Here is a 72089-nt window from a genome sequence, read left to right as displayed (position 1 = left end):
GGCGTCCTGCAGCTCGTCCTTTCTAGAGCTGCTTTTAATGGGGCACCCAAAGTCTCTGCAGTACTTCCTGAGAGCATCCTTGTGGTAGGAATACAGATACTCAATGTTAAAATCAACTTCTCCCTTTACACTGGCTTCCTTCTCACTTAGTGCCTTCTCACTGGGCACCTTTTCACTGAGTGCCTTCCTGGTCTGTGACATGGTGCTTCAAGGAAATTTTAAAAAAGGACCAAGAACAAAAAATAATTCGGTATGTGGTTATGTAGGTTTGCACTAAACTAGTGATGCACACCAATCACTGTAGGTCAGGCGCAAATACCCGTTCATATCCCACCGCTAGCCAACAATGTTAGAATTGGGGGTCTTCCGTTGGTAGAGGCCAAGGCTTCTGACCAAATAGGGACCCTCTCCTCCAGTCAGGGCCAGGTGGACACACGTTAGTAGATAATCCCTGCTCACCCCCTTGGTAGCTTGGCAGAGCAGACAGGCTTATCTCCAGGGCAATGTGTAAAGTATTTGCACCAACACCTTCAGTAATTATAATGAACACCACAAACGGACACCACACAGGTATAATATAAAAATAATATTTTTATATATTTTTAGGCAGACTTAAAACGGACATAAACCAACATAAAATATGCTTCTTGAAACAAAAGTATTCTTCTTATAGAAAGTGTTCTTAAAAAGTAAAAAGGGTCTGTTGCAAAAGATTGTGCATTTCAGAATGCACCACGAGCAGTCTTTGATTGGAAAGGACTGTCCCTCTCTTCATGGGGACCCTGGGCACGGGTGCGAGTAAGAATGTAATGCCCCCATGAACTGTACCTCCTTAAGGCTACTCGGATGATGATCCAAACAATATCTTTCTTTTAGCCCGGTACCGCACTTCTCTCGGGTGCCGGTACGGGCTTAAAGGGAGGGACCTAGCAATAGATCCCTTCAGCGCCGGCTGACACCGGTGATCCACACACTCAGCGCCTTCCTCTCCCCCCAGGTGGACACGCGCTCGTCTGAGGCACACACTTGAGTGTACCTGGGGGAAGCAGCAGGCAGTACGGCTCCCTGGTTCCTTGGTGTGAGAAGTTCGCCTGGTATATAATGCTCACTAATTCTAGTGATCACTTTGTACCATGCCAAGCAACCCTTATGATGATTGGTTGTAATTCAACCTTGTAGACCAGTTATCCTAGTGGTAACGTGGACAAAGCAGTCTTAGGCTAAACTCTGAAAGGCATGTGAAGCCAGCTGTTATACCATACACAACCCCCTTGAATACCAAATGAAAGGGACACCACACAGATATATACTGAAAACATATATTGATTTATTAACTATAAAATCCCCTGGACTCTTTATGAGCACAGAAGCACAAGCGTTAAATCACAAGACAGTTTAAAATACAAAAAAGTTGCACAATATGGATGAGCCCTAGGGGCCACCTAAACCATATACTAAGAAAGTGGTATAAGAGATACCAATAGGAAAGGGAACAGGCCTAGGGCCTTGGGAATCGCTGGAGCTATTCGAGACTAGCAGTGACTAATTCGGGAAAGGCCCGCGGGACTCGGGTGCAGTGTTCAAAGTGCACGCACTTTCCAATGCAAAGTCTATGGTGCGTAAAAAGTACAAAGTTAGAAAGTTAGGAACCTTCCGAGTGACCTATGGAGCTGAAACTTAAGACACAGGCCCTCGAGATGTGTACCTGTGCAGGAGCACCGGCGGAGCTGAGTTACCTCACCCACAGGAAGCGGGTGCACAGGGTCGAAGTAGTGTCGGGTTTCGTCACGCAGGTCGATGGTGCTTGGAGCTGAAGATGCTGCAGGCGGCTCGATGTGAAGAGTTCCGGTGGATCCAAGGGTGGATCTGAAGATGTGAAGACCTGAAAGCAGAGGGGACAATGTTCAAAGTCACTAGCCAGTGACTACCGTGGAACCAGATTGGAACCAGGCGATGTCGGGTGCAAACAGGCGTTGTCGGGTAGCTTTTTTCTGCAGCCACGTGGATACCCGGGGTCGAGGACGTCCAGGAGTCGGTCACGAGCTGTCCCACGTAGGCTTCTCACTGTTGGCGGTGTCGGCGACCTGATCGGAGCAAACAGGCCTTGGCTAATGCAAGCCACGCAGGAATCGAAAGATGCTTAACACTCGGACCAGCAAGGTCAGAGCGAGTGCTCCTTTTCACAGGAGCTTGGGTAGGTCTGGAGCAACCAGACCTGCTGTGTAAATCGTCGGTTTCGTCGCCAAGATGGCCGCTGACCACGTGGCTAGTGGCCAGGATGGCGCGTCGAGTGGCACAATGCAAATGGGCCCCACACAGATCGTGGAGATGCTGGAGGGCTCTTCTTTGATGCAAGGGCTGCTCGGTGGTGGGGGTTCTCAATCCCCAAAGCACAACGTCGAGGATGCCTCAGAAGCTGCGCAGTCAGCTTTTCGAGTGTCTTCCAAGAGGTCCGGTCCCACGTCACTCGGTGCCTCCATGGGTCCCTTCTTTGCAGGGACTGTGGATCGGGCTCTGAGAGGTCTGAGAGTCTGGTTCTTGTTGGGCTCTGGGCTCGGGCTCCGGCGGGAGACGGCGGCAAAGCAGACGTCGAGTTGCTGGTTGGTGCCTGTGTTCACAGGGTGGCCACTCCTAGGCCACAAGGGAGATTCTCTTCAGTCTTCTGAGCAGCAGAATGTCGAAGTCCAGTCTTCTTCTGTATTTCAAGTTGATTCAGGATGATCTGCTGTGCAATGGCACTGCTCCCACTCTTATTCCCAATCTGAGGGGTGGATCACCTACTAGGTCCCTCCTCTGGGAGGAACCAGGAAGGGGGGCGGTTACACCCCCTTTCCTTTGTCCAGTTCCGCGCCAAGCCTGGGTCTGGAAAGTCCCAGGACCGGTTTGGACTGGCCTATGCACGGGGACACCTTGTGTGCCCCGGGCATGTCTGATTCTATTCAGCCCTGTCCTACCCAATACACAAAACCCTGTCTGGGGTGGTGCTCGCACCTCCCAAGGCAGGAAACCCTTTGTCCAGGCCACCATCTGCCGAGTTTCGGTCAGCAGCAGGAGGCCAGACTCGTGTCTGTGGTGGCAGCATCCATTTTGTGATGCTGAGGCTCTGGTTAACTTTAACCGGGGTTAAGGCTACACACATGTCGTGTCCCTCTAGAAGGGTGGAATGCTATCCCCGTCGACAGAACTGTCGAGGGGATAGTATTCCAATTCGTATGACACCTTACTCGACATGTTTTGATAAAGCCAAACCAAAGATAGCATATAACTGCGAGGATTATAATGCACTTAAGAGTATATGGTATGGCAATATCCCGGAACAGCTTAGGGAGTGGTTCCCGACAGCTGCAGACAGGCTCAGCTCATGCTAGAGCACCATCTCACATATTTCCAAGCACTCTGCCTCCAGGATTGATGAGGCCTTCCATAGGAGTGGCTGATAGGAACATATGTGTCCAGTTTAGGGTTAGGCACAGGCATACTGTACCTAAGTAGGAGGTTATTACACTGACTTACCCCAGCTGAGTGATCAGCCAGTTGTGCCAAATATGGAGGCCAGGCCAGGGGTGGCACAATACATGCTGCAGCCCCTGGTAGGCCTTGGAAACACCTATGCCCTGGGTACCTAGGGTACACTACTACAGGGGCTAATAGGGTGAACCAGTTCCAATTCGTAATGCACCTAAAGTGCATTGGCAGTAATTTAGAGAGAGAACAGCAGGCTGTGGGTCTGATTAGCAGGCCCACAGCCACATTAAGTCATAAACCAGTGAAGCAAAATGCAAAAATTTGGGGTGACCATAGGATAGCAGACCCTACTCTCCTACACTTGGGACGTGAAGCTCTTGTCAGACGCGCTGGGCCAATCCCAGCGCTGCTTCCGGGCTTTCCTCCTGATGACTCGTCGAGTCGCTAACCACTCACAGCGCGGCCTCTGGAGACTCCGGCGATGACGTCAGGGCCCACGGGCCAATCGCAGCATGGCGGGGATGACGAGCCCCTCTTCCCTCACAGCGATCTTCTCAGTGCGATTCCTCGTCGGGTAGGTACCTCTGGACCTCGCGGCTCCAGCGGTGGAGGTCAGGGGCCCTCGGCGCTTGGGGGAAGGCACGGCCAGGCAGGCCCCGTGGCCGCAGCGGTGATCTTTGGTCAAACAGGCACCAGGGGGAGAGCGGGCCGGCAAGGCACACGCCGCTCTTGCTCTCCTCCGGTGCAGCTGCAAGAAAGGGTGATCTTCCCACTCTGAAGACAGCAGAGCGGTGCAGGTCAAAACAGCAGGAATTTGATGGCCCTGATTCCTGGGATCAGGAGGCTAGCTCTTCTTCTAGCCCTTGGAGAGTTCTTCTTGGCAGGAGGGGGACCAAACACACAGCACAGTCCCAATGGTCCCTCTTAGGCAGGACAAGACAGGACAGCAGGTCAGCTTCCAGACACACAGCAATGGCAGCGCTGTTCCTGGGGTCTTCTTACGGTGTCCTCTTCAGCAGGGATTCTCCTCTTCAGTCAGAAGTAGTCTGATTCGAGTGTACACGGGTCTTTCCTTTATACAGCAAATTGTCTTTGATGCCTTTGAGGTTTTGTGATTTAAGCACAGGTCGCCCTTGTCCAGACTCTTGCGGTGGGAGTCTCTTGGTCCTGGGGAATCTTTCCCTTTGAAGCAGGGAGGCAGGGAGGCAGGGACATCCGTCATCCAGCAGACAGTGGAGCCGGTATCGTAAAAGGCAGGGCACAGCCCAGCACCTCTCCTCCCCCTAACCTTCCGGGGCAGCCAGCTATCACTCCACTGCTGGAGCTTTCCCAGACCCTGTCACACTCCCTCTAGCTCGCACACCCAGGTAGGCCCACAGACAGACTGGACAAGGAAATAGCCACTTTCTAAAAGTGCTATTTTCAAACACAACATTTAAAAACCATCTGCGCTAAAAGATGTATTATTGATTTCTGAATCCTGGGAAACCAGGTTTGGATTTTCTATCTTGCTCCCGGGGGAAGATAGGCAGGTACACATGGTACCCAGCCCTCCCTCATTCTGTCCTATGGGCAAGATAGCCTTGCTGCAGGGAAAAACGAATTTGGCAGTAGTCCACTACTACAGCATATCCCCTACATCAGTACAGGCCCTACTAGGAGCACTTGCACATTGGCACTGATCAGCAGTAGCAACGTGCCCAAAGCATCTAAACCAGCAAAACGTAATCCAGCATAGAGTCAAAAACATAGGAGGTAGAGATCAAAAAGTCAGGGGAAACCACGCCAAGGATGCCAGGTCTAACACGGACTATTTGGCTTCATTTTAACCGTGACACTAGGACAATACTTATTAAACTTCAATTTTTGCCCTAGTAGCCAATTTTATTATTCACTCACATTATCACAGCACTGCACATCATCAGCATCATCTGAATCACACTGTGGCCAGAGATTCCACCTCAGAAATCCATCTCTGCACCATCAACTGATGGGTTTGGTAAGGTTTGGATTTACTATCTGTATCCCACATTTATTTATTTATTTATTTTAGAGGTTTTATATAGCGCTGGCTGGACCCGGGGGTATCAGAGCCCTTTACATTTTAGAGACAAGAAAGGTCAATAAGACAGGGGACATACATAGCATCAATGTATATAAACAACATATAAGTCTCAGCCTGAACAGATTTCAAAAGGATAAATATGGGAAATAAGCACAACAAAATGTGAAAGATGTGAATAAATCAAAAAATATCAAAAAAAAATTGCAGAGTCAGGATAGGGAGGTTAATGGTCCGTTATGTTGGCAAGGAAGAGAAGCGGGAGGGGCAGAAGTTGGGGGGGGATTGGAGGGGATGCGGGCTGAGGGTGGACAAGGGAAGGGGGTGCAAGGAGACTGAAGGTGGTAAACAGGGAGGGGGAAGGGTATAAGGGTGGTCTGATGGGAGTTCTCAGCCCTGTGTTATTTCATTTTGTTGCTATACAAACCCATTTTGTCTTTAGTTTCTAGTACAGCACACATTTTTCTGACCAGATATCTCTTTTCTTTGTTATTACATTTGAGCTGGGGTGTTGAGATGTCGGGGTCGTTAAAGTGAACCCCTTTAGACCCTCCTTATCTCCTTTTTTCAAGTACTTAGAGCAACTTTTGTTGCGGGTCTTTTTGTATAGGTTTTGAACCAACTTGTTCATTACCCAATAGGCTCGCCCAGTTGATTTTTATATATACACTCCCTTGTTGACCATGGCTGACTTTGCGGGACTGGCGTTTGATAACGAGACTCTGAACTCCATCTTAACAAACAATCCTTGTATTTTGGATTCTCTGCCGGAGACCACAGGCACAGCAAAAGACGATTGGTTAACTTTGCTTAACCTGAAGAAAACACATTTACGTATTACTGTTCATGGGCTAACAATGGCAGAATATTTACGGGGTAAATGTCCTCCTACAGGCTTAATTGCCACCAACACACCTAGACTTTTTCTGACTGATAAAGACTTCTTCCGAGACTGGTCCCTAATAGCGTGGCGATGCACGCGAGACTGGCTCATTTTAATTATCAGCTCTGCAAAGAGAATAGCAGATACCATCTTAATAGAGATTCAGACACCAGAAGGACAAATTAAAGCCACTTGCAGTACACTATTTAAAAAATGTATGGATGAAACTAATAAGACCAATAAAGACTATAAGGACAACATTGTTATTAATAAGATTGACAAATTTAAAAAGGATTTGGCTCGCCTTTCGTTGGCCAAAATTTATCCCTACACTAGTGATAACTTTGTGGCACCTGAGTACAACAGCAGAGGAAGACGCTATGGATCCAATTATTCGACCTCAGGAACCGATTCAAATTCTAGTGACTCAGACACCACTAATAAGGCTGATGCACAATCCAGAGGAGGTGGTCAACAGCGACGATTCTATAAGAGAGGGGGGAGTTTGAGAGGCGGGATGCAAGGTAATTACCAGGGAAATTATCAAAATCCGGGCCCATGGTGGCCCCCAGGACCCTGGGGTTTTCAACCACCACCCTTTGTATTACAAATGCACCCATACTCACAACACCCTCAGTTCTTTGCAGATCCGTCTTTTTTAGGGCGGGGCCAAGGCCAGAATCGCGGAAGAAAAAGAGGACAACAAACTGTCCAGTGGGAGACAGATCCCACGTTCCCCAACACACGGAGCAGGAGAGCAGCGCAACAGAGTCCCAGCACAGAAACGACGAGAACCTAACGGTCAATCTTAGCTCCCGACACCAGACGAGCTAGGTGTTTTAGAAAAAGGACTAGGTTTTGTCCCTACAAACAAAGGCAACCCCTTTGAGACCAGAATAGAGCTAGAAAAATGTTTCAGGAAGGTACGCCTCCATTTCTTTTTTAAGAACAAGGATGGAAATGAAAAGACAACAGACGAAAGCCCTACCAACACAGGGCTACGTCCAAAATCTACATTCACCCCTCTTAGTCATCAAGTTCCATCACAGGTGACCACTTTTGAGCAAGCTGTCACACATGACATCATGGCCCTTTACGATACTAACTTTTCTAGTTTCCGAAATGCCCTCCAGAGTCTATCTAAAGATCCGTCTATAATTATAAAACCGGCGGATAAGGGAGGTGCAACAGTGATTTTAGACATGGTCAGGTATCGAGAAGAGTGCCTTAGACAATTGAACAATCCTCAAGCTTATCGCCGGTTACCCACGATCCAACACCACGGTTGCTTACAGAAATTCAGGGTCTGGTAGATGAGGGGAGAACAGAAGGATGGATAACCCCTCAAGAGGCCAGATGTTTGGTGACACTCAATCCGGTCACATCTGGCTTCTACTGCCTTCCCAAAATACATAAAGCCACTAGACCATCACCGAGGCGCCCGATTATCTCTGGGATTGGTTCCCTTTTGGAACCACTTTCCACATTTGTGGGCTTTTTCCTTAGACCCCTTGTCAAAGAAATGCCTACCTATTTACAGGATACGGCAGATGTCCTCAGACTCCCACCTGACATAGAGTTCAAAGTCGGAACTGACCTACTGGTCAGTTTTGACGTAGAATCTCTTTATACTTGTATCCCGCAGGAGGAGACCCTCGAGACTATTCGACATCGCCTTTCCTTGCCTAATATGGAGAGTTTCACCCCTGTCAATTTCATTATGGAATGTGCAAAACTGGCTATGATGTAAAATTTCTTCAAATTTGGAGATCAGTTTTTCTCCAAATCTCCGGTACATCTATGGGGAGTATTTTTGCCCCTAGCCTCACCAACCTATATGTTCATCAATTTGAACAGGATCATGTTCTCAACCATGGCAAACCTTATTTCCATCAAGTGGTGCTATGGAAGAGATACATTGATGATATCCTGGTGGTTTGGCGAGGCTCTCCCTTGGAGATTCAATCATTCCACAAATGGCTCAATTACCAAAATCAATATCTGAAGTTTACTGTCGAATTCAGTCATGAGCAACTCCCCTTCCTGGATGTTTTAAACTTTCCAAGAGAAGGTGGACTACAATGTGAACTGTATACCAAACCTATGGCAAGAAACTCTTTATTAGCCTTCAACAGTCACGACCCACGAGCGCTCCGCGAGAATCTCCCCGTGGGCCAGTTCCTCCGGCTTAGAAGAAACTGCTCCTCTATGGTGCTGTTTAATAAACATGCGACAGATCTCTCTTCACAACTACAAGCACGCCAATATCCAAAACATCTTGTCAGAAAGGCATGGAAACGCGCATCCAACAATAATCGGGACGCGCTACTGGACAGACGGCCTGAAAAACTACCGCTGGATAGGCTTACTTTTGTTAGTACATTTAGTGTGCTCTCCAACAAGATTCAAAAAACAGTTCAGAGACATTGGGGTATTTTGAACATAGCAGACGCCAATGTTCCTTTTCCCCTATTCTCTTTCAAAAGAGCAGCAAGCTTACGAGACAGCCGGTTCCATACAAGACCAAGAGCACAAATCATGGACAGGACCACCACACTTTGGGATCTGCCACCGATCCAGGGCCACTACCCTTGTGGATCTTGCAGTGTTTGCCCACAAACATACAAAACGGATAGGGTTGAATTAGGAACAGGAAAAACTTGGCTCCTCAAAAAGCATACAAATTGTAATTCGGAAAGAGTTATTTACATGATTACTGGCCCCTGCTCACTCAGGTACATCGGATACACCACCCACAAAATTAAACTGAGGATTGGTGAACATAAAAGCACTATCCGATGCCAAAAGCAATCTACACGACTGACCAATAATTTTCTATCCTTCAAACATACGGCAGAAGACATGAGGTGGGTGATTCCTGAACATCCTTTTATCCCACCTCATATCAGTGATGTATCCAGATTCTTATTTGTCAAGGAGCAAAAATTGATTTTTAAGCTTAGAAGTGACAGTAAGGGATTGAACGATGACATTCCTTGGATATCATTGTAGCCACTTTCTATCTATATGAATGCCTTTATGCTACACTATTAATATCTGGGTGGTATGAAGGCATCGGTTCACTTCGGCTTGATGCCCAATATATCTGAATCATACAGCGATAAAAGCATTGTGTAAGTCATGCCTGTCTATTATCACAGGTTTGACCTCATCTTTTAGATCTTTGATATACAAGAATGACAATAATATTTTGGTCCAATTCTCACACATTAAACAATGACGTATTTGGCCATCGCTTTGCTGTGTTCTGTGGCTTTCCGTTATATGTAACACGAGAATGGGGCCTGGTGTTTTACACCACACTCCGATACCCTCGAATTACTGACACACAACTGGTTTATACATTTTAAATTGCAGGAAGAAGCGCCTAAGAAACTATCTGCTCTAAACCACTGCACTGCGGCTACCGCAAAATACGTGCACAATCCTACCATGCCCTTGCGCATGCGCCAGTGAATAGCGCTAATCAAATCCAGTATACCAACGCACATGCGCCGCCGTACTCAAAGACGGCGCATGTGTAGACAGGATAGCGGCCCGTCTTCCACAAGACCGCTGTCAGTACCTGGCGGCCGTCATTAGCCAGCAATTGACTGCTTAAATTGGGTCATTAATCAATTAGGCACGCTATAAAAAGCGCACTGACGTTCTTTCCGGTACCTCCACTTCCTCTCGGACGCAGGAGAGGGGTACCAACGGTCAGGTAGGTCGCTGGTGTATTTTCCTTTGAAGGGGCAGTTTGGCGTCTAGTAAGATCTCAAATTTCTTACACTAGCTACGCCTTGGATAATCCTTACCCCATTCTATAAGAATTGAGACCTGGGTTTCTAAACATTTTTTAACATATTTCATTATTATGCTTCACTCTAATGGCTCTGTCCACGAGTGAATTTCTAATTGTTTAAGATACCGATCATCTAACGTCACAAGTCGAGTCCATGCCATGGGTACATGTAGGGAGTGTATTTTTACAACCACTGGGTTCTTCTACATAGAAAAGATAGAGCAAGTAGAGCTGGACACAGCAGATGTAATATTGATTGTGGCCTCATTTTTCTTTTCTATACAAGAGAGCGGGGCCTCATTTTCCCAAGCGGTTGCCGGGTGAGGTGAGGTTATTTCCCACATAACGCTGGGTGAGTACGATATCAGAGAAACTATCATTTAAACAAGATAAAATGGGGGCGTGGCCAAGATGGCGGGGTGAGCGGACGCTTCCTCCCGTAGCTCCTCCGGCCCAACTCAGCTCGAGCCCCGATTCCTGCGCTTCTCTCCCCCCGCGGCTGCATTGCGGGCGAGAGAACTGTGCCGGAGTTCTTGGGGCACATTTTGATACCACTTTGACTCCTGTTGCCCCGGGGGAAGTGCCCGGAAAGCTTGTTCAACGATCGGTCCGAGGAGTGGAGCCTGGATCGGCCCGAGGAGAAGAGCCTGGAGGCGGAGCGTGTTGCGGCGCTGTCCGCGCGCCTCGGCCGGGCCGAGTGCTGAAAGCTGGTGATCCCGAGGGAGCGGACTCGACGGACTCCGCGGAGTGCGGAGGCTTCCTGGCTGGCGCCCTTGTGGCCGAAGTCATCGCTGGACGACTGACCCCAGACCTGCGTTGGCGATCTACCCCCTTGCCATGGATGTTGGTGTGTGACGCCATGCGGACCCCGAGCCTGGAGGCGGGGGACGGCGGAGTTTGACCGGCAACCGATCTGAGTGTACTAACCGATGCAACCGGGGGACACTGGTTTTGCACCTTCCCGACCCATGGCTGTGCGAGGGTCGCCCACAGACTTGCTGGCCTAGGCTGCCCTCCCGGGTTCCGCCCTTCCGCCATCTTGTCGCTGAGAGACTGGTACTGGCGACCCTCGCCCGCGCCCTTGTCATACGGGCGCCTCAGTCTATCCTGGCGCCTACGCCTATGCCATCCTCCCTGGAAGTACACGGCTGAAGGACTCCGACCTGGACCCTGATCACCGCCCTGACTGGCTCGATTGTTGTCTCGCCCTGGCCTGTGCCGCCATTTTGTCGCCTGTGACGCATCACCCTTGTCTTCGGCGAGGCCTTCACATCTGCTGCCCACGAGCGGCCGGCTCTAAGCTTTACCCACCGCGGAGGCCAAGATGACTGGGAGAGGAGGCGCAAGACGGGGGGATCGCACTCTGCCGGACATGCTCAGCAGGGCCCAGCAACTGCGAGACAGGACGCAGCCATCCCCGGGGTCCTCCCGGGCCTCAGCGGACGCCACCGGAGGCGAACCACCAGTCACGAGGTCCTTCATGGAGGACTTATTCAGCTCCCTCAAGGAGGAATTCCAGACTCTCAAGACCGAGGTGGCCGGAGAGGTCCGTGAAGTGCGTAGAGAAATCGAGGGCCTAGGCGAGCGGGTCGACACAGTGGAAACGGCGGCCCAGCGTCGCGATGAGGAGATAGTTCATCTCCAGCAGGACGTTCTCCGCCTACGGGAGCAGTGTGTTGAGCTCCAGGCCCACTCTGAGGACCTCGAGAACAGGTCCAGGCGGAATAATATCCGGGTGCGGGGTGTCCCGTCCGCGGATGAGGGTGCGGACCTGGTGGCCTATCTGCAGGACCTGTTCCGAGACATCTTGGGAGAAGGAGCGACCTTCCCGATCCGCATCGACAGAGCGCACAGAGTGGGCCACCAGCGCCAGTCATCGGCACCCCCACCTGATATCCTGGCATTCCTGCCGGATTTCCCCCTAAAGGAGCGCATTATGACGGAGGCCCGCAGGAAGCAGCCAATATCTTTCCGAGAACGACCCGTGGCGCTCTATCAAGATCTGTCCGCCATCACGCTGCAGAAGCGCAGGTCTTTCCGCATCGCTACGGACTTTCTGCGGGAGCATGAGACGGCCTACTCTTGGGGTCACCCCTTCCGTCTTATCTTTCGATGGAATGGGGTGCTACACCAGCTGCGCTCCTTACAGGATGTCTGTGGGGTGCTGGGACTCACAGCTACAGAGGAAGAAGGGGCGACGCCCGCATGGAGGCGCCCCGAGCGACGGGGCCGACGGAGATCGAGGAGGCGCCAATCGTCGGCGACGGCGAGTCGCCCTGACTCCCCCACCATCGGGATATGGCGGAGGCCCTGAGGACTGCGGCCAGGAACTTGCCTGAATCTAATGGCGTGGCCCAAACGGCCTAACTTCACTCCGGGGGGAGAGACTCTTAGCCTCTACGATGCTGGGTTGGGGCTGGGGGTTGGGGGGGAGAGGTTGGAGGTGAGTGGCTGGACGTCCACTTGACTGTTTTCTACGGACTCGCCCGCTTGGGCTAGACTGAGACAATGGGGTGTTTTTTCTTGTTTTTGGTTTTGGCTGGTTGCCATGGGTTGGTTTTGGGGGGGTTCAGGAGTTGGTTTGGTGTAGGGGGGGTCCCATCCGATGTTGTCCGAGCACATGCGAGGCCGCCTCTGGCCTTCCCCGCGCCCCTGTCCCGCGCGCCCCCTCCACTGATCCCTCGCTTGCTACATAGCACTTTGCTTCCCTGGGAGCGATGCCGTCCTTGAAAGTAGTGACCCTTAATGTTAAGGGTCTGAATAACCCTGTGAAGCGTAGGGCGATCCTTTCCCTGCTAGAGGGTTCGCAGGCAGACATCTGCCTCCTGCAGGAAACCCATTTACTCTCTAAAGATTGCCATAGGTTGCGCTTGTAGGAGAGTAGGGTCTGCAATCCTATGATCACCCAGATTTTTTGCTTTTGTTTCACTGGTTTACGACTTTCTCTGGCTGCGGGCCTGCTAATCAGACCCACAGCCTGGCTGTTCTCTTTCTTAATTACGATATGTACCCTAGGTGCATTTACCAATTGGTACTGGGCCACCTTATCAGACCCTGTAACTCAGGGCATAGGTGTACCCAGGGCCGCCAGGGGCTGCAGCATGTATTATGCCACCCCTGGCTGGCCTCCTAAATTTGACACAACTGGCTGCATGACAGCTGGGGCAAAGTCGTGTAATCACCCTTTGCTTTAGGTATAGTAGCTCTATATCTAACCATACAATGGACACCCGAGCTCCTATCAGTCACTCCTATGGCAGGCCTTGACAATCCTGAAGGCAGAGTGCGTGGGCTCGTGTGAACTAGGTTCTGGCCCGAGCCGAGCCCGGTTGCAGCTTGCGGAATCAAGACCCAATGGCTGTTCCATGATAACGCGTACCACATCGGTAACTTCGTTGTCGCGTTATCAAGGCATGTCGAGTAAGGTGTCATACGAATCGGGATGCTGCTCTCTCACCAATTCTGGCGACGAGGTTAGCATTCCGCCCTTCTAGAGGGACACGACATGTACGTAACTGTGAACCCCGGTTAAAGTTAACTAAAGCCTCAGCTCCACAAAATGGATGCTGCCACCACAGACACGAGTCTGACCTCCTGCTGCTGGGAGTCCTTCCAGCGAGGAGCGCTTGGACAAAGGGTTTCCTGTCGAGGGCGGTGTTCGCACCGTCCCAGACAGGGTTTGTGTATTCTGGGTAGGTAGGGCTTTTGCGAGAAGGTGACTGCGGAGTGGCACCCCGGTGCTCACTACGCATCTGCCGGTCAGAACCAGTTCCAGGGGCGCCAGCCCTGGCCTGGGGAAAGTCCGGCAGGGGAGAGGGGTGTAACTACCCCCCTTCCTGGTCCCACCCTTAGGGCAGGACCTAGTCATGTACCCACCCCTTTCTTTAGGATAAAGACCGGAGCGGGGACCCTTCAAAATTAGATCATCTTTGAATCAAGAACTACTTTCTACGAAAGGACATTCGAGACTCTTCTCAAGATTTCTCCCTTGTGACTAAGGAGTAGTCACCCTGCATCAGCGGGCACCATCTAAGAACTCTGCGGTTTGCTGCAAGTCCTTCCTCAAGGATCCGACGGACCAGCTCGACGAGAACCGGCTTCCCTGGCACCTCTGACCTCTACCCACGTCATCAGCTCAGCTGTGATCTGTGGGTGCGACGAGACCTCGAGGGACCGGCCATCATCAAAAACCTGCACGCTTTCTTAACCAGCACGACCATCGAAGCCATTCTCTGGTGAGTGCTCTGGGGTCCGAGAAGCCCCGACCCTGAGCCGCTCCAGCACCAAAGTGCAGTCTCCCCGCATCTCCACGATCTGCGTGGGGCCCTTCTGCTCGCTGCTCAGCACGTTGTCTGGTCACTAGCCGCTGGCTTGTGCCCTTCCTTGACGACAACCGACAAACAACACTGCTGGTCTGGTTGCTCCAGACCGGCCCTTGCTCCCTTTTCCGAGAGGAGCACCCCGGACCCTCCTGGTCCATTCAAGACGCCATCTTAGGCCTACCACGTGGCCCTGAGATCTGCCAAGGCTTGTTGCCCCAATCCTGGGCCCAGCGACGCCGACAGCATCATCCTTCGTGGGACAGCTCGCACCTCCATCCGGGTCGCCGACAACGCCTCCTGGCCCGTGAGACTGCAGAGCCTAGCGTCGCCCACTCACCTGGTCGAGGTGACGGCCAACCGGTGCCCTCCTGGTACCCTCTGACTACTGGCTAGTAGTACGAACTTGGTCCCCTCTGCTTTCAGGTGTCATCGATCTCTGATCCAGGCTTGGATCTCTACGAACTATTCATCACTGGTCGCCGGCCAGCAACTCATTTTCTTCCGGCTCCTGGCTCGTCAGCGAAGACCCCGACGCCTGTAAGACTTGTGCAGCCGCAGCCCTCGTGGCTAGGTAACTCGGCATTTCGGTGCCTGCATAGCCTCTTTACTCTAGGGTCCCGAGTCCCTCGCTTCCGACTTGCCTTATCGGGTCCGCCCGAGACCTCTAAACTTTCCGTGTCCTCGGACACTTGTTTTAATTGTGCACTTGAAGTATTTTCCTAAGAGATTTGGTTTGTGCTTAGTACCCTGTCCTCATAAAGAGTACAGGGCTGTTGTGAATCTTAATAAATATCCTGTTTATTTTCATAACACTTGTGTGGTGTCCTTTCACTGGGTATTCAAGGGGTACATGTGTGGTAAACAGCTGGCTTAACACGCCCTCTCGAGTCTTTAGCCTTAGACTGCTCGTATCCACGCTACTAGGATAGCTGGTCTTTAGGTTGACTTACAACCAATCATCATAAGGGTCGTTTGGAACGATACATAGCGGTCGCTAGAATAGCGAACGCTGCATATCGGGCCAACTTCTCACATTGGTGAGCAGCGGTTGGGATTTGAGCTTGCTGTTGTTTTACCACACGTATCCTAAGAATATCTTGTTGAAAGATCGCATAAGTACTGTTAGTACATATAACTAAAGCTTAGAATACTCTGAGTTCTACTGAACCAGCTGTTGCAGCTCCTCAAGGCTTAGCACACCTTGGCTGCAACTCTTAGCAAGGGAACAGTAGGTAAACACATAGTGTAGGTAGGTGCATCACTTACACCACACTAGAAACAGTATGTCGGACAAAGGAGGAAACTCTGAGTCTCCCCTTGTGTCAGTTGACCCTCCACAGGTCATCCCTTCAAGATATACTGTGCTGAGCTTCAAGGAGTTAAGACAAGTGTGTCACTCCAGGAAGATCAAGCAGGGGTCTAACCCCACAACGTCCTTTCTGATTGGTCTCTTGGAGACTTATGATGCCAGAAAAGCTGAGACCCTTCCCAGCTCTTCTAATCCAGAAGGAGACATGCCTCCCCTTGAGGGAACCAGAGGCGATCCTGACCTCATCCACCTCTCAACTGAGACTGAAGATGTAGAGGACGATGAGAATGAGGATCCCTCTGGGGATGAGGCAGATAAGGGACAGGTAGAAGTCGTAAGACTAAGCAGGTCCAACTTAAGCAAACATGACAGTGGTACTGGGGGACTCCTGGGGCCACTATCGGGTCAGCTTAACATTGGGAATGGACGAGCCAGATCTCTGTCAAGAGACTCTGGCAGATCCCTTCAAACCAATGGCTCTCACAACTCTTCGCAAAGAGGGATGACGTCCCCTCAGCGGAGAGTGTACGAAGCTAAGGAAAGGGCAGCTAATCTGAGGATCGAAAGGGAAGAACTTGCCCTGGCCAAAGAAAGGCTTGCCTTTGCTAGAGAGCAACAGTTAAGTGGGGTAGTCCCCACTGGTGGCAGCATTGTACCTAGTAATAGGGAAAGGAGTTTTGATACGAAACACCTTGGTAAGATAGTGCCCCCCTTTAAACAAGGGGACGACATCCACAAATGGATTACTGCTTTGGAGAGGGCCTGCACTGTGCAAGGTGTTCCCCAGAGTCAGTGGGCAGCTATCTTGTGGCTCTCCTTTGAAGGTAAAGGAAGAGACAAGCTCCTCACCATAAGGGTAGAGGATGCTAATAATTACCACGTCTTGAAGAATACACTCGTTGAAGGGTTTGGCCTAACCACTGAGCAGTACAGGGTGCTGTTCAGGGATACCCAGAAAACGCAGTCTCAAGATTGGTCTGACTTTGTCGATTGTGCCACTAAGGCTTTTGAGGGCTGGTTGCTGGGCAGTAAGGTTACTGATTACCAAGGATTGTATAATTTGATGATGAGAGAACAAATTTTAAACAATTGTCAGAACCAGTTGTTGCATCAGCATCTTGTCGACTCGGATCTGACCTCTCCCCAAGAATTGGGAAAGAAGGCAGACAGATGGGTTCGTACAAGAGTTAAACAGAACCAGGGCCAGAATCAAGGTGGTCAGAAGAAAGCAGACCAGAAGGGTAAAGATTCTAAGGGGGAACAAAATGACCAGAAGTCTTCGACAGGTCCCCAACAACCCAAAGAGGGTGGGGGTCAGGCTCCCCAAAAGAAGAAAGAAGGCCAATCCAAAAGATGGTGCCAGTACTGCAAAAGTAAATCTCACTGGTTTAGTGAGTGCACCAAGAAAGGAGGAGGGCAGACTCCTGCCACTGCAGCCCCTAAGGCACCTGTGCCCCCTAGTACAGCCAGCAGTGGTAGTGCACCTCCCAAGGGTTTAGTAGGGTTAACCCTGGGTTCTGAGGGGCGTGACAACTTAGTTGGTACACTCACTCAGGCTGTCCTTGTCAGTACAGGGGATGTGGATATGTCCCCTGACGTAAGTCCCAATACTTTGGGCAAATACAGACAGACGCCTTTCATAAATGGAAAAATGGCTCAGGCCTATAGGGACACTTGTGCCAGTGTCACCATGGTGACGCCTAACTTTGTGGACCCTGGACAGATCATGCCAGGTACAGAATTCCTGGTGACCAATGCAAGCAATGTCACTACCAATCACAGTATGGCAATTGTAGCTTTCTCCTGGGGAGGGGTAACTGGCCAAAAGAAGGTTGTAGTTAGTTCAGACCTCCCAGTGGATTGTTTGTTGGGCAATGATTTGGAGTCATCACAATGGTCAGAAGTGGAGCACCGGACTCACATGGAAATGTTAGGTTTGCCAGCACATGTGTTCGCGGTGACCAGGTCACAGGTCAGGAAATGCCCCACTGAACAGGTGCTGGATCCTGGAACAACGGACCAGACACCTCCCAAGAAAAAGAGCGGTAGGGTTAAGGCTGCGCCTTCCCCCTTGCCCCAGGTCGTGGATCAAGTCTCAGAGGAGGCTGACCTACAGGAATTGAGGGAAACTGAGCCGAGAGAGTTCAAACTTGATCAAGTTGAATTCTTGGGTTCAGGGGGACCCTCAAGGGAAGACCTGGGGAAGGACCAGTTAGACTGCCCTTCTCTTGAACCCCTCAGACAGCAGGCTGCTGCTGAGGCTGCTGGGAACGCCACAGGTACCTACAAGGTATACTGGGAAGATGGACTCCTGTACACTGAGTCAAGAGACCCCAAGCCTGGCATGACCAGGAGGCTGGTTGTACCCTTGTCTCAGCGTGGTTTCCTACTTACCTTGGCCCACGAGATTCCCTTAGCAGGTCACTTAGGCCAGACGAAGACGTGGGACAGGCTTGTCTCACACTTTCACTGGCCTCATATGAACGAAGATACCAAGGAGTTTTGCCGCTCCTGTGTCACTTGCCAAGCCAGTGGTAAGTCAGGTGGCACGACAAAGGCCCCCCTTATACCAATGCCTGTGGTGGGGGTGCCCTTTGAACGGGTGGGGATCGACATCGTCGGTCCCATGGAACCACCAACAGCATCAGGGCACAAGTTTATACTGGTGGTAGTGGATCATGCCACCAGGTATCCTGAAGCTATTCCCCTTAGGACCACTACAGCACCTGTTGTGGCAAGAGCCCTAGTTGGAGTATTCTCCAGAGTGGGCTTTCCTAAGGAGGTCGTCTCCGACAGAGGTGCAAACTTTATGTCGAGCTACTTAACTGCTATGTGGAAGGAATGTGGTGTCAACTACAAGTTCACTACACCCTATCATCCACAATGCAATGGGCTTGTTGAGAGATTCAACAGGACCCTAAAAGGGATGATTCATGGACTACCTGAAAAGCTTCGGCGTAGATGGGACGTCCTGATTCCCTGCCTTTTGTTCGCCTACAGAGAAGTCCCACAGAAGGGGGTTGGCTACAGCCCTTTTGAACTTTTGTACGGGCATCCTGTAAGAGGACCCCTGTGTTTGGTGAAGGAAGGATGGGAGAGACCTCTCAAAAAGCCTGCAGCCAGCATAGTGGACTATGTGCTTGGCCTCCGCTCGCGGATGGCTGAATACATGGAGAAGGCATCTGAAAACCTTAAGGCCAGCCAAGAACTCCAAAAAGCTTGGCATGACCAGAAGGCTGTCTTGACTGTTTACCAGCCCGGACAGAAGGTGTGGGTGTTGGAGCCAGTGGCCCCAGCAGCACTCAAGGACAAATGGTCCGGGCCCTACACCATCCTGGAGAAAAAGGGAGAGGTCACCTACCTGGTCGACCTGGGAACTCCCCGGAGCCCCCACAGGGTGCTTCATGTCAACAGGCTCAAGGCATATGTCGACAGGAAGGACATGAGTTTGCTCATGGCCCTAGATGAGGGACAGGAGGAGGAGAGTGACCCTCTCCCCGACCTGCTCACTCAGAACCCTGACGATGGATCGGTAGATGGTGTTGTCTTTTGTGGCAGCCTCTCCGAACATCAACAGAAAGACTGTAAACAGGTTCTTCAGTCTTTCAGACATATGTTCTCTCTAACACCCAGTCAGACCGATTGGTGCACCCATGAGGTTGACACTGGTGACAGCTTGCCCGTCAAGAGTAAAATCTACCGGCAGCCTGATCACGTTAGAGACTGCATCAAGAGTGAAGTGCAGAAAATGTTGGAGCTGGGAGTCATTGAACCCTCGGATAGCCCTTGGGCTAGTCCCGTAGTTCTAGTGCCGAAACCTCACACCCCGGGCGGTAAGAAAGAGATGAGGTTCTGCGTAGACTACAGGGGTCTCAATGCAGTCACTAAGACTGACGCCCACCCAATACCAAGGGCAGACGAGCTTATCGATAGATTGGCTTCGGCCAACTACTTAAGTACGTTTGACCTGACCGCTGGGTATTGGCAAATCAGGTTAGCTGAGGACGCCAAGCCTAAGACCGCATTTTCTACCCCTGGTGGGCATTATCAGTTCGTGGTGATGCCCTTTGGTCTGAAAAATGCACCTGCCACCTTCCAAAGGTTGGTGAATCAAGTCCTTACCGGGCTGGATGACTTCTGTGCGGCATATCTAGACGATATTGCTGTCTTTAGCTCCACCTGGGAGGATCACCTGGTCCACCTGCGGAAAGTGTTAGAGGCTCTGCAAGCAGCAGGCCTCACTATCAAGGCCACCAAGTGCCAGATAGGGCAGACACAGGTTGTATACCTGGGCCACCTTGTAGGTGGAGGCCAGGTTCAGCCACTGGAGAGCAAAATACAGTCAATCAGGGACTGGGCTCCTCCAACCACCCAGACTCAGGTTCGAGCTTTCTTGGGCCTGACTGGATACTACCGAAAGTTTGTCAGGAACTATGGTTCCATCGTGACACCATTAAATAAACTGACAAGTAAGAAAATGCCAAAAAAGGTTCAGTGGACAGCGAGCTGTCAAAAAGCATTCGATGACCTAAAGCAGGCCATGTGCACAGCACCTATCCTTAAGAGTCCAGACTACTCCAAACCATTCATTGTCCAAACAGACGCTTCTGAGTTGGGTGTGGGAGCTGTTCTTTCTCAACTGAATTTTGATGGTCAAGACCAGCCCATTGCTTTTATAAGCAGAAGGCTGACCCCTAGAGAGAAGAATTGGTCAGCTATTGAGAGGGAGGCCTTTGCTGTGGTTTGGGCCCTGAAGAAGCTGAGGCCATACTTGTTTGGCACTCACTTCAAGATTCAGACCGACCATAAGCCCCTCTTGTGGCTAAATCAGATGAAGGGTGAAAACCCCAAACTGCTTAGGTGGTCCATTTCCCTACAGGGGATGGACTTTACAGTGGAACATAGACCTGGTAATGATCATGGCAATGCCGATGGGCTCTCCAGATATTTCCACTTAGAACAAGAAGACTCACCTGGTCAAGGTTAGCTTATTGTTCCGACGTTTGGGGGGGGGTCATGTAGGAGAGTAGGGTCTGCAATCCTATGATCACCCAGATTTTTTGCTTTTGTTTCACTGGTTTACGACTTTCTCTGGATGCGGGCCTGCTAATCAGACCCACAGCCTGGCTGTTCTCTTTCAAAATTACGATATGTACCCTAGGTGCATTTACCAATTGGTACTGGGCCACCTTATCAGACCCTGTAACTCAGGGCATAGGTGTACCCAGGGCCGCCAGGGGCTGCAGCATGTATTATGCCACCCCTGGCTGGCCTCCTAAATTTGACACAACTGGCTGCATGACAGCTGGGGCAAAGTCGTGTAATCACCCTTTGCTTTAGGTATAGTAGCTCTATATCTAACCATACAATGGACACCCGAGCTCCTATCAGTCACTCCTATGGCAGGCCTTGACAATCCTGAAGGCAGAGTGCGTGGGCTCGTGTGAACTAGGTTCTGGCCCGAGCCGAGCCCGGTTGCAGCTTGCGGAATCAAGACCCAATGGCTGTTCCATGATAACGCGTACCACATCGGTAACTTCGGTGTCGCGTTATCAAGGCATGTCGAGTAAGGTGTCATACGAATCGGGATGCTGCTCTCTCACCAATTCTGGCGACGAGGTTAGCATTCCGCCCTTCTAGAGGGACACGACATGTACGTAACTGTGAACCCCGGTTAAAGTTAACTAAAGCCTCAGCTCCACAAAATGGATGCTGCCACCACAGACACGAGTCTGACCTCCTGCTGCTGGGAGTCCTTCCAGCGAGGAGCGCTTGGACAAAGGGTTTCCTGTCGAGGGCGGTGTTCGCACCGTCCCAGACAGGGTTTGTGTATTCTGGGTAGGTAGGGCTTTTGCGAGAAGGTGACTGCGGAGTGGCACCCCGGTGCTCACTACGCATCTGCCGGTCAGAACCAGTTCCAGGGGCGCCAGCCCTGGCCTGGGGAAAGTCCGGCAGGGGAGAGGGGTGTAACTACCCCCCTTCCTGGTCCCACCCTTAGGGCAGGACCTAGTCATGTACCCACCCCTTTCTTTAGGAAAAAGACCGGAGCGGGGACCCTTCAAAATTAGATCATCTTTGAATCAAGAACTACTTTCTACGAAAGGACATTCGAGACTCTTCTCAAGATTTCTCCCTTGTGACTAAGGAGTAGTCACCCTGCATCAGCGGGCACCATCTAAGAACTCTGCGGTTTGCTGCAAGTCCTTCCTCAAGGATCCGACGGACCAGCTCGACGAGAACCGGCTTCCCTGGCACCTCTGACCTCTACCCACGTCATCAGCTCAGCTGTGATCTGTGGGTGCGACCAGACCTCGAGGGACCGGCCATCATCAAAAACCTGCACGCTTTCTTAACCAGCACGACCATCGAAGCCATTCTCTGGTGAGTGCTCTGGGGTCCGAGAAGCCCCGACCCTGAGCCGCTCCAGCACCAAAGTGCAGTCTCCCCGCATCTCCACGATCTGCGTGGGGCCCTTCTGCTCGCTGCTCAGCACGTTGTCTGGTCACTAGCCGCTGGCTTGTGCCCTTCCTTGACGACAACCGACAAACAACACTGCTGGTCTGGTTGCTCCAGACCGGCCCTTGCTCCCTTTTCCGAGAGGAGCACCCCGGACCCTCCTGGTCCATTCAAGACGCCATCTTAGGCCTACCACGTGGCCCTGAGATCTGCCAAGGCTTGTTGCCCCAATCCTGGGCCCAGCGACGCCGACAGCATCATCCTTCGTGGGACAGCTCGCACCTCCATCCGGGTCGCCGACAACGCCTCCTGGCCCGTGAGACTGCAGAGCCTAGCGTCGCCCACTCACCTGGTCGAGGTGACGGCCAACCGGTGCCCTCCTGGTACCCTCTGACTACTGGCTAGTAGTACGAACTTGGTCCCCTCTGCTTTCAGGTGTCATCGATCTCTGATCCAGGCTTGGAACTCTACGAACTATTCATCACTGGTCGCCGGCCAGCAACTCCTTTTCTTCCGGCTCCTGGCTCGTCAGCGAAGACCCCGACGCCTGTAAGACTTGTGCAGCCGCAGCCCTCGTGGCTAGGTAACTCGGCATTTCGGTGCCTGCATAGCCTCTTTACTCTAGGGTCCCGAGTCCCTCGCTTCCGACTTGCCTTATCGGGTCCGCCCGAGACCTCTAAACTTTCCGTGTCCTCGGACACTTGTTTTAATTGTGCACTTGAAGTATTTTCCTAAGAGATTTGGTTTGTGCTTAGTACCCTGTCCTCATAAAGAGTACAGGGCTGTTGTGAATCTTAATAAATATCCTGTTTATTTTCATAACACTTGTGTGGTGTCCTTTCACTGGGTATTCAAGGGGTACATGTGTGGTAAACAGCTGGCTTAACACGCCCTCTCGAGTCTTTAGCCTTAGACTGCTCGTATCCACGCTACTAGGATAGCTGGTCTTTAGGTTGACTTACAACCAATCATCATAAGGGTCGTTTGGAACGATACATAGCGGTCGCTAGAATAGCGAACGCTGCATATCGGGCCAACTTCTCACAGCGCTCTGCCAAGTTTCCCACGCAACTCTTTTCCTCGGCAGCGACTAAGACTGCGGGGGTAGCCATTCTTCTGGCCAGCTCCTTTAGGGGCGAGGTGTTGTATAAACATGCCGAGCAGAAGGGGAGGCTCCTTGTGTATCGCATGCGGCTGGGAGGTGTTGCCTTCACGGTTGGCTCAGTGTACAGCCCGAATGACCACCAGGATTGTTTCCTGGAATCTGTGTTGGTGGACGTCACTGCCTCGCCCGATCGCCATGTTATCTTGGGGGGAGACCTGAATATGGTCTTCGACTCCGCCTTGGATAGGTCTGCCCAGCGCTTTCCGCAGACGGGGGAGCTTTCTAGAGCGGTGCAGGACCAGATTGCAGAGATGGATCTGCATGACCTCTGGCGCACTATGCACCCCACCGATAGGGACTATTCATATTTCTCCCACGCACATCGTACTTATTCGCGGTTGGACTACCTCTTGGTGAGCGGACCGCTTCGCTCGGCCGCCACGGCGGCAGACATCGGAGTCTTGTCCCTGTCCGACCAGGCACCGGTTTCCGGAGTATTTGCTTGGCCGGCGCCCCCCCCCCTCCAGAGGGATGTGGCGGCTTCGGGACACGCTTCTCCATAAGAAGTCGGTGGTGAAGCGAGTGGGGGAGGTCATTCAGGAGTACCTGACCCACAATAACAACTCCGACACGTCCCTAGCAACGCAATGGGCGGCCTTGAAAGCGGTCGTCAGAGGGGAGTTTATCTCCATTTCCTCGGCGGAGAACAGGGAGCGGCAACGTAAGAGGGATGAACTGACGGCGCAAGTCAGGGAACTTGAACAGGTTCACCGCCGGACGGGGGCTCCTCGAGTTTGGAGGCAGCTGAAGGCGGCGAGGAAACTCCTCTCTGCGCTGGACCTGGACCGGGCGGAATATGCGGCGTTGCGCCTGAGGCATGCCTTTTACACCGGCGGGGACAGATGCGGTAAGCTCCTGGCCCACCGGCTCAGGGCTGCGCAGCAAACGCAACGTAGTAAAGGAGCTAGTAGGCGCAGATGGGGTCCCGGTTTCCGGTGACGCGGAGGTGGCGGATTCCTTCCGTGCCTTTTACGAGGCGCTGTACGCTGCAGAGCCCTCCCCACCGGGAGAGGCTGAGGCCTATCTGGAGTCAATGACCCTCCCGGCCTTGGATCCCGCCCAGGCGGACCACCTGGAGAGGGACATTCATGTGGAGGAAGTTATCTCCGCTATTGCACGGTTGAAGCACGGCAAGGCCCCGGGCCCGGATGGCTATACGGCCTTGTTCTACAAGACCTTCTGTCCCACTGTCGCGCCTATCCTGGCTCGCTTATTCAATTCCTTCTCTGAACCGGGGGCCATCCCACCGGACCTTCTCTTGGCGACTGTGTCGGTTATTCCGAAACCGGGGAAGGATCGGACTCTGTGCGGCTCATATCGGCCCATCTCGCTTCTAAATGTGGACCTCAAGCTTTACACGGGGATCTTAGCGGCCAGACTGGGACTGCACCTACCGGGCCTGGTGGAGGCGGACCAGGCTGGTTTTGTACCCGGTAGGCAGACGGTCGACAACACCAAGAGGGTGACGCACGTGCTAGAAAAGGCCTCACGCGTCCCCGGGGAGCGGATGCTGCTGTTGGTCGACGCGGAGAAGGCCTTTGATAGGGTTCATTGGCCGTACCTCAAGCTGGTTCTCGGGAAACTGGGGATCGGCGAGAAGTTCCGCACCATGGTCTTTAATTGTTATAGGAGGCCGTCAGCATCGGTGCGTGTCAACGGACACAGCTCCAGCAGCTTTGCCATTGAGCGCGGCACGAGACAGGGCTGCCCCCTCTCACCGCTCTTGTTTGCCCTCTATATGGAGCCGTTTGCCCAGAGGATTCCCGATAATCCGGACGCTATTGGGTTGAAGATGGGTCAATACACTCATACTGTTAGCTTATACGCGGACGATGTCCTGCTGACCCTGGATGACCCCAAGCGGTCGCTCCCTGCCTGTGTTCAAGAATTGAACGCCTTTGCCCGCGTGGCGGGCTTCAAAATGAATATGTCTAAATCGGCCGCCCTGGATGTGTCACTCTCTATCGACACCAGGCGGGACCTCCAGCGTCTCTTCCCTCTGCAATGGTCCTCCTCCACAGTGCCTTACCTGGGGATTTTGCTTGCACCTTCGCTGCCTGAAATGGTCGCAGCTAACTATTCCTCCCTGGGCAAAAAGATCAAAGAGGAACTCGGCCGATGGAGCAAGGGACTGCTCTCGTGGCTGGGCCGTATCGCAGCGGTGAAGATGACGATACTGCCTCAGATCCTGTATCTTTTTCGCGCTTTACCTCTCCAGCCCCCTGTAGGTTGGATACGGCAGGCGCAGGCTGACATCTCCCGCTTTGTGTGGCAGGGCCGTAAGCCTCGGATGAAACGGGTTCTCTCCACGCTTGCCCCGGAGGCGGGGGGTCTTGGTGTTCCGGACCTCTGGAAGTACTTTCAGGCGGCGCAGCTCCGATACTTGGTGGAGTGGAGCCGGTGGGAGTCGGACAAGCACTGGCTCTTTCAGGACCAGGCAGTGGCGGGCCGTACCCTCCAGGAAGTCCCGTTCCTGCGGCGCACTCATCGCCCGCCTAATCTCTACGCCTCCTTTGTCACCCGGGTTCCGCTGCGAGTGTGGGATGCGGTATGTGAGCTTCGCGAGCTAACCACTTTTCCATCACCGTTCACACCCATTGCTGGCAATCCGGACTTCACTCCGGGTCTGGAACAGGGAGCCTTTTCCCACTGGGTGAGCGCGGGATGTAGGGCACTTTTTCAGATCTACGGGCCGGAGGGTGTGCTCCCTTTCCAGCAGCTCCGACAGGAGTTTGGCCTGACGGAGGGGGACAGACTGCGTTATATGCAGGTCCGCCACTGGGCTCTTCAACCCCCAGTGCGCGATGTCGCTGCCCGTTCGATCACGCCCTATGAGCGGTGGCTGGTAACCCGGACCTCGGATGCCAAGCTTATTACCGACTTATATAAGTTTCTCCAGCCCCAGCCGTTTCATTACCATAACCCAGGGAGGGAGCGCTGGCACAGGGAATTGGGCAGGACCTTGAGCCATAAGGAGTGGGACAGGATCGCGTATCGGGCGAGGCACTCTGCGTACCACACTGGGCTGACGGAGACCTTTACTAAGGTGTCCACCTACTGGTGTTACACCCCGGAGAGGCTCTACGAAATGCACAAAATCAGCGATAAGGGTTGCTGGCGCGGCTGCGGACAGGAGGGTACTCTAACGCACATTCTCTGGGCGTGCCCGGTACTGTCGGCCTATTGGAAGGAGGTCTTGGATGAGGTAGATAGGCATTTTGAGATCGAACTCCCGCGCTTCCCGGCGTATGTCTTGCTAGGCCTCCCCAATGACTTGATGTACCCGCTGAAGTCCCGCAGGGGTAGACAGATTGCGATTGCGCTAGGCTCAGCGGTTCAAAACATCCTCGTACTTTGGCGCACCCCCACTGCCCCCTCTATCACTGGCTGGCTACACAGGCTTTGGCAGGTGCTGGGTATGGAGAAGATGTCGCTTACAGTGGCTGGGAATGTAGACCAGTTTGAAGAGCTTAGGCACCCCTTTTTAGCACTACTGTCCACGGAATTCCGCGAGCTCACATGTCCACGGTACCTACGACTCCTTCGGCTGATGCCGCCGGCGGCTCCAGCGGAATGAGAGAGGAGGGATCGGGGGTTTGGGGATGGGGGGGGGGGGGCGGGGTTACATACTTCTAATGTTGACCTTCGGACGGGGATGTTGGGGTGTTGTTTTCTTCCCTTTTTTTTCCTTTGCATTTCCTCTTTCTATTTTTTCTGGGGTAGGGGGGCTTGGGGGGATGGTGTATTTTTCACTGGGTTGCGGGACGCTACTCAAGCTCAGCTTTGATTGGGGGGTGGGGGACTACTGGAGGGTCATTCGCACTACCTTATTGCCTTATGACTTATGCCTTGTACCCCTCCGGGGCTGCCTACCTCCCTACTTTTCTTCAGAATCGATGCAACGTCTAGCTTTTTGTACTGTATGTTAACTTGCCCTCCTATTCCCTTCCCCATGTTTCTTTGAGCTTTAATAAAATGCTTTAAACCTAAACAAGATAAAATACTCAGAAGGACTATAGACTTCTGCGAAACGAAGAGACATCTCTTCGTTAATTATGTGTTGTTTGTGCTGTCTCTCTTTTCAGTTTGGGATGTATGTATACAACTCTACTACATTTTTTTGTGCATTGTTTTCCTTATCTTTAGGAAAGGATAAATAACTCAATCCCACCAGTTTACATTGGGGATCCAAGTACCTGGTAGGAGAAATTGAATTAATATTGCACAGTATTTATATTTCTTACATTTTGTGTTTCACTTGCACTTTTTGCAGGAGCTATTCAATATGGGTCCTGAAGAAAGCCGGACAGTTTGTTCGATACGGCTGAAACATGTTGAGCTCACTGCACAGCGCCACTACATAGTCATACTTTCAGACTATTTGGCGTCATTTTAACCTTGACACTAGGACAATACTTCACTTTTTGACCTCCTAGCCAATTTTATTATTAACTCAAATTATCACAGCACTGCACATCATCAGCATCATCTGAATCACACTGTGGCCAGAGATTCCACCTCAGGAATCCATCTCTGCACCATCAACTGATGGGTTGGGCGAGGTTTGGATTTACTATCTGTATCCCACATGATGATATTCCGCCATAAGGGTGGTCTGATGGGAGTTCTCAGCCCTGTGTTATTTCATTTTGTTGCTATACAATCCCATTTTGTCTTTAGTTTCTAGTACAGCACATATTTCTCTTACCAGACATCTCTTTTCTTTGTTATTACATTTGAGCTGGGGTGTTGAGATGTCGGGGTCGTTAAAGTGAACCCCTTTAGATCCTCCTTATCTCCTTTTTTCAAGTAAAACACACATATGCACACATTTTACAGTATTTTAAACACTAGGGGTTTATTGGTGCATTGTTTAAAATCATATTTTGCTAAGGAGTTTGTTTAAAACCATCTTTGAAACCCATTGAACAAGTTTCATGATGATATCGGTAGCAGTAATCACCGCGAATTTGTCGCAAAATGACAAAACAAATGCAGACATTCAATAATCACCACCACGTTCAAAACCTTTACCTGCAAAATGGATTATAACTAACAGATAAACACATTACTATCTAACCGACTGTATAATAGCGTGTACAACTCCCTTAATATCTCTATAATACAGTGCATGACATTTTAAGTGTAATCTATATCTGCATGCATCACTGATCAGTAAGTCTCTCAGCCACTGTATAAGTATTTGAATGAATCTGTAACACAGTGCATCATTCTATCAATGCTTCTGTAACGAACTGCGTGATTGCCTCAGTGCATCTATGAGTGGGTGTATCAGTGTCGCAATGGGTCTATGATTGATTGCATAAGTCTCTCACTCAATCTGTGAGTAGCTGTATGAGTGCCTCTGTGCATTTATAAGTAACTATATAACTGTCTGACTGGATCTGTGAGTGGATACATGAAGGTCTAAGTGGGTGTCTGAGTGGGTAAGTGGGTGGGTGCATGAGTGTCTGAGTGGGTCTCTGAGTGAGTGCATAAGTCTCTTAGTGGATCTATCACTGGTAGTGTGAATGTCTGAGTTGTTCTGTCACTGGGTGTGTGGGTCTCTGAGTGGGACTGTGAGTGGATACAGGAGTCCCTGAGTGTATAGCTGACTGAGTGCATAAGTCTTTGAGTGGGTCAATAAGTGGGAGAGTGAGTGACTGCATAGGTGGGTGAATGTCTGAGTGGATCTGTGAGTGGGTCTATTAGTGTCTCAATAAGTCTGTGAGTGAGAGCATATGTCTCTGAGTAGGTGAGTGAATGGGTGCATGCATGAGTGTCTGAGTGGGTCAGTGACTGTGAGGCAAGTGTCTGGATGGGTGTGTGAGTGGATGCATAAGCCTTGAATGGGTGAGTGAGTGGGTGAGTGTATATCTGAGTGAGTTTGTGAGTGGATGTCTGAGTTTCTGAGTGTAAGTGTCTGAGTCCATAAGTCTCTGAGAGGATCTATAACTGAGTGTGTGAGTGACTGCATGGGTCTGTGAGTATGTGTAAGAGCCTCTAAGTAGGTATGAGACTGTACACATGAGTGTATGACTGAGTCTCTAAGAAGGTGCGTGAGTCTCTGAGTGGGTCTGCACATGGGTGTGTGTCTCTCCAACTGAGTATGTAAGTGGGTGCATAGGTACCTGAATGGGTATGTTAGTGAGTGAATTAGTAGCTGAGTGGGTATGTGACTGGATGCATAAGTGTGTGAGTGAATACGTGAATAGGTGTATAAGTGTCTGAGTGAGTTTGTAAGTGTGTACATGAGTGTGTGACAGTGACTGGTGAGTGTGTACAAATATATATTTTTTTATACTTTTGTCAAAATTCGCAATGTAGACAAAATATTTGTGATCTCCCCGTGATGGTACATGGGGGACACTCTGGCGGTTGCGGTATCATCGTGAATATTGCACGCGATTAAAAAAAATGTATTTTGATCACATAACTTGTGTCTCTAACACACTCATTTCTCAAATATGGGGTCAGAGTATCTCCACACTGACCCCTTATGTTAGCTTTCACACAAAATTGCAGCCCCAGGAGCCATTCCCAGGCAATAAAACAGCAGTCACAACTTTCTGTTCAGTTTGCATCCAGTCAATCAGAGCATTCCCGTTGGCACGGGCATCCCCGATTAATCGCAAACCTGCCGTGAAATATCCACAGCGAGATATATCTATAAATTTCAGCTTAAATTTCTCAAAAACGACATGACAGATTTGCACCAAATAACAAAAAGCTCAATCTGCTTAACAACATCTACCTTTCTGCCGAATTTGGTATAATTCCGTCCAGCAGTTCGGGCTGTAGTTTCAACAACGTATTCCTATGGGAATTAACATTACAAGCGCACCCTTTTTACGTATCCCTATTTCTTGGTCCCCACTGCAGTGATCACACCCAAACTCTCCATGACAACCAGAACCGACTTTGGCACTTTTTTGGGGAAATTTCATGAAGATTGGTCAAACAACGCCAAAGTTATAGCCATGTCTGAAAAATGCTTTTCCTATGGAAACTTGGTCCTAACTATAGCTACCTACTTAGATGTTTGGTCTAAGTTTAGACCAAATGTCTAAGTTTACCTTTGTGAATTGGGCCCACTGTCTCGTTGGACAAACCTTATGATACAATGGAAGTGATATTCTATTCTGGCTCTAAACTTCCTCTCCAATGACCACATATACTAGATTTGAGGGCCAGTGGTAGGAGCGAGGAAAGGGGAATGTCGAAACAGAGAAATGGGGCACCATCCTCATCACTTCTGTGTCCAAGGAGGTCTTCAGGCTGTAGTCGATCTCTACACAATAAGTGATGTCTTAGGTAACTTATAATTAAACATAATTGTGATTGGGAGTAGATATCTGTTGGAAATATATCTGTATAACCAATTTAAACAGGGGCACAACTAGACATAAATATCTCGAAAACATGTGCATGAACACCTCTCTCTATGCTTGGAATAACCACCTCAAGCTTAGCCGGCATACGCTTTTTTGGAAGATGAGAATAGTTTCTTCTTCTCTTCTGCAGACCTAAAAAAAGAATATTGTCTACATTCTGTTGTTCCCAGGATAACTATAACCATACCACTGTTTAGCTGTGCCATGCAGCTGCCTACAACTTGCCAAGATCGCAGTTAACAGTTACTAATTGTTAGCACACGTACAGTAATGGTTTAATTAGAGAGAACGCTGCGTTAATGTTTTGAAATTCTGACAAAAACTTAAATAGTAGATGTGCAGATGATAATGACCACAAAAGCTGATATAACAATACAAACAGTATGTAACTAATTGCGTAATGTTTTGTACTGTGAATTATTAATACTAAAAATAATAAAAAGATTTAAAAAACAGTCTGTTGTTCCCTATTCTTAGCAATGAATACACTGACTACAACTCTAATACCTTGTACATAGAATTCATAACAATATATTCATATGCAATTGTCTTTTTAAGAATCAACACACACAACCCCAGTCTTAAGAGTTCAAGTAATTGTAAACCAGTGTTCCAATAATAATAATAATAAAAATAATAATAATAAAGTAGCTTATGAAGCTCATAGCTACTCCTATAGAAATGTGCCAGCGCTAAGGTCAAATACACCAACCGAAAGGTCAGTAGCACAAGAACAGCAAACATCTAGTTAGATTTTTCAGAAACAGAAGTTCGGTATAAGAATGCCTTAACTACAGAGAGAGACAGTTCCAAAGCTGGGTGCAAGATAGCTAAAAGAGCTCCCACACATGCGAACTCTCGTCACCCACGGGACCTGAGCAAACAAGGCCTCAGAGGACCTAGATGCTTTAAAGCGGAATACGGTGTGTGTGATAAGAGGGTGCAAATAGGTCACACCAGTCCTCCTGAAAATCCTGTAGCAATAATAGAGGGCCTTAAAAGCAACATGCTTCTTCAGTGGGAGCCAGCATATGTTTTAAATCTGCTGAGGAACTGTTACAGGACCAACAGGTGGGGGATATGTCTGGGGAGAAAGTAGCTAATTTCATTGGGGTAAAAAGAAGGCATTTATAAACAAAATACAAGGTCTGGGTCGTATTAGCGCTCTAGATGTCTTATAAATGTTTAACAATAAAGAGTCCCAAAAAGGAACCGACCAACATTCCCCAAGATCCTTTTCTCATGCCAATTCAGATTTCCCTTTAGGTCTATCAGAAACAAAAAATAGAGTCTTATATAGAGAAGAGGACGACATATGAGTAGATAGTAAAGGAAAAAGATTAGAAAATGAAGGAGGGAGGATAGGACTAGGGGGCAAAGACTGGATGTATTGAAGAAGAAAGGGAATAAGAGAATCATATTGTGATTTACAGGAAGAGGGTAAAGAAAATTTTAATTGGAGGTCTGAAAAAGAGAGGGGGAGGGAATTAGACAACAATTGTGAAATCCAAAGCAAACCTTTGACTCTTCATTTTTTCCAATAGAAAGTACGACCTATAATACGTAATATATGATTATGCCAGATAGGCTGAGCATCTAGCGAAGATAGGGCAGGATAAGAGGAAGGAAGAAGAGGTGATAGTAATTTACGAGTATGGGAGATCACTTGAGGTCGAAATGAAGAGATATTGTTAGTAAAAGCTAGGGATTCATGAAAGTGGAAGGGAGTAATGAAATGTTGCTCTACTTACAACCAAAGAGGAGGATGAACACCTTGATCGTGATCCAACCAACGGGAGGATTGTCTTAAAGAGGATGCACAATGATAGGATTAGAAATCAGGGAATTTAAGGCCTCCAGAAGATATATCTGCTTTCAAAATAGAATCAATTTTTTAAAAATAAAAGGCAGGAATGTGAACTGGAACCATAGAAAGAAGATAAAGGACTAACGGAGAGGGGCTCATTTTAATTAAGTCTAATCGACCCCACCAAGAAAGAAAAAGTGGATGCCACCGATCAATAGACGCAGTGAGTGATTTAGAAAGAGTAGCAACATTTTCTTTCAAAGTTTCTGGAATCGTGGGAGTAAGCCATAAACCCAAATATTTGATTTTAGAAGTTTTCTAGGAGAATCCCTCCCTCCCTGTCTGGCTATCGGCTTCATTGCTGGCTTGATTTTTCAGGCTGTTGGTTGGGCCGGCCCGCCTCTTATAGAGGTCAGGGGTGATCTGGTCGGCCATATTGGGAGGGGATGGGAGGCTTTTTTTACTTTAGAGGGTTCGGGTGTGGACCTGAAGCTCACTATGTAAGTCATGTGGCGAGGAAGACTATACTCGGAGTAATGAAGATTACCGGTAAGTAACCGGGGCATTAATATTGATGCATGGTTAAGATGCATGACTGACGTACCATGTTGCATTTTATAGAATAGAAGCTCACTTGCATCCACTGAAGAGTGACCACAGGATCCTTGAGGTCCTGTCGACTGGTGAGCTGAGGGCAAGTTGGCAAGCAATCCTATGCGTTGTGAAAGAGGGAACGTTTCACACAGAGATGTCCCAAAACTGACACATAACTGAGCTCTCACAGCTCACCTTGGTTCTCAATTGTAAAGTGTCAATTATGAAATGTTACTAACTAGAGGCTAGAATTTTGATCACTTCTAAACAGATGGAGCTGCAAATGCACCATTTGACCTCATTACTTTGCATTTTCCCTGGTGTAGAATCCTTCCTCCATACCTGCCTTTTGGACGATTGGGCTGAAGAGGCCTGCTGCCTAACATTTTTTTTTTATTCCAGCCCACACCATAAAAAGTTGGACATGCCTGCTTTAAACCAATTGGGACATAACTGTTTTCATATGTACATGAATCATGAAACATTTGCAATTTAAATGAAAATGCAGTGAGGTGCCGAACTATGTATTCTTATCTTAGCCAAACTAGGCCTCGACTAGGAATCATCTCCATCTTATCTTTTGGACCAAACATATTAATGATGTGCTTATATCACTCACTGACACCCCACGCAGCAAAATGTGCACTGATGCTTTGTGATGACATGCTGTTCTCGAGGACGCCTTTAGTTACTTTTTCAAGGTCCTTCCTGTTTGCTCACTGTAGGCAAGTAGTACAGGATAGTGCTAGGAAGGTGGTATTGTATGATGTATTATATTGTATGATGGATTCTATATAATGCTATGTTGTGATTTGCAAACATGTTGATCCCTTTGCTCATCCTACGCCGGCTGTGCGATTTCTTTTGCTCTAAGATGTAAAATTTCTCATAAAAGGCACTGACTTTAGGGGTGAGTCAGACACTTTTCTAACCGCCAGGGATACTGCCGATTTCTTGTTGATTTGCTGTAGATAGCGGGCCTCATTTATGAGAAATGACACATCGCTGCGTGAAAGAAGCGATGAGTCACTTCTCAGTGCGCCCTCCTTGCGACATTCCTGATGCGTCATATTCAATGTATGACGCGTCATGCCGCAAGGAGTTACAGATACGTCAGTATTTCTGACGTATCTGTAAGCGCAAAAGTGACGCATTGCTGGAGTGTGTCACAAAAGTGACGCAACTCCAGCAATGTATCCTTTCACATGGGGCAAGCCCCATGTGAAAGGGCCTGCGTCAGTCTTACGCCTGCTGTGAGGCAGGCGCAAGATTCTGACGCAAAGGCGTCCTAAAAGTGACGCACTGCGTCACTTCTACGACCCTTCCTTGCGTCAATACACCCCCCTTGCATACATTGTACCTGACGCAGGTATAATGTGGCGCAGGGGTTTACAAAGTGACGCATCTACCTAGATGCGTCACTTTGTAAATATGGTGCAACAAGGCGCATTTTTTACGCCACTGGTGCGTCACAAAAATGTGACGCACCGGCAGCGTAAAAGTGACGTACAGCCTCATAAATGAAGCCCATTGTACTTCGTCTATTTTTCAGATTTTGTTCACTGCTGCATCTATTTTAAATGATAAGGGCCTTTATGGCAATTGATGTCTGAGCTTCGGGGCTGATTTAGAGAAACTATATTTTTGCCTTTCGTTTTACACTTAAATATATTAATAAAACTTCATGGCTTTTCTAATCTACTGATCTCGAACACACTTCTTGAGTGAGTTATCTTTGTGGATTGTATTCGAATTGCTGTTGAATCATATGTTAAGGACACATTTTCTTATCTATTCCTTAGGACAACATCGTTCCGACCACCATGGGCGCTATAACTATCTTGAAGATTATCTGAGAGATCGTGCCGAGAATGGCTTGGCATTGTAGCTTTCAAAAGTAACTTCGCTTGGTTCACTTATTCCAAATGAGTTACAGATTTAACAAACAGCAGCTGCTAATTCACCCATGTCGAAGGCAAGCAGTGTGTGCGAAGAAATGTCTTAGCCCAGCACATCTGTCATATTTCCTCTAGGAGGCGCTCGAGTGCCACTTTCCATAAACGTCTAAAATCGAAGGTCTATTCCTAAGGGTCACTTTCACATGAAGGGTGTTTTTTCATGCGATCATAAAATGCTCTCGTCTCTTTGTCTTGCCTGTGATAAAGAAAGACTAATGAACAGTGATGGAGACATGTTAACTGACATCACCGGTGTGAGGGCTGCTGCTGCATGCCTTGAGAGCTAATGTGCAAACCTTCCTTCAACTAACAATGGCAGCAGAGCGTTGACAATCACAGCGCAAATGGTCACATATGCCCAGCGCTCAACCATCAGACATAAGTAGGACTCAGCATTAGTGCTTAATTTGAGCCGGTGGTTGCCAGTTAGTTATTTTTGGGGACCAGCGCTTATTTTTTTTCACGCATAAGATATTTACCGAGAGCAAGAAAGGAAAAAACACACAGGGGCATATTAGCAAGGGCGATATCGCCGCTTTAGCAGGACTTTTTCCCGCGAAAGTGGCGATATTTTTATTGCCCTATTAGCAAGCTGTCGCTAACAGCAGTTAGCGACAGCTTGCAGGCGATAGTTACAGGTTTGGGGCTTGCATTAAATGTACGCGATATTTATTGCTAATGACATGCAAAGTGGGCGTACTCAACCTGTAGCGACTGAAAGCAGTCGCTAACACAGCTATCGCCTATTAGCAAGGCAAGCGAAGTGATAAAAATCATTGCGCTAAGCGCGATTATTGCTAGAACCTAACGCCTGCTCAGACCATGACTTAACCTGTATATCCAATGGGAGGTGAATATTCAGGTTAAGCCCCCATTAGCCTTAATGCCTGAATATCGCTGGATTTCCAGCGATATTCACGCATTGAGCCTCTATCGCCGGATATTTTATCGCATAAGAAATAAACGTTGCTAATAGCACGTTATCTCTGCGATAATATCCGGCGATAAAAAAAAAATGATAATTATCGCTATTTGTTGCTAATATGCCCCACAATTCGGAAAGGAAGAGAAAGACGGAAAAACCACCACAAAGAGAGAAAGAAGGAACCTGCAAGAGTAACATAAAGGTGCAAGGAGTGTCTGGACATGTATTAAAGAGGCATGAGGTGGTTTAAGACCACAAGCCTTTGTATTTAGCGCATGGACGTTTACTTGCACTGGTCTCAGGCTTATCAATAGAGCTTCGGGGACCAGCACTCTTCCGTTTACAAATTAAGCGCAGCTGTATAGTGTCTTGCGATATTTTAGAATGAAACCCTTTTGGCTGTTTAGTTATAGTTCTGATGCACTTTCCACTGATAACACATTTTTTGATTTGCCCATAGCTTTTGACCCAGTAGACTTTGGATTCGCATTTTCATGAACTTCAGCGAAATCTAGCTTATTCGGGTATGGTTCTGCATGCCAACTTGTATGCAAATCTGTCCAGGGGAAAACATAAAGTGGGGTATCAAACAGAAGTGATTTCTAATTTTAGCTCCAGTAGGTAATTTCGTTCACACCTTCACTCTGATTTGCTAAAATGACTTTACACCAAACCTGGCAAGCAAGTAGAACTTTTCTCAGAAAGCAATCTCTTGTTGATTTGGTGTATAGCCATTCAGCAGTTTTGAGATATTAGCATTTTAAAAAGTTGCTGAGTGGGCTTAAAAGGTATAGTTCTGCAGTTTTAACGTGCAATATAAGACTCGTGAATCTTGTCAAATACAGTTTGAATTTTTTAAGCAAGGGGATTGGCTGGATGAGGGCTATACATTTTTATTCTACCATCTTGAAATTCCTGAAATGGCACTGGGGGCCTCATTATGATGGTGGTCGGACTTTCGTCCGACCGCCATCATATCAGGAATGGCACCACCCAACTTGCTGTTGGCGCTCCCACCATGGCAATTACAATGTGACCACTTTCAAGGTGGTCTCAAAGTGTATTTTTTGGAATGCGGCATGTGCAGCTGGCTGCAGCACACGCTGCAGTACTAAAAAATACACATTTTGCATATCCCTGCACTATGTGACAGGCACCATGCGGTCCCTACTACTAATCCGAAATGATATTCCACCTGATATGGAGACGGTCGGGCACTATTCTCAACTATTGGGGCACCATCCTCTCAGACGCGAGGAAGGAAGCAATTCTTTTCTGTTAAATAACCCTCACACACTATAGTAGTGTCGTGGATCATCATCGGGTTCACCCTGACTTGTAAAGGTAAGGGTGGGCTCAACCATATTTCAGGAAGCACTTAGGAGATATAGGCCAGGGGGTTTAAATATTAAAACTCCTCTTCCGACTCCTGGTATTCCTTTATTCACAGAGTCGTAGGGGATATTTAAAATGAAAAAAGAGGGGGTCGTAAGGAGGTAATGGTCCTATAACCCTAATGCCAACATGTTTCAGCACTTTAAAAAAAAGTCCCAAAAAGGTCCTGGGCTGTCTTTAGGGCAAATGGATTTCTCTCCCTGAGTTTGTGAGTGGGAGTGAGTCTTTCCTATATTTCAATATAAAGTGCAGAAAGCTGCACTTAATAGGACCGGTAAGTAGAATACTAATCTCTCATTCGGTACCATAGAGTATCCTGTCCGCCTATAAAAGAAACATTAATTGGTGTTATCACACATGCCCAATTCGCGCTGCACCTATATCTCGCATATGCTTCATTCAGAATGGGTGCATATGGCGTGCTTTCATCCAACATGCTTTGTGTAGTCATGACTCCAGAGAGTATTCTGGGTATAACGCTGTCCCAGGTAGTTACTATTTTCGAGCGGTGCCTGCCACCTGTTATGTTGTTATGTTATATACTTTGTAGAGCGCATGGCTGCCCCAGCAAAGGGGCGTCCCAGCGCTAATCACAGACAGTAAAAGGAAGACCAGCACATGCAACGCCACAATCCATTAATTCTGGTGAAGGGATATTTAGTGGGGCACCATAGGATCCCCCCCAGGTCCCATGTCTGAGGGCCAGGATTAGCAGGAACCCAATGTCCTTTTCCACCTGCCTTTTGATGGCGAGTAAATCACCATGAAACGCCCGGTGGGAAGGAACATCAGAATCTCTACGGCGGTGCCTGGCAGGTACCGCCACCATTGTAGGAATTGCGGTTCCCTCCGATGGTCTGACGGGCTCCTTGAGCCTGTTGGATCCGTGGCGGTCGGTCTCTCCGACCGACAACCATCTACCCCCATCATAATATGGCATGGCACCGTAGGTGCCCCCCCAGGTCCCATGTCTGAGGGCCAGGGGGAAAGAGGGGCCTGCTACAGACCCCCATTGTCCTTTTCTGCCTGCCTTTTGATGGGGGTAAACAACCATGAAACAGCCTTTTGGAAGGGACATTGGAATCCCTACAGAGGTGCCTGGCAGGCCCCTCCACCATTGTAGGGATTGTGGTTTCCTCAGATGGTCTGACGGGCTCCTTGAGCCCGTTGGATCCGTGGTGGTCAGTCTCTCCGACTGACAAGCATCCACCCCCCCATCATAATATGGCGGGCAGTAATGCAGTCTCCGATGGTGGTGGGACTGCCACCGACGGGCTGACGTTGGCGTTCCCACTGCCACTGTAATGAAGCCCTAAGTTTTGTGCAATGGGGAAAATGATTTCATAGCCATTGATATATCACCCCCAGAGGTGACCGACCCAGAGGAGTGCTCAGGGGCAGCCAGAAGCATGGAAAACTCAAGGTCTACAACATACAAGAATGCTGAAAACAGTGCTTGACTTGCATGTCAAAAGGTAATTGCAAGCTCTCTAGTGTCCTTTTTAGATTCCAGAATCAATCAATTCTGACTCACGAGTTCCAGGCAGTTTACAAAAAAAAGCACAAGCAAAGCCCGATTCCATGAATGTCCTTCATGCCACAGTCACTACGCTATTGGGTCATCAGAGAAAGTATTCCATTGATGGAGCCAGTGGGGGCTCGAATGTCAGGCCTAACTTGCGCCAACTTGAGACCTCGCTGACATCACCTTGTATTCATCTACTGCATGGGGGGCTCTGAGGTACATCCCCATCTGGCCTCATTCTATATTAACTCCTGACTCTAGACATGACCCATATTTGAAGCAGAAATGACAGAGGTCCATTCAATCAATCAATCAATCGGTCACTTGTAAAGCGCACTACTTACCTGTGAGGGTCTCAAGGCGCTGAGGGGAGGGTGGGTGCTGCTACTGCTCTGAGAGCCAGGTCTTGAGGAGCTTTCTGAAGGTGAGCAGGTCTTGGGTCTGTCCCAGGTGGGTAGGGAGGGTGTTCCAGGTCTTGGTGGTGAGGAAGGAGAAGGATCTGCCGCCGGAGGTTGTTCGTTGGATGCGGGGGACAGCGGCGAGGGCGAGGCTGGCGGAACGGAGCTGGCGGCTTGGGGGCCATTGCCTTTGTCCAATCAGATTCTACATTATGGTGGCAATACCTGTTTCTTGTAAGGAAGCACAGACTTCAGGTAGTTTTAATCTTTCTTTATTCAAGTTAGCAGGACAAACAACATTGGCATTCCTCTCCGCCAGTGCCCACCAGCCGTTCAACCCCCAATCTAGAATCCCGCTGGTCATAAGCTTCTGCGCATTCTTTCGGTGAGCTGAACTTCCAGACGCCAGAGAATCCACAAAGAACCCAACATTTCTCCCCATGTTTTACCCCTAACATCCCTTGACCATGGCCAACATATGCTGTAATCACCAATTGTGGGTAGCGGCCCTCCACAACCTGTCAGGCTAACATTCCTACCGCCAGGGTCTAAATGACCCCTGCAGTCCACTGCCCTGTGAGCCCACTGCCCCTACTCGTTGATGCTCAGCTCCCACTGCCATGTGAGCCCACTGCCCCTTCTCGTTGACGCTCCGCTCCCACTGCCCCTTCTCGTTGACGCTCAGCTCCAACTGCCCTGTGAGCCCACTGCCCCTTCTCGTTGACGCTCCGCTCCCACTGCCCTGTGAGTCCACTGCCCCTTCTCGTTGACGCTCAGCTCCAACTGCCCTGTGAGCCCACTGCCCCTTCTCGTTGACGCTTCGCTCCCACTGCCCCTTCTCGTTGACGCTCCGCTCCCACTGCCCTGTGAGTCCACTGCCCCTTCTCGTTGACGCTCAGCTCCAACTGCCCTGTGAGCCTACTGCCCCTTCTCGTTGATGCTCTGCTCCCACTGCCCCTTCTCGTTGACGCTCCGCTCCCACTGCCCTGTGAGTCCACTGCCCCTTCTCGTTGACGCTCAGCTCCAACTGCCCTGTGAGCCCACTGCCCCTTCTCGTTGACGCTCAGCTCCCACTGCCCTGTGAGCTCACCGCCCCTTCTGGTTGATGCTCCACTCCCACTGCCCTGTGCTCCCACTGCCCCTTCTCGTTGATGCTCAGCTCCCACTGCCCTGTGCTCCCACTGCCCCTTCTCGTTGATGCTCTGCTCCCACTGCCCTGTGAGCCCACTGCCCCTTCTCGTTGACGCTCAGCTCCAACTGCCCTGTGAGCCTACTGCCCCTTCTCGTTGATGCTCTGCTCCCACTGCCCCTTCTCGTTGATGCTCAGCTCCCACTGCCCCTTCTCGTTGACGCTCCGCTCCCACTGCCCTGTGAGTCCACTGCCCCTTCTCGTTGACGCTCCGCTCCCACTGCCCTGTGAGTCCACTGCCCCTTCTCGTTGACGCTCAGCTCCCACTGCCCTGTGAGGCCACTGCCCCTTCTCGTTGACGCTCTGCTCCCTCTGCCCCTTCTCGTTGACAGTCCGCTCCCACTGCCCTGTGAGTCCACTGCCCCTTCTCGTTGACGCTCCGCTCCCACTGCCCTGTGAGTCCACTGCCCCTTCTCGTTGACGCTCAGCTCCAACTGCCCTGTGAGTCCACCGCCCCTTCTCCTTGATGCTCAGCTCCCACTGCCCCTTCTCGTTGATGCTCAGCTCCCACTGCCCCTTCTCGTTGATGCTCAGCTCCCACTGCCCTAAGAGCTTACTGCCCCTTCTCGTTGACGCTCAGCTCCCACTGCCCCTTCTCGTTGAGGCTCAGCTCCCACTGCCCCTTCTCGTTGATGCTCAGCTCCCACTGCCCTGTGAGTCCACTGCCCCTTCTCGTTGACGGTCCGCTCCCACTGCCCTGTGAGTCCACTGCCCCTTCTCGTTGACGCTCCGCTCCCACTGCCCTGTGAGTCCACTGCCCCTTCTCGTTGACGCTCAGCTCCAACTGCCCTGTGAGTCCACCGCCCCTTCTCGTTGATGCTCAGCTCCCACTGCCCCTTCTCGTTGATGCTCAGCTCCCACTGCCCCTTCTCGTTGATGCTCAGCTCCCACTGCCCTAAGAGCTTACTGCCCCTTCTCGTTGACGCTCAGCTCCCACTGCCCCTTCTCGTTGATGCTCAGCTCCCACTGCCCTAAGAGCTTACTGCCCCTTCTCGTTGACGCTCAGCTCCAACTGCCCTGTGAGCCCACTGCCCCTTCTCGTTGATGCTCCGCTCCCACTGTCCTTCTCCAGTATTAGGGGTGTCTTTCATAGATTCACATGCTTGAATATCCCCCGTCGTCGGAGTGGGAGTCCCACGGTAAATAAAATAGCAATAATATATACTATATATATATATATGTAACATAAAACCTGAAATATGTAATAGAAAAAAGGCATAACAAGCCTACACATATTTCTACATAGGAATGCATGGAAAAGGAAAAAACCATTTGCAGTCTATCATTGTCATTATGTTGGTCCAAACTACAGCCAATCAGGCGCCAGCAACCCTCTAGAACCTTCTCCTCAGAGCTCAGCACCTCAGATTTTCTACCGCACGTCGTGTGAAGGGAGTCTCCCTGAGCTCTGCTCAGTTTTTTTTCTTCAATTTTCTTCAATTTCTTCTTCTTAATATCACAGTTTTGTACTGCCTTCTTACATGAAGTCTACGTTCAGACCCTGTGTCACTTGTAGGAAACTGTGACCTTTTCCTGTGAACCCTCATGAAGAGTATATGGAAACACTCTGCTTGTCTCTGACATGGTAAGAGGAGAAGGGGTTGTTCTTGTGCTTAGACTGTACCCCCCTTCTGATGTGGGAGGAATTTTTGTTGTTTGTCCTGCACATTCACGTTTTAAGTGATGCTTCTCCTCTACTTCACCAGCTGAAGTAAAATCACAATTATGGGGTCTCTGGCCTTCTTTGAGTCTGCCTCCCACATCTACGCCCACGAGATTTACTCTCAGGCGTCTAGACTCACACTGCGCACTTTTCTACGTGAAAATGTGCCAGCTTGTCGACGATACGGTCTATGTATCCTCTGACGACAATCTTTGCCATCACTTTTGCTCTGCAGTGACAACGCCTCCAGGTATGCGTCGACGACAGTGAGGACAGTGCCCTCTTGTCGACTACAGGCTCGTAGACCACTGGGAGTTTTTGTTGATGGTAATTTCTTCGACAGTTGGCCTCGTCGACGGTAAGCTCGTCGACGGTAGGCTAGTCTACGATATGTCCTGTCGACGGTGGCCTCGTCGACGGTGGCTCGTCGACGGTAGGCTCGTCGACGGTAGGCTCGTCGACGGTGGCTCGTCGACGGTAGACTCGTCGACGGTGGCTCGTCGACGGTAGGCTCGTCTACGATATATGTCCCGTCGACGGTGGCCTCGTCGACGGTGAGCTCGTCGACGGTAGGCTCGTCGACGGTGAGCTCGTCGACGGTAGGCTCGTCGACGGTGGCTCGTCGACGGTAGGCTCGTCGACGGTAGGCTTGTCGACGGTGGCCTCGTCGACGATAGGCTTGTCGACGGTAGGCTCGTCGACGGTGAGCTCGTCGACGGTGGGCCCCGTAGACGACAGGCTCGTCGACGGTGAGCTCCGTAGACGATGAGCTCCATAGACGGTGAGCTCCGTAGACGGTGAGCTCCGTAGACGGTGAGCTCCGTAGACAATGAGCTCTGTAGACGATGAGCTCCGTAGACGATGAGCTCCGTAGACGATGAGCTCCGTAGACGGTGAGCTCCGTAGACGGTGAGCTCCGTAGACGGTGAGCTCTGTAGACGGTGAGCTCTGTAGACGGTGAGCTCTGTAGACGGTGAGCTCTGTAGACGGTGAGCTCCATAGACGGTGAGCTCCGTAGACGGTGAGCTCCGTCAACATTCAGCCTCGACGCCAGTTGGCTTCGTTGACGGTTGACCCTGTCAACTATTGGAATCGTCGACGGTTGAGCCCGTCGACAGTTGGTTTCACACACGGTTGTCTTTTATGCACAATGTGTTTTGGTAGAGGATTTATCTCGTCGACTGCCGCTTTCTGCTACATCCATGTGATGGCGTGGTGGCTTTTTACTCCTGCCTTTATATCTTCCTCTAAAAGCTGGAGCTCTATTGCATTCACCTCCGGTGAATATTGGAGGTTTTCCCCTCCTTATGAAGAGAGTGGCGAATCGCATTCCCTTTTTTCCCTTCGTCCGGGGGAAATCACAAAAACAAGTTTGTTCAGTTCCTATCATAGACTTTATTTAGCAAGAAGGTGTTAGACTCATGCAGAGGTCAAACTCTGTGCCGGCGGTTTTTGTTTTTCACGCCTCGACAAGAAATGTGCAGCTCCCCACTATTCAGCCTACCCTGCCTCAGTCATTATTCAGGCAGCACAGCGATTATCTTGCAAGCCAGTTGGGCAAGTATGCCACCATATGTGCTCTGACATGTTGGCGCCAGTAGCACTTATTCCAGAATCCTCCAAGCCTCACGCTTTGAAGATCCTGCAGGAGTGAGAGCGAGAGAGAAGTGCATCAGAAATGATACACTGTGAAGCGGACATTGCGTGTACAGGTGTTCCACAGCTCGCTATAGGGGCAGTCTGGGAAAGACAATTTTGCTTCAATGCTACGTCTTTCGCAAGGAGGTTCAGACTTCTATACTTCACTTGTTCTTTTGATTGAGGAGCCCTTCTGGCCAGCATGTTGATGAGGCAATGCAGACCATCTTAAAGGACACAGATACAGATACGGATATAGAATCGCAGCCTTTTCGTGGTGCCGAGGACGTAGCTCCACGTCCTTTGTTTCAAGGGAGTTCCCTCCAGTATTGGCTCCTACAATCAAAATCAATTGCGTTACTCAAATCAAACGCAGTCACATAGGCGCAGTACCAACAGGTCCTACCTAGACTATCATCGTACAGCCTAGGCAAACTCTTCTAAGAAACAATGGATTACCGGGAACACACCTTTATTCCCTCCAAAAACGTCAGAGATCTAATATCTCACTTTTACTCCACTTGGTCAAAGGTGACAGAGGACCGTTGGGTTTTTAAACGTCATGCCCAAGGGCACACTTTAGAATTTGTCTAATTTCCCTCTTTCTACACCTCCAAAGGGACCTCCTCCTTCTCATCTACGGGTGTCGTTTTCACAAGTGTCTATATGGATACAAACAGGGACCGTCGGAGTGGTTCCGAATCTCCAACAGCGTTAGGGTTTACTCTCAGTTCCTCATCAACAAGCAAATGAGGAAAGTGTTGCATGATTTTAGATCTTTGCGCAAACTTTACAAATGTTGTCCCTCAACAAAATCCTAGTTCTTATGCCAGAACGAGTTTATAACTACTCTCAACCTCCAGGATGTCTATTTTCATGTGCCAATCCTTCCTAAGCATAGGAAGTGGCTACACTTTACAATAGGTACAGAACTTATTCAATAAAGGTCCTACCTCTTGGATTTAGGTCCGTTTCAAGTGTCTTTAAGTACATCCTGCACCAGTGGCAGCCTATCTACGTCTGCAAGGCATACAAATTTCTCATTCCTGAGACAACTGTATAATAAGGGCTCGCTCTTATTTACAATCAGTCCAGCACACCCAAACTTGTCAGTCACTGTTTCAAGACCTGATTTTCAATAAATCATGACAAGTCACAACTAGTACTAGCTCCGATATCAACATTTCTCGGATCATCAATCAATACCAACCTAGCAAGGGTGTTTATCTCGCACGAACAACGGGCTTGCATCTCCCACTTGGTGGTTCTTCTACGTTGGTTTCAGGTCTCCAGTTCCTTTGTAGATCTCATTCAAATCAATCCTCGGATGCAAGAGGCCCCCCCTTTTTGTTGGTGGGTCCAAGTAGAAATTTGTAGAAGGGGTGTACGTTATTCCTTCCAGAAGTGCCAAATTACACAATCACCACAGACGCATCCCTTCGAGGGTTGAGGAGCATATCTCAAGGGCTGAAGGTTCAGCAGGGAATGGGAACCCTCAACAAAAGGCTTAGCACATCAATCGGCTAGAGCTAGGTGCTATCTTCTTAGCCCTCAAATCCTTTCGTGTTATCATTCAAGGAGCCACAGTATTGGTTTGCACAGACAATACCTTACTTGCACAAACAAGGAAGAACGAGGTTGGTTCTTCTATCTCAGAAAGCCCAAGAGATATGGGCTTGGGCAATATGGCACAGGATCAAACTCTTGGCTGTTCATGTGCCGGGAGTTGCAAATGTGCTGGCGGACACCCTCAGCAGGTCAACAGGTGTCCACCCACGAATAGGAACTGCATCAGCCAACGGCGGATCGAATGGACCTCTTTGCTACAAAAAAAAAAAAAAAAAAAAAAAAGAGAACAGCTTATGCCTGTTTCTTTGCAAGCTGGCATCCCCACAGGGACTCGCAGGGGAAGGCGTTTTCGATAAACTGGTCTCAAATATATGCTTACGCCTTTTCTCCGGTACCGTTGGTTCCGAGAATTCTCCGTCAGATGAACAAAGAGTCGTATCGTTTGATTCCCATCGCCCACAGGTGGCCTCGCCAATACTGATTCACCGAACTTCTTCTCCTCTCAGAGTACGATCCAATACAGTTTCGACCAATTCCAAATCTCCTCTCCATTCAGAATGGTCAAATTTGCCATCAGATCCGGCTTCTCTAAAATTAGCAGCTTGGTGTCTGAGCACCTTGTATTAGCTCATCTGACTATCTCGGCGGAATGTAAAGAGGTACTGGCTTACGCGAGAGCACCTACTAAAGACATACAGTCTTTAAAAATAAATAAATACATAAATAATAATCTGCATTTGGTGTTAATCTGCTGGGGTTTACCCATTTCTTGCAACGCCGGACCAGATATTACCTTTTTTCTTGCACCTGGCAAGATCAGGCTTATCTCATACAACGTTGAAGGTCTTTTTGGCAGCCATTTCAAGGTAACGTCAGGATGGGTCCATCTCTCTTTATTCTTCCAGAATACAACAGTTCTTTAAGGGACTACTCAGAATGTTTCCTCCTGTACGTCGTCCGCCTCCATCATGGCATTATAATGTAGTATTAGCGCAGCTCATGCGCCACCCATTTGAGCCAATTTTTAGGATGTATTTCAATTTCCTAATATGCAACGTTTTTTCTCTTTGTTAGCATTAACTTCATCTAGAAGAGTCTGTGATGTTCAAGCTCTCCTTGTCAATTCACCTTTCTTACGATTCACGCCCAATTCTGTAGTGCTACGTACAAGGGGTATGCCTAAAGGTGCCTTCGGATTTTCACCTGAAAGAACCAGTTATCTTAAAGACGTTTTTCCTAATCCACAATCCCCTGCGGAGAGGGCATTTACATACTCTTGACATCAGAAGATGTTTTAAATTTCTATTTGCAAGGACCTCTGTCATTATCAAATTCGATCAACTGTTTATTGCCTATGGAAATATACAGCTAGGACGAGCACATTCTTTAGACATAAAACGTTGTCTAAAATTCTACATTTCCAGAGCAGCCCCTTTCCGTAAATCTGATCAGCTATTTATAGCATATGGACTGTTGCGAAAAGGGCATTCAGTGACTAAACAGACAGTGGCACGATGGCTCTCTGCAGCCATATCATTTTGTCATTAGCAGGCTGACAGGCCTTTACCGAGTCCAGTTAAGGCACATTCTACAAGAGCGATGGCATCGTCCACTGCGTTGTTTGCTGGAGTGCCTCTACACCAGATTTGTCGAGCAGCGACATGGTCCATCAGGCACACCTTTACCAGACATTATTGTTTGGAAGCTGTCAACGAAGCGGATACCGCAGTGGGGCAAGCAGTGCTTCGTCATCTTTTTCAATAAGGTGAGCCTCTGATCCCTCCTCCATTTCTTTCTGTGATTGCTATATGCTTTTCAGCTGTATATTATTGTCTTCAACTTTTGAGGATGTACTTTGCAATCTCAGCTCTAAGGAGGGTACTGCTATCTATTCTATTCAAGCATGTGAATCTATGAAAGACACCCCTAATACTGGAGAAGAACAATTGTTACTTACCTGTAAACAGGTGGTTCTCCAGTATTGGTGTCTTTCATAGATTCACATGCGACCCACCCTCCTCCCCTCAGAGGCTCTCTTCTCCTCATAGACTCTGTGGTCACTCTTGTGCTACGAAAATCTGAGGTGCTGAGCTCTGAGGAGAAGGTTCTAGAGGGTTGCTGGCGCCTGATTGGCTGTAGTTTGGACCAACATAATGACAATGATAGACTGCAAATGGTTTTTTCCTTTTCCATGCATTCCTATGTAGAAATATGTGTAGGCTTGTTATGCCTTTTTTCTATTACATATTTCAGGTTTTATGTTACATATATATATATATAGTATATATTATTGCTATTTTATTTACGTGGGACTCCCACTCCGACGACGGGGGATATTCAAGCATGTGAATCTATGAAAGACACCAATACTGGAGAACCACCTGTTTACAGGTAAGTAACAATTGTTCTTCTCGTTGATGCTCAGCTCCCACTGCCCCTTCTCGTTGATGCTCAGCTCCCACTGCCCTAAGAGTTTACTGCCCCTTCTCGTTGACGCTCAGCTCCCACTGCCCCTTCTCGTTGATGCTCAGCTCCCACTGCCCCTTCTCGTTGATGCTCAGCTCCCACTGCCCCTTCTCGTTGATGCTCAGCTCCCACTGCCCTGTGAGTCCACTGCCCCTTCTCGTTGACGGTCCGCTCCCACTGCCCTGTGAGTCCACTGCCCCTTCTCGTTGACGCTCCGCTCCCACTGCCCTGTGAGTCCACTGCCCCTTCTCGTTGACGCTCAGCTCCAACTGCCCTGTGAGTCCACCGCCCCTTCTCGTTGATGCTCAGCTCCCACTGCCCCTTCTCGTTGATGCTCAGCTCCCACTGCCCTAAGAGCTTACTGCCCCTTCTCGTTGACGCTCAGCTCCCACTGCCCCTTCTCGTTGATGCTCAGCTCCCACTGCCCTAAGAGCTTACTGCCCCTTCTCGTTGACGCTCAGCTCCAACTGCCCTGTGAGCCCACTGCCCCTTCTCGTTGATGCTCCGCTCCCACTGTCCTTCTCGTTGATGCTCAGCTCCCACTGCCCCTTCTCGTTGATGCTCAGCTCCCACTGCCCTAAGAGCTTACTGCCCCTTCTCGTTGACGCTCAGCTCCCACTGCCCCTTCTCGTTGATGCTCAGCTCCCACTGCCCCTTCTCGTTGATGCTCAGCTCCCACTGCCCCTTCTCGTTGATGCTCAGCTCCCACTGCCCTAAGAGCTTACTGCCCCTTCTCGTTGACGCTCAGCTCCAACTGCCCTGTGAGCCCACTGCCCCTTCTCGTTGACGCTCAGCTCCAACTGCCCTGTGAGCCCACTGCCCCTTCTCGTTGACGCTCAGCTCCAACTGCCCTGTGAGCCCACTGCCCCTTCTCGTTGATGCTCCGCTCCCACTGCCCTGTGAGCCCACTGCCCCTTTTCGTTGATGCTCAGCTCCTGCCCAGCTTCTCTGTCCATAGCTGTCTGGTGTTGCTTTCTTGGCGCGTGTGACGCTCAAGGTATCCTCACTGCTCGTTAAGTAAGTTACCCATCTCCACCGTGTCTCCCTCGACACCTTCAGTCAAGTATCTTCGGATCAAATGAAGCTTAAAACACCCCACATCAGGCAGGTGATTTGCTTTCCTCTTCCAGTTCCTCTCCATTCCCTCAGAGACATTTGCTCTTCACACTCTTGTATTCTCAGCTCCCTTTTCAGCTCTGTGTGGTCGCTATCTGTGAGACCCACCAGTGGCAGGGGTGAAAGAGAGGCAATGCTGCCAGTGCATGCCTGCTGGCTTCTGGCCACTTTTCTATCTCCAGGCTCCTCATTTCTGCCGGAAATGGTGGCATTTGTTATGCCTCGTTTTGATTTTTCAATGAAGGTCTGTGCCTGGGGCTTGTTCAAATGGGGTCCGCCTCGTGTTGACGTACACAGCCTCCGAGGGCCCCTTGAAGACTGAGAGTCCAGGCTGGAGCTCTTTTTTTTTAATACCTTAGATTCATTGAGACGCCCCTGCATGGGAGAGAGGTTGATCAGGTGACCCGGGCTGTACCCATGCGGCGGCGCTCCTGCCTGCAGGCTACACGTCTGTGGCTTCACCCGAATGGCTCTTAAGGGCTTTCATGGCCGAGGAGTGCCCTGGGCACGTGCTCACTGGGGGCATCACTCATGCCCTGTTCTTCACCCCTGCTCCTTCAGCTTTATGGAGGGAGAAGGGTCGGCCGCAGCCCCCACCCACACCTGCCTTGCAGCCACCTTCACATGATGCATGCTTCAAATGTGCAGAAACAATCATTAGCACAGACATGTCCCAGTAGAGAGGGTGAGATGACGACTGTAGGCCAGTAAAGAAGAAACGTGCAATTCTATAACTGGTATTGTCTGTGTTGTAGAAAGTCCGCAAAAACCACATATTATATGATACAAAAGGTTGAAGGGAATAGTTTGGAGAAAATCCCCTGTTAGAGAAGCACTGATGCAGCCAGTGCCCTGTTAGAGTTCATCTGGAATATCCAAACCTCTCAGAGAGCAGCTGATACATTAGGTTACCTGTACCAGTGACAAGCTGGGCCAGTACCATGAATCCCTCCCTCCTCAGCACAACACACAAGCTACCCTGATGCTTCCCCCAACCCAGGGACAATCTCCAACAATGAGCCTTCACATGAACTTCAAATCGCAAATATTCACTACGGGCCCGATTCAAAGAATGAACTTAAGGGGGCGTGGCCAAGATGGCATCGGAGTAGGACGCTTCTTAGAGCCTCTCCGACGCCAGACCAACATAGCACCGGATAGCGGGGTCCCGGGGGTGCTGCCCGGAGTTTCATCGATGGCGGAGGCTGCAGATCTCTGGCGGAGTGCACCGGAGCCATCAGCGGGGAGATTCGGAGCCTGTGGCGGCCGGTATCGAGGAGCCGAGTCGCGGCCTGTGCGGCAGCGGATTTGCGTAGCCGAGGGGCCGGCCCGGGACGGGGCGCTCCCTGGTCTCGGAGGAGGACGCAGGTACCTGGTGCCCACGCGTCGCTCCCAGCGGGAGCAGAGTGCTGGCTTCGTCGGCGGTACAGCTGGCAACGGGGGTGATCTGGAAGAGGCATCAGCTGCACCGGTCAGGGGTGATTGGGAGCCCCCGGAGCCGGCCGGAGTGGAGCTGGGCAGGGGCCTTGGCGGCAGAAGTCCTGGGTGATCGGAGCCGGGCCCGGACTGGACGGCGCCTGGCCGGCGAGGGACCGCTGAGGGCTGGTTGCCCACGTTGCGGCCAGGGGGGACAGTTGGAGTGACTGGCCTGCGGGGGAGCGAACCGCGGGGCGGGTCGGAGAACGGAGCCCGGCCGAGGCCGCTGGGTGTAACGGAGCACACGTGGACCGGGCCCGGCGGGGTCATACGGACTGGGAGCCCTTGGGGTCGCTGCTCCCGTGCTGCGGATCGCAGGGTGAGCTGGAACGGACGGAGGGAGAGCAGACCCTGCAGTGGCAGTAGGGAGGGACGCTGCCTGTGCTGGACTGTCCCGGTGGCGGGCCTGCCCTCGGCTTTACTACCGACCTGACCTGCGGCTCCCAGGGAACTTTGTTGGCTACCCTGCTTCTTTGGATCTGAGCATTGGCCCCCTGTGAGGCGGTGGATTGGCACGAGGGAGGCACGGAGGCCGGTCGAGTGAGCTGGACGCTGCCGCTGCCGGAGAGAGGGGCACGACCGCAAGTCACGCCTGTGGCGCCATTTTGGAGGGGCCTTGCTTCATGGAGCTCGGCGGTCCGGCCCTGCCTGCCCCTAGAATTGACTACTAGTGGTGGAACTGGCCCTGAGGCTCTCGAGCACATCCTGCGGGCTGGACACCGACTTTGTGGAGGAACCTTGCCGGCCCTTCTGTGCTCCTGGGTTTGGTGTGGTCCTCGGGTGCTCGCTGCGCAGGCCGGCCCATGGTCGCAGTGGGTGGATGAAGCCGAGTTGCTGAAAGGACTAGCTGGGAAGTAGTCTCGCTGTGCCTGGTGTATAGTCCCCCGGCTGGGGCCGCATCGGAGTCGTGTGACAGGAGTGTGGCAATTTCTCGCGGCCGAGCACAGCCGCCATGTCCTCCTCGCAGCGTAGGGGGAAAATGTTGAAAGATGGCACCTCCAAATCGTCGCAGCAGCCGGCCTCGCCGGGTGCCAGTGGATCTTCAAGGCAGTCAGACGACGAAGCACCCGCCACTAAGGCGTTCATGACGGAGCTCTTCGCCTCCATTAAAGATGACATCTCCGAACTCCGTACGCAGTTAGCCTCGGATCTCAGGGAGGTGAGGAGAGATGTGGATGGGATTGGTGAAAGGGTGGCGACGCTGGAGGACCACGATCTGAGCATGGCAAATGATGTGCACCAGCTCCAACAGGACATTATCCGCCTAACTGAGCAGAATTTGGATCTGCAAACCCACGCGGAGGACTTGGAGAACCGCTCTAGGAAAAATAACATTCGTATCAAAGCGGTGCCGTGGGACGGTGAGGCGGGGGACCTGCGTGGGTACGTCCAGGCCCTGTTTCTGCAGATTCTGGAGGATGAAGAGGTGCGAGACGTTCAGATGGACAGAGTGCACAGAGTGGGGTTGCCCAGAAGGGGGGGGGGGTCCACCTCCGGATATCCTCGTCTGTGTGCATGACTTTCAGCTGAAGGAGAGGATTTTGAGGAAAGCTAGAACCATCTCTTCCTTGCAGTTTAGAGACCACCGCCTGCAGCTGTATCAGGACCTAGCGGCAACGACATTGCAGAAGCGGAGGGATTTCCGGCCTGTGACCGCCTTCCTCCGGGAGCGCGGGGTCTCCTACTCGTGGGGCCATCCCTTCCGGATTATCTTTCGATGGGAAAATAGGCTGAGGCAGATCAATTCCCTGCAGGTGGCGAAGGACCTTCTGGGCATAGAGGACGAGGACCCTTCTCAGGGGGCCCGCGGCTCACCATCGAGGAGGCGGCGTCGTTCTTCTTCCTGGCACAGGGTGGGCACTTCACCAGAGCGGCGGCGACCGGACCCTACAACTAGAGAGCAGGAGAGAGGAGCCGCGGTGGCTTCGGTGGCCTCGGCCACTATGGCGGATTCACAGACGAGCTCTGGGGCGGCATGACCCCGGTCCCATTGCCTGGCGTCGGAGGGGCTCTTGCCTTGAGGTCCCTGGATTTCGATTGTACTTTTGGAGGAGACACCCCGGACTTTGGACCAGGGGGTTGCCTGGTTGTCACCCCGGCCCCAATTCCAGTCCAGTGAGGGACTTCCGAACTGTGGCCTGCTGGAACTGATGACTACGAGGTTCAGGTTCAGTGCCTTGAGTTATGTTTTGTTGTATCTCTGTTTTTTGGGGGTGACTGGGGGGGGTTCTGGGGCTGGGGTAAGCGGTGGGGGCGTTGGGGCTTAAGGGGGGGACGGGGGTCTGGTGGTGGCGACCGTTGGATGTGTGTGAGGGGTGCTGCGAGGGGGGGTGGGGTTCTGCGCTGTATTTTACTCTTATGACTCAAATTTCGGGGGCTGTGCTTGATACGCTCTTACTTGTAGACGGCGTGCTAGTAGTGTGTGGAAGGGTGCGGTGGGTGGATGGTGACGGGGGTAGGGGTGACGAAGGGGGATTGGCTGGGTCCTCGGGTGGGGAAGTGGGAGGTCCCCGTCCCCGGCTGTCCCTACTCTGGAGCGGGGGCTGTTTCCTGGGTTGTCATGACTATTAGTGTAGGCACCTGGAACGTGAAGGGGCTTAATTCACCGCAGAAGCGGCAGAAGGTGTGGAAGTATCTAACGGACCATCATCTAGACGTGGTGGGTCTTCAGGAGACTCACCTGGCCAGGAAAGACGAGCTCAGGCTTAGGCACCGACATTTTCCTCTCATATACAGGGCGTCCGCTTCCCCTAAGCACAGGGGGGTGGCCCTTTTGTTTCGGGCCTCCCTCCACTTCCAACCGGTTGGGGTGAATGGGGATAAGGAGGGGAGATGGCTGATGGTGAAGGGGTTGCTGTATGGTCGTATGTGCACTTTTGTGGTGGTGTATGGGCCCAATGCTTCACAGAACGGCTTCTTGCAGACACTGTTGGAGAGGGTGGGGGAATTCATGGAGGGCCAGCTGTTCCTATTGGGGGACTTCAATATGGTGTGGGACAAAGTGCTGGATAGCTCGTGCGCGCAAAGGTCGGGAGCTGGGGTCTTTTCCACTGAGACGCAGCGGCGGGTGGGGGAACTGGGGCTGATAGATAGCTGGCGTTTCTTGTATCCCCAGTCTAGGGACTACACCTATTTCTCCCACGTTCATTTGTCATACTCCCGGATTGATCATATTTTTATAAGCCAGGCTCTGCGGGGTGACACCCAGGTTTCCAGTATCTTCCCACTCTCAGTGTCGGATCACAGCTTAGTCGTGCTGGGGTTGCAGTGGTCGATGGGGGGTGACGGTTGGAAGAAATGGTATTTCCCCGAGGCGCTGACTCGGGATGATGTTGCGTGTAGAGATCTGAGGAAGGCCATTCGGGACTTCCTGGCGCTTAACCCGCCTTCGGACACCTCGGTGTATACCACTTGGGATGCCTGTAAGGCCTCGCTGCGGGGTACCTGCTTGAACCTTAATGCCAATCTTAATAGGCAAAGGAGGAAAGAACGTGAGGCTCTAGAGTCTGAACTAGCAGTGTTGGAACAGGCTCATAAAGCTAACCCGTCCCGGGTGACCCTGCGGCCTTTGACTGCGGTCCGGGGGAAGCTCCGGGCTCACTATACTAACAGGGCTGAATTCACACTCCTGCGGCTGCGGAGGACTTCTTACGCGATGGGGAACAAGGTGGGGAAGCACTTGGCGAGACAGCTTCGAGATAAACGGGAGCGTGAGTATGTCGGGGGGATTAAGGATGAGACGGGGAAGGACCAACATAGGGATGTGGACAAGGCTGCCACCTTTGGCCGCTTCTATGCTGCTCTATATGCAGGAGAGGACCTGGACCGAGCTGCCCAGTCTGCTTTCCTGGCTGGCCTCCCAATACCTCAGGTCTCCAGGGAGTGGAATGAGCTCCTCTCGGCTCCTATCTCGAGGGAGGAAGTGATGGACGCTATCAAAGCTCTGAAACTTCACAAGGCCCCGGGCCCAGACGGGTACACGGCCTCGTTCTACAAGTCGTTTGCGGGGGAACTCTGTGAGTTTTTGGTCATCCTCTTCAACGCCATGGCTGTTGAGGGGCGGACCTCGGGATCGATGGCCGAGGCTTTGGTCACCATTCTCCCCAAACCGGGGAAGGATCCCACCCAGTGCACCTCCTACCGTCCGATAGAGCTCCTTAACCTGGATGCCAAGCTGTACTCTTCGATTCTTGCTAAACGGCTCCAGGATCTGATGCCGGCCATTATCCACCCGGACCAGTCTGGGTTTATCAAAGGGCGGCAAACCCATGACAATCTGCGCCGGGTGATGCATTTGATTGAAAAGGCTGACCGGTTTCGCATTCCTGCTATACTGGTAGGTCTAGACGCGGAAAAGGCCTTCGACAGGGTGGATTGGGGGTTCTTGACCTTAACGCTGGAGGCTTTCGGCTTCTCCCCTCAATTCATGACGATGATCCGGGCTAATTACGATCAGCCGGTGTATAGGGTGCTAGCGAATGGGCATAGATCTGCCTGCTTTCCCCATTCCCGTGGCACGCGACAGGGGTGCCCTCTTTCCCCGCTTCTCTTCGCTCTCAGTATAGAACCCTTGGCCCTTGCTATTAGAGAGAGGGAACAGATCGTCGGCCTTCCCTTCACCGGCGAACAACATAAGATCTCACTGTTCACGGACGATGTCCTCCTGTCATTAGGGGACCCGGCCCGCTCGCTACCTCATGTCCATGTGGTTCTGTCTGAGTTCGAGGAGGTTGCGGGTTTTAAAGTTAATATGAATAAGTCGTACATTTTGAATCTGACTCTTCCTCCGGCTGAAGTGAACCATGTGCGAACGCTTACGTCCCTCTCGTGGTCCGCCTCCTCGTTGCTGTATCTTGGTATTAGATTAACTCCCACCTTGGGTGGGCTGTTCGCAGCTAACTTCCCCCCTGCGTTGGCGGCGGTCCGTGGGGAGCTGGAAAGGTGGAAGCCAAAGTTCATTTCTTGGCTCGGTCGCGTGAACGCGATCAAGATGGTGCTGCTGCCCAAATTCTTGTACCTTTTTCAGGCTCTGCCCATACCTGTGGACCTGGATTTCTTCCGGCGCTTGAAGACCCTGATGTTGAAATTTGTGTGGCAGGGAGGCCGTGCGCGGCTTTCATATGCTGTACTTCGACGGCCGCGGGGGGAGGGGGGAGTGGGTTTTCCCGACATGCATTTATACTATAAGGCTGCACAATTGAGGGTACTGGTAGAATGGTCGCAGCCTCTCTCGGAGAAGCATTGGCTCCATATGGAACGTAGTGTAGCTGGAAGGTCCATTTGGGACTTGGCCTGGAAGCCTAAAACTGATCGGCCTAAGAACGCCTATATATGCACTCCCACTAGCACTGTCCTGAAAGTCTGGGACACGGTCAGTAGCGATGACCGCTGGACCACCTTTCCGTCACCGTTTACCCCAATACACAGGAATCCATCCTTTCCGCCGGCGGTACGAGATGGACCATTTACACTTTGGAACGAGGGGGGCTGTAGAGTGCTCACTCATCTGTTTCATGGGGCGGAGCCCCTTACCTTCCTCAACTGCATGAGGGACTATGGTGTCCCCTCCACTGAATGATTCCATCATCTTCAGCTGGTGCACTGGGCTACTTCGCCAGAGGTGCGGGGAGGCGGCCACGAGGCGACTGACGCCATTCGAGGCATTTATCGCTCGTACTTCTGGTATGAAAGGAGCGATCTCCTTCTTGTATAGACTACTCCTGGACACTGTCATATTTCCAAGGCCCCGCTATATGGAGCACTGGGAGACTTGTCTTGGAAGAGACATCTCGGATGGCGAGTGGGCGGGGTTATGGCGAGATATCAAAGCCCATAACCATTCAACTGACCTTAGGGAGGTTCATTTGAAACTTATGTATGACTGGTACCTCTATCCATCCAAGTTACATCGCATATTTCCATCGTCATCGGACAGGTGCTGGCGGGGCTGCGGCCTCTTGGGTGATTTCCGCCATATATGGTGGGACTGTCCAGCTATCAAGCCTTTCTGGGCCGAGATACTAGCCCGCATTAGAGAGGTGGTGGGGTATCCGATTCCGGAGTCCATGGACTATGTCCTGTTGGGACTTCGTGACCCGAGGTTGGAGCACCAAACTAGGGCCGACAAGCGGATTACTTGGCTTTGTCTAGGGGCGGCTGAATTGACATTGGCGGCGGCGTGGAAGAAGCCGGAGGCGCCGGCGATCTCTTTGTGGCATGCACGGCTGTGGCGCTTACTGAGTCTGGAAAGGGTGTCTGATATATTTCTAGGCAACTTTAAGAACTTCTTGTTTAAATGGGGCCCCTTGGTCCGGTTTCTTTCTCAAGGCCTTCCGTCAGCAGTATGTCCTTCAGCGTTGAGAGAGCTACATCTGTTTCAGATCTGATTGATGGGGTGTGTGCATCCTGGTATGATTGTGAGGTTGGTCACCACCACGGGGAGGGGTGGGGCGGGGGGGGCTTAGTTGGGGACTGTTGTTTTTTTTTCTTCCTGTGTGACACTATTTGGCGGCTGGAGCGGACTAGGGGGGACTCCGGGGCAGATGCTTACCGGGCTGGGACCCGGGCCTGATGGACTACCGCCTCTTGTGGCGCATTGGCAACTGGTGGGTCCGGGCTTTGGCCTCGGCTGTTCCACTGTAGCGAAGGGACATGGACCTTGCATTGACTTTACAGCTTTTGCATACTGTATTCCCATGGGCTTTTGGAAGGGCGTCCTCGGAGTCCCCTGGGTGGGAATGATATCTATCGATTGTGTCTTCTTATTGTTATTATCTATGTTTCTGAATCAATAAATACATCTTTGACAAAAAAAAAGAATGAACTTAAGACTCAATCCTAAACTTACTACTTTTGGTATTCACAGAATGAATTTACTACTTTTAGTATTCACAGAAGTTAGAATTTTGTCTTAAGACAAACTTAAGACAGACTTAAGTTAGGATTTTGTCTTAAATCTGTCTTAAGTCTGTCTAAGTCTGTCTTAAATCTGTCTTAAGTTTGTCTTAAGTTTGTCTTAAGTCTGTCTTAAGTTTGTCTTAAGACAAACTTAAGACAAAATCCTAACTTCTGTGAATACCAAAAGTAGTAAGTGCATTCTGTGAATGCCAAAAGTAGTAAGTGCATTCTGTGAATAACAAAATAGTAGTAAGTTTAGGATTGAGTCTTAAGTTCAATCTGTGAATCGGGCCCTATATTTATAATCGACAAATCCAGAAGCATTTAAAAATTCGGGTAATTCAAATTTGAGGATATTTTGGTTTGCTTAGGACCGCCTCACATGAAGGAGTTCAGGCCTCTTCTAACAGATACATATCATTAATCTATTAACTGGCGCATGAACAGTGGTCAGCATTATAGTTACTGAATGTGGAGGGGGCAAGGGTGAGTGGTAGGAAAGGGGGTGCTATCCACAATGAAAAAGTGGGTGTTAAAGGAAAAATAAGCATGAGCACAGGGAGGCACATGAAACTATGAAGTCTCACCAGCTAAAGGGAAGGGAGAGGAATTCTACAGTCTTGACTCCACCGCACACATCAGTAAGTGAAACTACACCATCAACAAATCACAGCCTGCCCACACGAGTAAGCAATCCACACAGCACCTCATTTGTGCCAGTGGATGCAGTTAGACAACACAGGCACTTTCATGGGACCAGGACTCTGGCACCCTTTGCCTTGTTCCAGTCTTAATCTGCAGACCAGCAAGTGACAGCAGAGCATCCTTCCTGCTTCTAATACAGTGATCATTTAGTGCATTTGCAATCCTTTTGACTTCTACAAACCTTAGTGGAGATGAAAGAGCTATGTCTAACACTTCCAGACAATGCGCATGCTGAACTGATGGGCTGGCAGCAATCAGCAGCACTAGTCAGAGGCGCAAGCTTCATTCATGCTGGAGCTGCTGATCACAAATATCTTTGTGTCAGGTGATGCTGGGTATGTCCTCTCTCCCTACCTCCTCGCCCCTTTCCAACATACACCCCCCCTGCCTCAACAGAAGCACAACAGGGCATGCATATGTGAACTGGAATTGAATGCTCATTTGGCATACTCAAGTCTGAATAAATAAATAATAAATCCAGGATTTGTAAAGCATGGGGAAAATGGGAACAAGATATGGAGTTTAGAAGCAGTGGTTATCTTCACATCACTGAATTTGTGGGTACCCTTACTAGCATGTGAATTAGCGGGCATTTTTCAAAATGACTTCTTTTGAACACACTGTCTTACATCAGGTTCTGTTACCCAGAATCCCTTGCAAACCTCAAAATGTGTCTAAAAAACATGTTTTCCTCACATTTATGTGATGGAAAGTTCTGGAATCTGCAGAGAGCTACAAACTTCCACCCACCCAACCATTCCCACAAGTCTCCCGATAAAAATGGTACCTCACTTGTATGGGTATGCCTAGTGCCCGTGACAGGAAATTGCCTAAAATGCAATGTGGACACATCACATTTATCCACTGTAAACGGCCCCTTTTTGTACAATGTTCCTAGCTGTGGATTTAGGGCCCTAGGTTAGCCAGCACCTAGGGAAACCTAGCACACCGGTGCAATTTATTTATTTATTTATTTATTTTTTAAATGAAAAACAATAGGAGCGTATCAAGTGCAATGCAGTCCAAAACATACAAGGAATCAAACAATTGAAAGATCGCAATATCGGCAGCCGTTGAAGCAGGACACTGAGACTCTAACACACACTTGACGAATCAGGATTATAAAACTAGCTGAGTTAGCCTATATCAATGCATGCTGCCACAGGCCCCTCCACCCACAAAATCAGGATATCAATGATCATTGCGCCCCTCGATACTAAAATCGTAAACAGGATCAAGTACAGACACTTGTATGCAAAAATGGACAAATCAAAATAATAGAGCTCGCATTGGCACCTTAATACTGAAAACAGAGTCAGGATATCCAGTAAATAAAGAAAGAAAATACAATAAAAAAATTAAAAACGCAACACGCGCAACACCCCACCCCCCACCCTGCACCCCTGCATGTAGCTTACGCCTGACCCCAACTAGCAGTGTGCCTGTCGCCCCATCTAATCTACAAATACTAAAAGAAGTGGAGGAGGGCCTTCATACAGGCTCCCGGCCTCTCCCCCCCGCTAGTTCTAAGCCTCCCCCTAGTACGGATATATTATCATTTCTCTATCAAGCGAAAATCGGGGGATACATTACTCGCCTACACTGCCTCCCGGTAACAACATCATAGAGTGAACCCCACACTGCCACCATTTGAATAAAAGTCTTGAAACGATAGGCTGTTCTCAGCCTTGACCCGCTCGATCAGGTACACAAATGTTCTTCAACCGAACAGCCGCCATCTTGAAAAATTCGAAAGAACAGTAGCGAGCCGGAAATAGCTGGGCTTTCTCAGTATCATTGTCACTGGGTCCCATCTGTGTCGATATGAACCACGGATGTTGTTTAAAGTCCAGGTGCACTGAGTTCGGAAAGGGAGAAAGGGCCACCCTGTCTAACCACTCCTGAGTCATCACATGAGTCATCAGATACATTGCCTGGTGCGATTTACCCTCAGTCGATAACAATATTGTGAGCACTGACATGACCGGGACCTCCAATACAGGGCATTAGCTAATTTGCAATCCAGGGTCTCTCGCATCACTCGTTTTATGGGGTTGCTGGCCACCATCAGTCCGGGTGGTGTGGATGTTGTTACTTCCGCAGTGTCATTGAATTGAACAAAAGCTATGTCACTATTTCCCAGTCCAAAAGCCACAGCGTCCAATTTGTGCTCCAAGGCTTGGGCTTCCCAATTCAGGGAGAGATGAAGACCCTTGATCGCCGCCATCATAGCCCCAAGCGTAGGTTCAACCCTGGTCAGCCCGAGTTGGTCCCCCTCGATAGGGAAATTCTGGTTCGGTCTCGGAGGTCCCTTAGATAGGGTATGTCATCCCAGGTCATCCGTTCGAATTTTCCCGGACCTCTCGGAGGATCGGGACACAAAGTCTGATATTGAGCGCTATTTCGCGCGTTTCGTTCACGGTCTATCCTTGGGCCCTTTGGGATAGACCCAGTAGAATCAGAAGCGAACACACGCGTTCCAACCCCTCTGCATGCAAGGATATTGCGGAGCTGTCTTCAGGATATGCCCGTAACCATCGGGTCGCAGTTTAGACGGTACCAAGCCATTTATATTCCGGGCTCCGACAACTAATTATTCAGCTCGCATCCGCAGTGTCATTGAGGTGCCCCACTTCGGCGCTAATCCATTCGAATGTTTGATGTTGAAATCAGGCAAAATTTACTTCCATTCCGGTGGACTGGCTCCTCCCGAACTCTTACGGCCAATGCTGTTCAACTAGAAGCTGGCTGCATTCTTACTCGAGGCCCCGGCTTCAGTGCTGATGTAGGCCGCAAACTGCAAGGCAACGTTTCTCTGTTCTCGAAGCAGGTGGAACTTTCGGGGTCACTCGGTGTAGCATTATTTCGTTTCGTCTACCCGGGAGAATTGCATAGGCACAGGATGACTGGCAGGATCTTGTAGCAGGATGATAAGGTCTGCGGAGTCGGGAGCCTAAGCGGCCATCTTGGTCGCCAGCTTGGCTCCTTCCCCACCGGTGCATTTTTGAAAACTAAACACCCGGGAGAATCTTGGATGGGGTGACTTGTGTGGCTCTCACTGAGTTCTGTTACCTGGAATCCCTTGTAAACCTTAAAACCTGTCTAAAACACATTTTCCTCAGATTTCTTTTGAAGGAAAGCTCTGGAATCTAAGGGGAGCCACAAACTTCCTTCCACCCAGCATTTACTCAAGTCTCCTGATAAAAATGTTACCTCACTTGTGTGGGTAGACCTAGTGCCCGTGGCAAGAAAGAGTCCAAAATGCAACATGGACACATCACATTTTTCCACTAAAAACAAACCTTTTTTAGCAATGTGCCTAGCTGTGGTTTTGGGGCCCGAGATCAGCCGGCACCTAGGGAAACCTAGCAAACCTGTACATTTTTGAAAACAAGAAACCTAGGGAAATCCAGGATGAGGTGACTTGTGTGGCTCTCACCAGGTTCTGTTACCCAGAGTCCCTTGCAAACCTCAAAATGTGTCTATAAAACACATTTTCCTCAAATTTCTGTGATGGAAAGTTCCGGATTCTGCAGGGGGCCACAAACTCAGCATTCCCCCAAATCTCCCAATAAAAATGGTACCTCCGGCCGGAAAGGGAATGTTTCAATTGCCAATACCGCCACACCTGGGAGCTGTGAAGATGAAATTCAGCCAGCAGAGTCTTAAAGGGTTTAAGCTGGTTGTCATGCAGCAGGTTATGAAATGAGATACCAGCATTTGTAAAGTGCACAGCTACCTCTGGAAAGGTGTCCCTGCACTTGGGGCCAATGGGAAGATTACTCAAGCTATAGCCCAGAGTCACATGGTGCTGGGCAAAACCTGCCGCCGGAGATCAAACCGTGAACCCCGTGGCCAGGCACCACACCTCTTCCATGCAGAAAGTTATCAAGAGTAAGTTTGCTAGCTTGTTTCCATAAGGGCCATGTGATGGGCTCTTTGCCTACGCAGATACAGGCATTATGCTATAGAAGAGCCTATTGGTGTAGCTGCGCGTTGTTTTTGAGCAGTTTGTGGGCAGGTGATGTCCATGTCTGAAGCATAGCCTGTATCATAGGGTTAGCAGCGCTGCACAGGGATGTTCATGGGCATACAGAACGTGGAGGTCCTGACCGAATCTCCTAATTTGGTACTCAATATGAACCCTTAGTGGGGCCTCTGCCCTATTTGGGGTGATGTAAACTATTTGGGAGAGGTGGAGTGGTGTGTAGAAGTGCTCTACATTAATTAGGTTCAGTCCTACGCAGAGTCTGGGCAATCAGCTTTGAGACATTCTGCCATGGTCTCATGTTCCCCCCACACAAATGATTTGATGCCATGGTTGATGTCCCAAAGTTTAAAAGCCTGGACCACTAGTGACAGCATCCCCGGTAGATAGAAGAATCAAGGGACTATGCCTATGTTGACAGCCTGCACTCTCCCCAAGGGGATACGTTGAGGTGGGCCCATTTTGCATGTTCTCACTTAATTGTGGCCATGCCATAAGAGGTTCTAGGTTGTCTGATATCATTTTTGCTAGTCCTCGGTTAATGTACACCCCCAAATATATTGCAAGCTGCTCACTTTCAAATGGGAGCTGTAGTCAGCTATGCCAGCCTTTGTAGTTACCTGTGAGAGTGGCAAAAGTTCACTTGTTCTCCAGTTAATCCAATTGCCCGCAAACATTGAGGGCCTGATTCACAGAACTAACTTAAGACAAAATCCTAAACGTACTACCATTTTGGTATTCACAGAAGGCACTTACTCATTTTGGTATTCACAGAAGGCACTTACTCATTTCGGTGTTCACAGAAGTTAGGAGTCCTAACTTTAGGACTCCTAAATGCCTTCTGTGAATACCGAAAGTCTTAAAGTTAGGATTTTTCTCAGTTTAGGAGTCCTAAAGTTAGGAGTCCTAACTTTACTACTCCTAAACTGAAAAAAATCCTAACATTAAGACTTTCGGTATTCACAGAAGGCATTTAGGAGTCCTAAAGTTAGGAGTCCTAACTTTACTACTCCTAAACTGAGAAATCGGAGATGGTAGACATTGGGTTGGCAGAGATGTGGGCAGTTTCATGAGACTAAGTAATAAGTCATCAGCACACATCTATTTTTTAAAGCCCTTGTTGGGGTGGGAATACCTAATTCTGACGGTTCTGCCATTTGACCACCAGCAAAGAGAAACAGCAGCAGAGTGAGAGATAGAAGCCTTGGTGGGTCCCCCTCCTGATCTCCAGGGGGTCCTAAAGGAAGTCCCTGCAATTGACCGGTGCTGCATACAAACATTGGACTTTGGAGAAGAAGTTGTGGCCGAGTCCGAACTGCCAGAGCGTCTAGAAAGCTAGGGCCTTTTGATATGCTCAAACGCCTTCTTGGCGTCGAATGAGAGGGCGAATCCTCTCCACCACTTTGTCTTTCGAAAGCCATACTATGTGGGACAGGGTTCAGAGATGATTGTAGGACATCCTGCCAGGGACATATCTCACCTGGAAGTTATGTATCAGGGTAGGGATTATCCAGTTTGAGGCGGGCTACCAAGATTGCCGCCAGCAGCTTCATATCAGTGTTAAGCAGGGATATGAGGTGATAGCTGCCACATTGTAGTGGGTCCTTCCCCGGTTTTGAGTAGGACTGTAATAAGCATCCTATTGGAGAGGTGAGTTAAACTTTCCCATTCTTCGGCCTCTTTGAATGCACCATTAAGGTTTGCTCCATCTGTAGAACTCTCTCTGGAAGCCATCTTCCTTTGGTGCCTTGTTATAGGGGAAATACATGATTGCTTCCGAAATCTCCTCTTTCAGTATTTTGACCGTCAAGAGGGCTCACCCTTGGTAATTGAGAGATGGGAGACGGAGATATCTGAACAAGTGCTCTTCAATAATAGTATCATCACCATCCTCCGAGCTGTAGAGGCCTGTGTAGATGGTCGCAAAAGTGGTAGTTATCTCATGCAGGGCTGTCACCAGTGTGCCTCCAGCATCACAGATGGTTGGGATGGCCACAGCAGCCTTTCACTTACGCAGCTGCATGGCCAGTAAGCGGCCTGCCTTTTCGGCCTGCTCATAGTGTTGTGCTTGTAGTCATTGTAGCATGTATTCCGCCGTGGACGCAAATGTGAGTTCAGTTCTCTTTTCGCCCATTCTAGGTTTTTCCACAAGCAGATGGTGGGGCTTAGACGATGGGATCATGGGCAAAATATCCCTTTCCAGGGCTTTCCATTGGTCCACTATGTTTTTGTTGGGAAGAACGGAGTTTCTCGTGATCTAGCTTCTAAGGATGGCCTTAGCTGCTACCCAGAGTATCTGAGAGGATGCGACAGAGCAAGCATTGTCCTCTAGACATGTAGAAAGATGCAATTTCAGGCACACGCTGGCAGCTGTCAATTTATAACGGGAGATGTTGAGGTGCCAGGACTTCCAGTGAGGGCAGTGTAAATTCACACAATAGAGAGACTTATGAGGTCGTGATCAGTAAGGGCCCACGGGTGGTGCAAGGGCGACCAGCATTTGGGTCACTAAAGACATAGTCAATGTGCAAGTGGAAGTCATGGACTTGGGAATGAAAGGTATATCCTTTGTCTACTGGATGGAGGAGGGTCTGATTTCAAACAGACCATGTGCATCCAGAACGTCCTGCAGGAGAGCCTGGTTGCATCCATGCATCATGTTTAGGGATCCCATCCTGTCCATTATCATGTCAGGGGTGAGATTCTAGTCACCCTTCAGTACCACATTGGAGATTCCCAGTTCAGTCAACACTCAGTTAGATGGATAAGTAGAAGCTCCTTATTCCTGGCTGGGGCATTGATTGAACTCACCTCTAGGACCCTGTCACCAATACTACATTTGTTCACTGTGAAGCGACCCTTATCGTCCATACAGGAACGCAAGACTTGGCACTGTAGTGTCTTCTGTATCAATATCACCAATCCATATTCCTCTGGGAACCAGTGCATGCAGTTGGCTCCATCTGGGAAGGTGGTGGTGGGGGGGTGAGTTACTGCATAAAACATATCCCACCCAGTTCTGTTTGATTTTGGTGGATTGTACAAGTGACAAGTGGGTCTCCTGGAGGAGGGCTATGTCTGCCCGCCTGGAGGCCAGGTATGAGAGGATTTATATCCTCTTGATATGGCTCATTTAACCATTCACATTGAAAGAGATTTGATGCAATGGGACAAAGGCCATCCTTGAAGTGTAGAGGGAAGAGGTAAGAAGGGAGGATGAGTAGGAGGAGGCAGGCACAAGGGGTGGGGGCTCAGGCAATCCCCACTCGTAGGTGAGTGATAGGGGAGCGGGGTATCACTATCCATGTGACTTGGGTGAGTGTAGTGGGTATGCTAGCAGCAGACAAGTCCCAGCTGGGGTGGGCATCCACAAACAAGCCTTTTTGTCGACAGGTCAAAGCTTGAGTCCAGGCCAGGCTTTATGGGGAGATGGTGACACCGGTCAGCAAGTGACGTCATAGAGACAAGTAATGAGCGAGGGGGAGACGAGGTGTGCGAGAAATGGAGCATCCATTGTGTGGGAGCAAGTACAGAAGAAGAGGGGAGGAGAACACGAGAGGGCCGTAAGGGCCCCATCATCAAAACCCCAGGTCAGGCAGGCAATTAGTCAACATGTGATCATAACAGCCTAACAACATAGGAAAGCATAATATCAGAATCAAGTTCGTAGAAGAAGAACATAGCCCGTTGAGCAATACTCATCTCTGTTGTGCAGCTTGCCATCAGCCATTTACTCCAGCAGGGCCAGCCACAGTCCCAAGACCAGCAGGAAGCGGTGGTTTTAAGGGTGATCTCCGTTTGTCCCTGGCTGCACATTTGTGAATTATTCCACACACTGAACAACCATCCCATTATCCAAGGATTTCTTAAAGAGTCTGTCAAGGGATTTTCTAGCTTGTTGGGAGGGTTGTCTGCTTTGAGTTGAGTGGGACTCAGTCGAGGGTAGAGGCACGGAAATATCCATGCATTTGTCATTCAGACAGTCCAAAAGCAGGCTAGGTCTTTCGTTTTGGAGTAGTCTTTGGAGTTGCCATCCATTGTGATCCACATCGTGGCAGGTTCCAGAAGGCCGTATTTAATGTCCCATCTTGGAAGTTGTGGCCTGAGTTGTAGAAAGGCTTTTTCTTTGGCATTGGTTTCCACAAAGTAGTCCATGGCTACCTGCACTTTATGGCCATACTATCATATGGGCCATAAACTCTGGTGGAAGATAGAATCAGGTGGACCTGTTTGTGACAGACGAAGCAAGCAATAATCATGCGTGGTCTTGCCATGTTTTGCAAAGGTGGCATCTGAGAACCGATCCTATGAGCCCACTGGAGCTCCAAGGCAATAAGCGAAAGTCAGTCCAAGTAAGCATAGTAGGAGTTCCACTAGGAAGGCCCAGAAGTTGATTTTCGCCTCCATCTTCTCAGGGATATCATAGAACCGGACATTGTTCCACTGCGCACTATCCTCTAAGCCAATCACCTTCTGCCTAAAGTGCTAGATGTCCAAGTCCCAGGAACTTGCAATGTCCATTTGCTCCACAATGAGGGTCATTCGTTAGTCCAGGTCGTCAACCTTCAGCCCATGTCTGCTTGTGGCGAGATCAGAAATTTTTGCATCCATAGACCCCAAATGTGGACCTACGGACAATGTTTCCTTGAGGATGAGTTCCATGGAGGTCTCCGAGGGAGTGAGGTGGGCTGGGGCAGTTCACAAGGATGACTTGGAAACCCTCATCACCTCAGTGAACAGTAGTTGCAGAGTAGCCTTTCCACTGGCCATGGTTGCTCTTCGGTCCTGCAGAGGCAACACCGATTCTGATGGCAGTCTGCCTAGGAAGCCGACGAAGAAGAAACGGCGTGCGCTGGTCCAGAGGAGAAGATGGCAGTGAGACGGCCACAGTTGTCGATTGAGATGAAGGAGGCTAGGTTCCGTAAGGTATTGCAGCAACTCGGGGCGCACCAAGGGAGGGCCACAAAGGATAATATGTGTAAAGTTGGTGCAGCTTAGGGTAGAGATGTAGGTAAGGATCTGGTGTGCAGTTCCCTGTATCGTGGAAGCACTGATGGTGATAAACTCCGGAGTCCCCTGTGTAGGGGCTGGGTACAGGCTGCATACTTACAGATGCAAAAAAGGGGGGCTGGCGTCCAGGAGGTAGCCCACTGACCCCTCCTACTGCATGTTGTATTGTGGGAGAAAAGGCAGAGGGCAGGGACCCTTTCAGGAAGAATGGCCACCTCTAATGGCTCAAAAAAACATTCATGAAGTGGTGGAGGCCCCTCTGTGGCCAATGTGTTGCACCGAAATGAAGAGTGTGTTGGCGGCTGCACAGGAGGGAGCGAAACACTCTGGGCCAGGATGACGCTGAATATGCAGTGGTAGATAGTGATGGGTTGGGCTCCTTCCCAAAGGATGACTGACTCTCGGAGCTTAAGAATTGATCATAGAGCATAATGGGCTCTTCTGTGGTCAATGAGGGGCCCTGGCATGGGTATCGTGTGGATGGCGGCTTTGAAGGGCGTGGGGCCCATGGGCAGGGCAATGTAACTATTTGCCAGTGGCCTCAGCACTGCGGCTCCATCATCCCCCTCTCACCTTGGAGCCAGGGGCGGCTCTTCCACTAAGGCAGAGGAGCTTCACCCCACTGAACAGGTCAAAAAGGAAAAAATAAAATGATAATAACTATTGTTTATATCATTTTATGTTTCTGTCCATGCTTAGCTGGGTTGGGGCGTGGCTGCTCTGCTTACAGACCAGGGCAGGGGAGGAGAGGTTTGCCCACTCCAAGTGCGCATTGCCACCAAAGTATTTGTTTTGCAACAAGGGGGAGATGTCGTGCCCTGGAGAAATGGCACTAGGACCCCGAGGCAGGAGAGTGGGAGGGGGCCAAAACCGGACACGACTTCCGGTCAAGCGGGCAAGCTCAGGCAGAGCTAGGGGAACAGGGCAAAGGGCAGAAAGCTGTACGAGTGGTGACCTGAGGAATAAATAAAGAAGTACCTCAAAGAATCGTTGGTCTCCTGTCGTGATTGGGGGCTCAATGACACTACAACTGGCGACGAAGGAAGAAAGAACACGTGTGTGTCTGGTGCCCAAAACGATCAAAAGCGAAGCCAGGAACCCACCCTGGTTCGCACCATGAGGTGGAGAAGTCACGGCGCGGGAGCCCACACCGTCCGCAACTGGAGCAGCGAAGCGTGGCACCCGGTAGCAGCGGCGGTAAGAAAATAGATGAGCTATTGAAATAAGCGCAAAGAACTGAAATATCACGCGAGCTCTCGCGAGAGCGGGAGCGGCCATTTTTTAGTCAGGCGGATTGGCCTATCAGCGCAGTAGGAGATCGGGCGACCATCATAAGATCAGGCAACACCCGGATTGGCCCCGAAATCGCGTGAGATTTCGGCGGCCATCTTTAAGTCAGGAAAATAGGCCAATGAGAGAGCTGGAAATACCAGTGGCCATCTTAAAGCCAGGAAAGTTCGAAAATTAAAGAAAAGTGCTTATAAGAGCACAGATAACAAGAAAACAAGCACAAGCACCTGCAAAGAAAGGCAGGAAACAGCAAAAGGGGCCAATAAGAGCTCAGGAACAAAGAAACAAGTACAAGCACCTGCAAAGAAAGGCAGGTAATAGCACAAGAACAGAAAAGAAAGAAGAATTAAGAACAAAAACAATAAAGAACAAAATAGAAGCAAACAAAAGAAGGAAAGGAAGATAGAAAAGCACAAGGGTCAATAAAAGCATAGAAACAAGCACAAGCAACTGCAAAGGAAGCAGGAGAAAGCAAATGGTCGAACCAAGGAGCAAAAGGAAGAGCGCCCAATATCGCAGACCTCTCCCATTCAACCTCTCAGAGCTGCAAGTGGGAATAAGATGGGAGCGGTGGGTTAGGAGATTTGAGAGATACATGGAGGCCCCAGATGTTACAGAGGCCAAACAACTGGGTCTGTTCCTAAATCTAGTGGGTGATAAGGTAGACATCTACCAGAAGATGAGACATCGACGTACAAAGGGCTAATAAAATGCCTAACAAACAAATTTGATCCGCAGAGAAACATTGACTTTGAGCGATATACCTTCACAATAGCATTTCAACACACGGATGAATCGTTGGATGATTTTGCAACGCGACTGCGCAAACTAGTAACTCACTGCGAATTCGACAAGTACGATAACGCACAAGCGATTCGCCTGCGCATCATTGAATGATGCCGTGTCACGGACTTCCGTGCGAGAATCCTGAAGGAACCAACCTTACTGGAGAAGATCCTGTCACTGGCAAGGGCCGAGGCAAGAGCAACAGTGCAAGCAAAGCAGATGGAGCGAGGAAAGGAACGGCGGGTCGAACAGGCACACCGCATGACAGAGAGCAACCGCACAAGCAGCTGGAAAAAGGGCACAACGAACAGGCGAAAAAGAAGCAACCTGAATCAACATGCTACAGAAGTGGACTTGAGTTTCCACACAGAGGCACGTGCCCGGCAATGGGCCAAACATGCAGAAAATGCAACAGAAGCAAACACTTTGCCAGTGCAGTTCAGAAGTGACAGAGGAAGATCGGGAAGACCGCGGATGATGACGAGCAGACATGTCAGACATGTAGAAACAGCAAACAGAAGCTCCTCGATAGAGTCAGGAGAAGAAGAGGAAGAAGAAAAGGTAGAACGACTAAACCTCATGTCGGACACTGCTGCCATGCCTACCGATGAAGGCAGGAATCATGAAAGCATCCGCCATAGAGGTGGGACCACACAAGGCACGGTTTGTGCTAGACAGCGGAGCAACATGTAATATCATGTGTGTGTCGGAATATGAGAAGATGGACGTAAAGCCAGTGTTGATGCCGTCAAAAGTTGAGGTATTCACGTGGGGGTCAAGAAAACCAGTGACGAACATGGGAAAATTCACAGAGAATCTGACATACAAAGGACAAACCATAAAGGAAGAAATTCACGTGCTGAAAGGTGACATTACAGGTAAGAGTGGTCTGCTTAATTCAGACACTCTGTTCATCACCACCCCCTTTTTTTAATCGTTTTTGGCCACTATAGGTGTGGCAGGGTATACTCAGACATGAGTCCCTTGCTCACTGCATCATCAGGATTCAAGCAAGCCGGGCCGACGACGGCTGAAATGCCAGAAACCGGTCCCCGGAAGCTTGTCTCCTTTCTGGTGAAGAATTGGCTTGGTAGTTTGGTCTGCCCTGTTCCCATGATGCACTGGGCCAGGGGCAGACTAATTTGCATATAGCCAGGTTCTGAGCTGGGATGGTGCAGTGAGCTAAATAACGGTGATGAATCAAGCCCTGATCTTTGGACTGGGTAAGAGTGGTCTGCTTAATTCAGACACTCTGTTCATCACCACCCCCTTTTTTGAATCGTTTTTGGCCACTATAGGTGTGGCAGGGTATACTCAGACATGAGTCCCTTGCTCACTGCATCATCAGGATTCAAGCAAGCCGGGCCAACGACGGCTGAAATGCCAGAAACCGGTCCCCGGAAGCTTGTCTCCTTTCTGGTGAAGAATTGGCTTGGTAGTTTGGTCTGCCCTGTTCCCATGATGCACTGGGCCAGGGACAGACTAATTTGCATAAAGCCAGGTTCTGAGCTGGGATGGTGCAGTGAGCTAAATAACGGTGATGGATCAAGCCCTGATCCTTGGACTGGGTAAGAGTGGTCAGCTTAATTCAGACACTCTGTTCATCACCACCCCCTTTTTTGAATCGTTTTTGGCCACTATAGGTGTGGCAGGGTATACTCAGACATGAGTCCCTTGCTCACTGCATCATCAGGATTCAAGCAAGCCGGGCCGACGACGGCTGAAATGCCAGAAACCGGTCCCCGGAAGCTTGTCTCCTTTCTGGTGAAGAATTGGCTTGGTAGTTTGGTCTGCCCTGTTCCCATGATGCACTGGGCCAGGGACAGACTAATTTGCATATAGCCAGGTTCTGAGCTGGGATGGTGCAGTGAGCTAAATAACGGTGATGGATCAAGCCCTGATCTTTGGACTGGGTAAGAGTGGTCTGCTTAATTTAGACACTCTGTTCATCACCACCCCCTTTTTTGAATCGTTTTTGGCCACTATAGGTGTGGCAGGGTATACTCAGACAAGAGTCCCTTGCTCACTGCATCATCAGGATTCAAGCAAGCCGGGCCGACGACGGCTGAAATGCCAGAAACCGGTCCCCGGAAGCTTGTCTCCTTTCTGGTGAAGAATTGGCTTGGTAGTTTGGTCTGCCCTGTTCCCATGATGCACTGGGCCAGGGACAGACTAATTTGCCTATAGCCAGGTTCTGAGCTGGGATGGTGCAGTGAGCTAAATAACGGTGATGGATCAAGCCCTGATCTTTGGACTGGGTAAGAGTGGTCTGCTTAATTCAGACACTCTGTTCATCACCACCCCCTTTTTTGAATCGTTTTTGGCCACTATAGGTGTGGCAGGGTATACTCAGACATGAGTCCCTTGCTCACTGCATCATCAGGATTCAAGCAAGCCGGGCCGACGACGGCTGAAATGCCAGAAACCGGTCCCCGGAAGCTTGTCTCCTTTCTGGTGAAGAATTGGCTTGGTAGTTTGGTCTGCCCTGTTCCCATGATGCACTGGGCCAGGGACAGACTAATTTGCATATAGCCAGGTTCTGAGATGGGACGGTGCAGTGAGCTAAATAACGGTGATGGATCAAGCCCTTATCTTTGGACTGGGTAAGAGTGGTCTGCTTAATTCAGACACTCTGTTCATCACCACCCCCTTTTTTGAATCGAAATTTGACATTACAGCACCGTGTCTATTGAGCAATGTCACAGCACAGGTGATGGGCCTCCTCGAAATGACATACAACATGTCAGAGAAGGAAAGCATCTTGGAAGAATATCCCAGACTCCTCCAGGGGCTAGGGAAGTTAAAAGGGCGCCAAATAACACTGCACATCAAT

The sequence above is a fragment of the Lissotriton vulgaris genome, chromosome 1_1, assembly GCF_964263255.1.
Source record: "Lissotriton vulgaris chromosome 1_1, aLisVul1.2, whole genome shotgun sequence".
NCBI classification, from domain to species: Eukaryota; Metazoa; Chordata; class Amphibia; order Caudata; family Salamandridae; genus Lissotriton; species Lissotriton vulgaris.
Note: the sequence above shows the minus strand (reverse complement) of the source record.